Raw genomic sequence first — 72089 nt, 5'->3', positions numbered from 1 at the left:
CTTTTTACTTGGTTATGATTCAAACACAAGGGCATATAGAGTCTTTAACAAGTCCACTGGACTAGTTGAAGTTTCTTGTGACATTGTGTTTGATGAGACTAACGGCTCTCAAATAGAGCAAGTTGATCTTGATGAGCTAGATGATGAAGAGGCTCCGTGCGTCGCGCTAAGGAACATGTCCATTGGGGATGTGTGTCCTAAGGAATTCGAAGAGCCTCCACATGCACAAGATCAACCGTCATCTTCAAATCAAGCATCTCCACCAACTCAAGATGAGGATCAAGTTCAAGATGATGAAAATGAGGATCAAGAAGAGCCACCTCAAGAGGAGGACAATGATCAAGGGGGAGATGCCAATGATCAAGACAAGGAAGATGATGAGGGTCCAAGACCGACACACCCAAGAGTCCACCAAGCAATACAAAGAGATCACCCCGTGAACACTATCCTCGGCGATTTTCAAAAGGGGGTAACCACGATCTCGTGTTGCTCATTTTTGTGAACGTTACTCATTTGTGTCTTCTATTGAGCCATATAGGGTGGAAGACGCATTAAGGGATTCAGATTGGGTGTTGGCAATGCAAGAGGAACTCAACAACTTCACGAGGAATGAGGTATGACATTTAGTTCCACGTCGTAATCAAAATGTTGTAGGAACCAAGTGGGTCTTCCGCAACAAGCAAGATGAGCATGGTATGGTGACAAGTAACAAAGCCCGACTTGTGGCTAAGGGTTATTCACAAGTCGAAGGTTTGGATTTTGGTGAAACATATGCACCCGTAGCTAGGCTTGAGTCAATTCGTATATTACTTGTCTATGCTACTTACCATGGCTTCAAGCTTTATCAAATGGATGTGAAAAGTGTCTTCCTCAATGGACCAATCAAGTAGGAGGTTTATGTTGAGCAACCTCCCTACTTTGAAGATAGTGAGTACCCTAACCATGTATATAAACTCTCTAAAGCGCTTTATGGGCTTAAGCAAGCCCCAAGAGCATGGTATGAATGCCTAAAAGATTTTCTTATCGCTAATGGCTTCAAAGTCGGCAAAGCCGATCCTACTCTCTTTACCAAAACTATTGCAAATGATTTGTTTGTATGCAAAATTTATGTTGATGATATCATATTTGGGTCTACTAACAAATCTACTTGTGAAGAGTTTAGTAGTTTCATGGTTCAAAAATTCGAGATGTCTATGATGGGGGACTTAAAGTATTTCTTAGAATTTCAAGTGAAGCAACTCCAAGAGAACACCTTCATTAGCCAAACGAAGTACATACAAGACATACTCACCAAGTTTGAGATGAAGGATGTCAAGCCCATCAAGACACCCATGGGAACTAATGGGCATCTCGACCTCGACACGGGAGGTAAATCCGTAGATCAAAAGGTATACCGGTCGATGATAGGATCTTTACTCTATTTATGTGCATCTCAACTGGATATTATGCTTTCTGTATCCATGTGTACAAGATTCCAATCTGATCCTAAGTAAGTTCACCTTAGGGCCGTGAAACGAATCTTGAGATATTTAGTTCATACAACTAAGTTTGGTCTTTGGTACCTCAAGGGATCCACATTTGATTTAATAGGATATTTAGATGCTGATTGGGCAGGATGTAAGATTGATAGGAAGAGCACATCAGGGACTTGTCAGTTCTTGGGAAGATCCCTGGTGTCTTGGGCTTCTAAGAAACAAAATTCTGTAGCTCTTTCTACCGTAGAAGCCGAGTACATTGCCGCAGGCCATTGTTGCGCGCGATTACTTTGGATAAGGCAAACCCTTATGGACTATGGTTACAAATTAACCAAAGTCCCTCTCCTATATGATAATGAGAGTGCAATCCGCATGGCAGATAATCCCGTTGAGCACAGTCGCACTAAGCACATAGTCATTCGGTATCACTTTTTGAGGGATCACCAACAAAGGAGGATATCGAGATTGCATATGTTAGCACCAAAGAACAATTAGTCGATATCTTCACCAAGCCATTAGATAAGAAAACCTTTATCAAACTTAGGCATGAGCTAAACATTCTTGATTCTAGGAATTTTGATTGATATTTTGCACACATAGCTCATTTATGTACCTTTGATCATGTCTCTTTCATGTGCTATGACTAATGTGGTTTTCAAGTGTATTTCATGCTAAGTCATAGATTGAAAGGGAAATGGAGTCTTCGGCGAAGACAAAGGCTTCCACTCCACTCCATCGCATTACTCATCCTTCGCCGTCACTCCGCTCCGCTCTCCACTTTGGTATAATCTTTACTCTTATATTATTATTATTTGCCAAAGGGGGAGAGAAAGTAAAAGGGCTTATATTTCACTCACAAGTATCCGTTTTTGGCGATTCATGCCAAAGGGGGAGAAAGTATTAGCCCAAAGCAAAAGGACCGTACCACCACCAAATTCAAAAATTTGTAGCCTTTCAATTTTTATTAAAGAAGTTTTTTCAATTGATATCTTACTTTTGATATAATTTCAAATTGGTATGACCTCTTTCAAAATTCATATCTAAAACCCTCTTAAACACTAAGAGGAGAATTTCCTTAAGGGGGACTTTTGTGTAGTCAAAGGAAAAGCATTTGGAACAGGGGGAGAAAATTTCAAATCTTGAAAATGCTTCTCAAAATCTTATTCATTTACCTTTGAATATTTGCAAAAAGACTTTGAAAAGAATTTCCAAAAGTATTTAAAAAACAAAACAAGTGGTGCAAACGTGGTCCAAAATGTTAAATATTAAGAAAGCATCCATGTATATCTTATGAAATGAATATTGATTTAATTTCAAGCAACCTTTGCACTTACCTTATGCAAACTAGCTCAATTCTGCACTTATATATTTGCTTTGGTTTGTGTTGGCATCAATCACCAAAAAGGGGGAGATTGAAGGGGAAATAGGCTTACACCTTTTCCTAAATGATTTTGGTGGTTGAATTGCTCAACACAAATAATTGGACTAACTAGTTTGCTCTAGATTATAAGTTCTACAGGTGCCAAAGGTTCAACACAAACCAATAAAAAGTCCAAGAAAGGGTTCAAATAAAAAGGAGCAAAGAAAACCGAAGGCTGCCCTGGTCTGACGCACCGGACTGTCCGGTGCACCAGGGAGAATTCCCTCCAACTGCTAAGCTTCGGGTTCCAGAAAATGGCTCTCCGCTATAATTCACCAGACTGTCTGGTGTGCCAACGGAGCAACGGCTAAATGCGCCAACGGTCGTCTGCAAAAGTGAACAGTGAACAGTGCGACTGCGTGCGCAGAAGTCAGAGCAGGCGCAGATGGCGCACTAGACAGTGAACAGGACCTGTCCGGTGCACCACCGGACAGTCCGGTGGCCCACATGTCAGAAGCTCCAACGGTCGAACCCTAACGGTTGGGTGACGTGGCTGGCGCACCAGACTGTCCGGTGCGCCCTTCGACAAAAGAGTTCCCCAATGGCTGTTTTGGTGGTTGGGGCTATAAATACCCCCCAACCACCACTCTTCAAGGCATACAAGCATTCACTACTCCTCATTTAATATAAGAGCAATACACAACACTCCAAGACACAAATCAAAGCCTCCGATTAAATCAAAGTGCACAATTCAACTCTAGTTTTTAGGACTTATGAGAAGATCAGCTTGTGTTCTTTTGTTGTTCTTGTTGCTTGGTTGGATTTCTTCTTTCTCTTATTCTTACTCTCAAAGCCTTGTAAAAAAAGCAAGAGACACCAATTGTGTGGTGGTCCTTGCGGGGTCTAAGTGACCCGGGAAATCAAGAAAGGAAGCTCACTCAGTCTAAGTGACCGTTTGAGAGAGGGAAAGGGTTGAAAAAGACCCGGTCTTTGTGACCACCTCAACGAGGAGTAGGTTTGTGAAAGGGAAATGTGCCCTTGGGCCATTTCTATTATATTTTGGTGATTAAGTGTCCAACACATAGTGAGTAAGTTTTTATGTGCCAAATGAAGAGAGAAGTGCAAATTATGTAAAAAGGTACGTTTCTAGACTTAGTACATTGGTTTGAGTACTAACATGTTTTGTCTAAGTGCTAGAAACAGAGAAAAGAGAAGAAGAAAAGGACTTGGCTCTAAGCAGCCAACACTCAGCTCAGTCTGGCACACCGGACTGTCCGGTGGTGCACCGGACAGTGTCCGGTGCGCCAGGCTGGCTTCCGGCGAACTGGCCGCTCTCGGGAGATTTTGGTGGCGTACGGCTATAATTCACCGGTCTATCTGGTGGTGCACAGGACTATCTGGTGAGACATCGGCCGCCAGTGCAACAGTCGACCGCGCAATCCGCGGGCGACGCATGGCCCGCGCCAACGGTCGGCTGGGTGCACCGGACTGTCCGGTGTGTACCGGATAGTGTCCGGTGCACCAACCAGCCCGGAGTTGCAACGGTCAACTGCGCCAAATTAGGAAGGAGATCCGCACCGGACACGCTACAGTGACTGTCCGGTGGTGCACTGGACTGTCCGGTGCACCACCCGACAGAAGGAAACTTTGGCCTTCCTTGTTGGCCTCCAATAGCTCCTAGGTGTCTTGGGGCTATAAAAGGGACCCTTAGGCGCATGGAGGAGTCACCCAAGCATTCACTAAGCAATCTAATACTCCCACACTCCGTCTTCGAGCACTTGATCGATCATGTTAGTGATTTGAGCTCCGTTCTAGTTGTGAACTCTCTGTGTTTTATTTTGAGCTCAAGTCTTGGCATGTGTGCGTGCGTGTGCTGCGGATTTGTGTGTGTTGCTCCCCAACCTTACTCCGTGCTTTCTTTGTGATCAATCTTGTAAGGGCGAGAGGCTCCAACTTGTGGAGATTCCTCGCAAACGGGAAAAGATATAAGGAAGAATACCGTGGTATTCAAGTTGATCATTGGATCACTTGAAAGGGGTTGAGTGCAACCCTCGTCCATTGGGACGCCACAACGTGGAGGTAGGCAAGTGTTATACTTGGCCGAACCACATGATAAACCACTGTGTTTCTTGTGTTGTCTTTCTTTGTGATTATTGTGATTCGCAAGAGCTCACTCTATAGCCACTTGGTTCTATTGCACTAACATCTTTATAACCAAGTTTTGTGGCTATTAGTTGTTGATTTTTACAGGATCACCTATTCACCCCCCTCTAGGTGCTCTCAATTGGTATCAGAGTCGTTCTCTTCTCGTAAGGGACTAATCCCCCGAAGAGATGGATCCTAAGGGAAAGGGGATGGTGGTCAACGACAAGGAGAAGGAGTCTTTCCTCAATGAGCCTAGAGATGACAAGCCAAGCGACTCAGGCTCGAGTCATAAGAAAAGAGATGGAAAGAAGAAGAGGCGCATCAAGAAGATCGTCTACTACGACATCGATGAATCTTCCTCTTCACCAAGAGACGACGGCGACGAGAAAAAGAAACCGGTTAATTCAAATTATTCATTTGATTATTCTCGTATTACTTTTAATTCCAATGCTCATTTGCTTTTAATTCCTCTTGGTAAACCTCCACACTTTGATGGAGAGGACTACTCTTTTTGGAGTCACAAAATGCGTAGTCATCTATTCTCTCTCCATCCTAGTATTTGGGAGATAGTTAAACATGAAATGCAATTTGATAGTACGGATAACCCCGTGTTTATTAACGAGCAAATTCATAAAAATGCACAAGCTATCACTGTTTTGCTAACATCTTTGTGCAGGGATGAGTACAACAAGGTGAGCAGCTTGGACAACTCCAAGCAAATCTGGGACACCCTCAAAATATCACATGAGGGAAACGACGCCACCATGATCACCAAAATGGAGTTGGTGGAAGGCGAGCTAGGAAGGTTCGCTATGATCAGGGGAGAGGAGCCAACACATACGTACAACAGGCTCAAGACCCTGGTCAACAAGATTAGGAGCTATGGGAGCACGAGATGGACGGACCACGACGTCGTCCGACTTATGCTCAGGTCTTTTACTGTTATTGACCCTCATCTTGTAAACCTCATCCATGAAAATCCCAGTTACACAAAGATGACGCCCGATGAGATACTCGGAAAGTTTGTGAGCGGGCGCATGATGGTGAAAGAAGCCCGATATGTAGACGATGCGTTTAATGGTCCATTACCCGTCTACGAGCCTCAACCCGTTGCTCTCAAAGCAACAAGCAGCAGGGAGGCGCTACCAAGCAAGGTGGCACAAGTTGAGGCGGCCGGGCTAAACGAAGATGAGATGGCTCTCATCATCAAACGCTTCAAGACCGCATTAAAAGGACGCAAGGAGTACCCCAACAAGAATAAAGCAAAGGGAAAGCGTTCCTGCTTCAAATGTGGTAAGACATGTCATTTTATTGCTCAATGTCCCAATAATGAAAATGACCAGGTGGAAGAAAGACATGGGAAGAAGGAGAACAAAAAAAGCTATAGGAAGGCTAAAGGCGAGGCACATCTTGGCAAGGAATGGGACTCGGACTGCTCGCCATCCGACTCCGATGATGAAGGACTGGCAGCCTCGGCCTTCAACAAATCTTCTCTCTTCCCCAACGAACGCCACACTTGCCTCATGGCAAAAGAGAAAAAGGTAAGCATTGGAGAAACCCCTAAGTATTCTACTTCTAGTGATGAGGATTCTAGTGATGATGAAGTAGATTATACTAGCTTGTTCAAAGGATTAGATAGAGCTAAAGTAGAAAAGATTAATAAATTGATTGATGCTTTAAATGAAAAAGATAGACTACTAGAGAGGCAAGAGGACATTTTGTATGAGAAACATGACAAATTTGTTATTGTTTAAAAGTCTCTTGCCTTAGAAATTAAGAGGAATGAATTGCTATCTTCTGAGTTATCTACTTGCAATGAATCTATCTCTAGTTTAAAAACTTTGAATGATGATTTAAGTGCTAAGCTAGAGGTAGCTAATAAATCAAGTTCATGTGTAGAACATGTTGTAATTTGCAATAGATGCAAGGATTTTGATATCAATGCTTATGATGAACATCTTGCTTCCATTGCTAAATTAAATGATGAGGTGGCAAGTCTTAATGCTCAACTTAAGACTTGCAAGGTTGATTTTGATAAGCTAAAATTTGCTAGGGGTGCCTACACTATTGGTAGACACCCCTCAATTAAGGATGGACTTGGCTTTCGAAAGGAAGCCAAGAACTTAACATGCCAAAGGGCTCCCATTTCCAACAAGGAGAAAGGGAAGGCCCCTACGACTAGTAGCGTTCAAAAGAATCATGCTTTCATGTATAATAGGAAAATTCCTAGTCATAGTAGGAGATGTGATTATGATGCTTATGATTCACATGCTATGTTCGCTTCAAGTTCCAATTTTAATGGTAGGCCAAGGAGATATTTTGTGTCTCATGCTCCTAGGAAAATGTGTAATAAACCTACTACTGTCTTTCATGCTTGCAACACTACGTTTGTTCTTTCATTTAAAAATAAAAAAGTGGTTGCTAAAAAATTGGGATCCAAATGCAAAAGAGACAAGGCTTGCATTTGGGTACCAAAAGCTATTGTAACTAACCTTGTAGGACCCAACAAGAGTTGGGAACCTAAAACCCCAGCGTAAATTGTCTTGCAGGTTTATGCATCCAGGGGCTCAAGCTGGATTATCGACAGCTGAAAGGGAAATAGGCTTACACCTTTTCCTAATTGATTTTGGTGGTTGAATTGCCCAACACAAATAATTGGACTAACTAGTTTGCTCTAGATTATAAGTTTTACAGGTGCCAAAGGTTCACAACAAACCAATAAAAAGACCAAGAAAGGGTTCAAACAAAGAGAGCAAAATACTAACGAAGTGTGCCCTGGTCTGGCGCACCGGACTGTCCGGTGTGCCACCAGACAGTGCCCGGTGCACCAGGGAATTCCAGTCTGAACTTGCCACCTTCGGGAATTCTGGGAGCCGCTCCGCTATAATTCACCGGACTGTCCGGTGTAGCACCGGACTGTCCGGTGCGCCAGCGAAGTAACGACTACACAACGCCAACGGTCGTCTGCAACGAGCAGTTAATGCGCTACAGTGCGCGCAGAAGTCAGAGCAGAGCCAGAAGGCGCACCGGACAGTGAACAGTGACTGTCCGGTGCACCATCGGACTATCTGGTGGCCCAGAAGTCAGAAGCTCCAACGGTCGAACCCTAACGGTCGGGTGACGTGGCTGGCGCACCGGACAGTGTCCGGTGCGCCATACGACAGCAGCCTCCACCAACGGTTCTTTTGGTGGTTGGGGTTATAAATACACTCAACCACCCACCATTCATTGCATCCAAGTTTTCAGCCTTCAAACCTCATACAAGAGCTATAGCATTCAATACAAGACACAAACAAAGAGATGAAATCCTCTTCCAAGTCCAAAGATCATTCCAATCAAATAGTGACTAGTGAGAGAGAGATACTTGTGTTCATTTGAGCTCTTGCGCTTGAATTGCTTTTCCTCTTCCTTCTTTTCTTGTGCTCAACTCAATTGTAACCAAGGCAAGAGACACCAATTGTGTGGTGGTCCTTGTGGGGACTTAGTGTCCCGTTTGATTGAGAAGAGAAGCTCACTCGGTCTAGGTGACCGTTTGAGAGAGGGAAAGGGTTGAAAGAGACCCGGTCTTTATGACCACCTCAATGGGGAGTAGGTTTGCAAGAACCGAACCTCGATAAAACAAATCACCGTGTCATCCACACTTATTCGCTTGTGATTTGTTTTCGCCCTCTCTTTCGGACTCGAATTTAATTCTAACGCTAACCCCGGCTTGTAGTTGTGCTTAAAGTTTGTAAATTTCAGATTCGCCCTATTCACCCCCCCTCTAGGCGACTTTCAACAGCGGATGCACAAACCACATGACGGGGGAGAAGAAGATGTTCACCTCCTACGTCAAGAACAAGGATCCCCAAGATACGATTATCTTTGGAGATGGGAACCAAGGCAAGGTCAAAGGCTTGGGCAAGATTGCCATCACAAATGAGCACTCTATTTCTAATATATTTTTAGTAGAGTCGCTAGGCTATAATCTCCTGTCTGTAAGTCAATTGTACCACATGGGCTACAATTGTTTGTTTACAAATGTTGATGTATCTGTCTTTAGAAGGAGTGATGGTTCATTAGCGTTTAAGGGTGTACTAGATGGCAAACTCTACTTAGTTGATTTTTCGAAAGAGGAGGCCGATCTAGATGCATGCTTAATCGCTAAGACTAGTATGGGCTGGCTTTGGCATCGCCGTCTAGCACATGTTGGGATGAAGAACCTTCACAAACTTCTAAAGGGAGAGCATGTGTTAGGACTAACCAATGTATGCTTCGAAAAGGATAGACCTTGTGCATCTTGTCAGGCAGGAAAACAGGTGGGAAGCACTCATCACAACAAGAATGTGATGACAACATCAAGACCACTAGAGCTACTACATATGGAGCTCTTCGGACCCGTCGCCTACCTAAGCATCGGGGGAAGTAAGTATGGTCTTGTTATTGTTGATGATTTTTCCCGCTTCACTTGGGTGTTCTTTTTGCAGGATAAATCAGAAACCCAAGGGACCCTTAAGCGCTTTCTAAGGCGGGCTCAAAACAAATTTAAGCTCAAAGTGAAAAAGATAAGAAGCGACAATGGGTCCGAGTTCAAGAATCTGCAAGTGGAGGAGTACATTAAGGAGGAAGGCATCAAGCACGAGTTCTCCGCTCCCTACACACCACAACAAAAATGGTGTGGTAGAGAGGAAGAACAGGACGCTTATCGACATGGCGAGGACGATGCTTGGAGAGTTCAAGATGCCTGAGCGGTTTTAGTCGGAAGCTGTGAACACAGCTTGCCACGCCATAAACCGGCTCTACCTTCATCGCCTCCTCAAGAAGACCTCGTATGAACTTCTTACCGGTAACAAACCCAACGTATCATATTTTCGTGTATTTAGGAGAAAATGTTACATTCTAGTGAAGAAAGGTAGAAATTCTAAATTTGCTCACAAAGCTGTAGAAGGGTTTTTACTAGGTTATGACTCAAATACAAAGGCGTATAGAGTCTTCAACAAATCATCGGGTTTGGTTGAAGTTTCTAGCAACGTTGTATTTGATGAGACTAATGGCTCTCCAAGAGAGCAAGTTGATCTTGATGATATAGATGAAGATGATGTTCCGACGGCCGCAATACGCACCATGGCGATTGGAGATGTGCGACCACAAGAACAACAAGAGCAAGATCAACCTTCTTCCTCAACGATGGTGCACCCCTTAACTCAAGATGATGAACAGTTTCATCAAGAAGAGGCGTGTAATCAAGGGGGAGCACAAGAAGAACAAGTTATGGAGAAAGAAGCACCACCGACCCCTCCAACTCAAGTATGAGCGACGATCCAACGGAATCACCCCGTTGACCAGATTCTGGGTGACATAAGCAAGGGAGTAACTACTCGCTTAAGATTAGCTAACTTTTGTGAGCATTACTCTTTTGTCTCTTCTATTGAGCCTTTCAGGGTAGAAGAGGCCTTGCAAGATCCGGACTGGGTGTTGGCTATGCAGGAAGAGTTCAACAACTTCAAGCGAAATGAAGTGTGGAGCCTGGTGCCACGTCCAAAGCAAAACGTTGTGGGAACCAAGTGGGTGTTCCGCAACAAGCAAGACGAGCACGGGGTGGTGACAAGAAATAAAGCTCGACTTGTGGCAAAAGGTTATGCCTAAGTCACAGGTTTTGATTTTGAGGAGACTTTTGCTCCTATGGCTAGGCTAGAGTCTATTCGCATATTGTTAGCCTATGCCACTCACCATTCTTTCAGGTTGTTTCAAATGGACGTAAAGAGCGCTTTCCTCAACGGGCCAATCAAGGAGGAGGTGTACGTGGAACAACCCCCTGGCTTTGAGGATGACAGGTATCCCGACCACGTTTTTAAGCTCTCTAAGGCGCTCTATGGACTTAAGCAAGCCCCAAGAGCATGGTATGAATGCCTTAGAGATTTCTTAATTGCTAATGCTTTCAAGGTTGGGAAAGCCGATCCCACTCTTTTCACTAAGACTTGTGACAGTGACCTTTTTGTGTGCCAAATTTATGTCGATGACATAATATTTGGTTCTACTAATCAAAAGTCTTGTGAGGAGTTTAGCAGGGTGATGACACAGAAATTTGAGATGTCGATGATGGGCGAGTTGAACTACTTCCTTGGGTTCCAAGTGAAGCAACTCAAGGACGACACCTTCATCTCCCAAACGAAGTACACTCAAGATCTTCTCAAGCGGTTTGGGATGAAGGACGCCAAGCCCGCGAAGACACCGATGGGAACCGATGGACATGTCGACCTCAACAAAGGAGGTAAGCTCGTTGATCAAAAGGCATACCGGTCTATGATAGGGTCATTGCTTTATTTATGTGCTAGTAGACCGGATATTATGCTTAGCGTATGCATGTGTGCTAGATTTCAATCCGATCCAAGGGAATGTCACCTTGTGGCCGTTAAGCGGATTCTTAGATATTTAGTTGCTACGCCTTGCTTCGGGATCTAGTATCCAAAGGGGTCTACCTTTGACTTGATTGGATATTCAGACTCCGATTATGCTGGATGCAAGGTTGATAGGAAGAGTACATCAGGGACGTGCCAATTCCTGGGAAGGTCTCTGGTATCTTGGAGTTCTAAGAAACAAACCTTCGTTGCCCTATCCACCGCTGAGGCCGAGTATGTTGCCGTAGGACAGTGTTGCGCGCAACTTCTTTTGATGAGGCAAACCCTCCGGGACTTTGGCTACAATCTGAGCAAAGTCCCACTCCTATGTGACAATGAGAGTGCAATCCGCATGGCGGATAATCCTGTTGAACACAGACGCACTAAGCACATAGACATCCGGCATCACTTTTTGAGAGACCACCAGCAAAAGGGAGATATCGAAGTGTTCTATATTAGCACCGAGAACTAGCTAGCCGATATCTTTACCAAGCCTTTAGATGAGAAAACCTTTTGTAGGCTGCGTAGTGAGCTAAATGTCTTAGATTCGTGTAACTTGGATTGATTTATAGCATACATGTGTTTTATGCCCTTGATCAAGTTACCTTATGCATTTATGAGATTTATTGTTTATGGTGCTCAAGTTGTGCAATGGATTCCCGGACCTCACAAGTCCATGTGTTAATAATGCACATATTTAGGGGGGAAATGCTACAACTTGACCCTTTGAAACTAACATTTGTGCTTGAGTTTCCTTGGTGTAGTCTCAAAGGTGAATTGAAAGGGAAATGTGAACTTGGACCATGCAAAGACTTCCACTGCACTCCGGTATTAGTGTACTAACCTCCAAGTTCATTCTTAAACCCATATTGCCTTTTTGCTCTTAATTGACACTTTTGGTAAGGCAATGGGGTTAAAGGGCCAATAATCATCCCGTTTTGGTGCTTAATGCCAAAGGGGGAGAAATTAAGGCCAAAGCAAATGGATCAGCTACCACTTGAGAATTTTGCCACTTGAGAATTTTTGATTTGTCCAAAATACTCTTATTACAAAATTTGGTATCTTATGGGGAGAATATTTGATTATGAGAAAAGGGGGAGTTTTTGGCATTCGATCAAATTTTCAATTAGAGTATCTCTCCTTGTGCCTAAACATGTGTGTTTGACTTAGAGATAGGAAAATGATTTTGATTTGCAAAAACAAACCAAATGGTGGCAAAAAATGATCCAAATATGCCAAATTTGAGTTAAAAACAATTTGGTCTTCAAATTGAATCTATGTTGCATGATTTGCATTGATTTTTGATGTGTTGGCATAAATCACCAAAAAGGGGGAGATTGAAAGGGAAATGTGCTCTTGGGCCATTTCTATTATATTTTGTTGATTAAGTGTCCAACACATAATGAGTAAGTTTTTATGTGCCAAATGAAGAGAGAAGTGCAAATTATGTAACAATGTACGTTTCTAGACTTAGTACATTGGTTTGAGTACTAACATGTTTTGTCTAAGTGCTAGAAATAGAGAAAAGAGAAGAAGAAAAGGACTTGGCTCTAAGCAGCCAACACTCAGCTCAGTCTGGCACACCTGACTGTCCGGTGGTGCACCGGACAGTGTCCGGTGCGCCAGGCTGGCTTCCGGCGAACTGGCCGCTCTCGGGAGATTTTGGCGGTGTACGGCTATAATTCACCGGACTGTCCGATGGTGCACCGGACTGTCTGGTGAGACATCGTCCGCCAGCGCAATGGTCGGCTGGGTGCACCGGACTGTTCGGTGTGCACCGGACAGTGTCCGGTGCGCCAACCAGCTCGGAGTTGCAACGGTCGGCTGCGCCAAATTAGGAAGGAGATCCGCACCAGACACGCTACAGTGACTGTCCGGTGCACCACCCGACAGAAGGAAACTTTGGCCTTCCTTGTTGGCCTCCAATGACTCCTAGCTGCCTTAGGGCTATAAAAGGGGCCCCTAGGCGCATGGAGGAGTCACCCAAGCATTCACTAAGCAATCTAATACTCCCACACTCCGTCTCCGCGTACTTGATCAATTGTGTTAGTGATTTGAGCTCCGTTCTAGTCGTGAACTCTCTGTGTTTCATTTTGAGCTCAAGTCTTGGCTTGTGTGCGTGCGTGTGCTGCGGATTTGTGTGTGTTGCTCCCCAACCTTACTCCGTGCTTTCTTTGTGATCAATCTTGTAAGGGCGAGAGGCTACAACTTGTGGAGATTACTCGCAAACGGGAAAAGATATAAGGAAGAATACCGTGGTATTCAAGTTGATCATTGGATCACTTGAAATGGGTTGAGTGCAATCCTCGTCCATTGGGACGCCACAACGTGGAGGTAGGCAAATGTTATACTTGGCCGAACCACGGGATAAACCACTGTGTCTCTTGTGTTGTCTTTCTTTGTGATTATTGTGATTCGCAAGAGCTCACTTTATAGCCACTTGGTTCTATTGCACTAACATCTTTATAACCAAGTTTTGTGGCTATTAGTTGTTGATTTTTATAGGATCACCTATTCACCCCCCCTCTAGGTGCTCTCAGTTTGCAAGAACCGAACCTCAGTAAAACAAATCACCGTGTCATCCGCTCTTATTCGCTTGTGATTTGTTTTCGCCCTCTCTTTCGGACTCGACTTTATTTCTAACGCTAACCCCGACTTGTAGTTGTGCTTAAACTTTATAAATTTCAGATTTGCCTATTCACCCCCCTCTAGGCGACTTTCAATGGGCCACGGGGTCGGCGTTGATGTTCCTCCACGGCCGAGAGCACAGTAGTGCAGGTGACGGTGGCGGCCAAGGCCGTCATCATCCACAAGGTCGACGACGGCGGCTGGAGAGGGGCGCGCGAGCCAACGACGACGAGCAGAGAAGATGGCGCAGCGGGGGGAGGCCTGGCGGCAGGGAGAAGAGGCCGGCATGGCGGGGAGGCAAAGGTCCGGCGCCAGGAGAGGATGTCGGGGCGGTCGCTGGAGCAAGGGGCGTCGGTCATGCCACCGGGGAGCAGGAGAGGGGCGTCGGCTGGGCGTCTGCCAGACCGGCGAGGAGAGGAGCAGGGACGCGCTGGTGATGTCGTGGGGGCAGCACGCCCGTGCCCACATCGGCGGCGACGACGTCTACTCTTGTGCCCGCGGCGGTTGTGGGGGCGGGGGCCTCGCCTGCTTGCGCGGCGGCGGCCGTGTCCATCGGAGGGGAGGGGGAGCGCACGACTGGTGCAGGGAGGTCCGGCGGCGGCGAGGAGGGGGAGGCAGCGATGGTCGGGATGAGGGTGTGGCCCCCGAGGGCGATGGAGGAGCCTCCTGTGGTCGTCCGGACCTAGGCTGCCGCTGGCGGCGGCTGTGGGGTTGTGAGGTGGCGATTGGTAGGGTGGGATGAAGGAAAACCTAATCCTCTGATACCATATTGGTATGTGAAGTATTGATGTATTGCATAGAGAAGTGGTACATATATAGAGACTTAACCCTAGGCAGCCCAACAGTGATGCCAGCACATACACACACAGTCTAACAGTTTATATAGCAGAGAATTAGCAACTGAATAACTGCTACATCTCCAGTAAATGGGTCAGGTAAAATACTTCCAGTTTTTTTCGTTGGAAAATGAATTTGGGACATGTCCGTGAAGATTGTTCATTTGGAGCTTCATTGTGACCAGCCGGTCAATGATAACTAGCTCAGCAGGTAGAGGCGTAGAGCACCCTGCACCTTATTATACGACAAGTGTAGCAGATTTAGACGATTGCATTTCACCATCTGTGAAGGTATATAATTAACAATCTACTCCCTCCATTTCTTTTTAGTAGTTGTCACTGGATAGTTTAATTTTACACTATCCAGCGACAACTAAAACGAAACGGAGGGAGTAATAGTTATTCAACTCCAGCCAAGCTAAGCTTTTGTTGCACTAGTGATTGTTACTCAGATGATGGGGGAGGCATCCTAGGAATGGGCTATTTAAGCCATCAACAGCCTCCAAATTATCAGCAGCTCGAGTCAGGATTGGAGCATCCATTCTATTGACGCTACCCTTCTTGACTTATTTTGAGGTCCTGAGCCTAGCAACGTCTTGAGCTTGGAGGGAGCGTCGTGAGCCAGTAATCGACGGTGCGCATGGGGGCTTAAGCTAAGACGTGCTTGTCTGGTGATGTCGGAACCGCCACAAAAGTCCAACCAGTCTTTACATTGATCCGCTTCCGATTCCGTCCGAATCGGAATCCAAAGGCACCTACGATTTTCACCACATGTTGTCATCTTCTTGTGGTAACAGAGATTTTTATTCAAAATATTTTCTTAACATGTTCGTTTTTCTACAGTATTAGGATATTCTCCATCTGCGAATGGCTCCCATGACCGTCTCCGTGTGGTAAAAAAAAAATCATCGTCTCCATTCCCGCAAATGCTCATCGGGAGCCTTTTCTACCATCCTCATTCCCCTCATGCAATTTATTCTCGTGGGGAATTCGTTTCCATTAAAAAATATTTTTTAGTGATAGTTTTAAATTTATTATACCAAATTAATATAAATAGAACATATAAGATTTATAATTATATGAGACGTCTACTTTAGGTTTACTATTTATTAAGCTATATATTACGTTTTTAGTATAATTTTAACATATTATTAATGGACTAATTTATATCGAAAGAAGTTTATGTGACGAATATGGGGAACGAGGATGGAGGATCCACGCAAATTGGACGGAGACTAAATTCTTCTTGTTTTGATTCTAGTGAAGACTACATTACCCTTGTTGTCGGGGACCATAATTAGGGGTACCCTCAAGACGCCTAATTCTCAACTGGTAACCCCCATCAGCATAAAGCTGCAGAGGCCTGATGGGTGCGATTAAGTCAGGGATCAGTCCATACGAGCGACTCGATCACGCCTCGCCCGAGCCTAGCCTCGGGCAAGGGCAGCCGACCCCGAGGGGTTTCCGTCTCGCCCGAGGCCCTCCCTTTTAACGGCGGACACATCTCCGGCTCGCCCGAGGCCTTGCCTTCGCTAAGAAGCAGCCCTGACTAAATCGCCGCGCCGACCGACCGAGTCGCAGGAGCATTTAACGCAAAGGTGGCCTGACACCTTTATCCTGACACGCGCCCTCCGGCAGAGCCGAAGTGACCACCATCACTTCGCCGCTCCACTGACTGGTCTGACAGAAGGACAGCGCCGCCTGCGCCACTCCGACTGCAGTGCCACTTGACAAAGTGAGACTGACAGGCAGTCAGGCCTTGCCAAAGGCGCCATAGGAAGCTCCGCCCGACCCAGGGCTCGGACTCGGGCTAAAGCCCCGGAAGACGGCGAACTCCGCTCCGCCCGACCCAGGGCTCGGACTCGGGCTAAAGCCCCGGAAGACGGCGAACTCCGCTCCGCCCGACCCAGGGCTCGGACTCGGGCTAAAGCCCTGGAAGACGGCGAACTCCGCTCCGCCCGACCCAGGGCTCGGACACGGGCTAAGGCCCCGGAAGACGGCGAACTCCGCTCCGCCCGACCCAGGGCTCGGACTCGGGCTCAGCCCCAGAAGACGACGAACTCCGCTTCGCCCGACCCCAGGGCTCGGACTCCGCCCTGGCCTCTGCCGAACAACCTCCGCCTCGCCCGACCCAGGAGCTCGGGCTCGGCCTCGGCCATGGAAGACAGACTCGACCTCGGCTTCGGAGGAGCCTCCACGTCGCCCGACCTAGGGCACAGGCCCGCCACGTCCACAGGAAGCGCCATCATCACTCTACCCCGAGCCGACTCGGGCCACAGAGAATGAGACCGGTGTCCCATCTGGCTAGCTCCGCCAGATAGGCAATAATGGCGCCCCGCTAGCCCTGTGACGACGGCGGCTCTCAGCTCCCTTACGGAAGCAGGGGGACGTCAGCAAGGACTCAGCCGCTCCGACAGCTGTCCCTCCGCCAGGCTCCATTGCTCCTCCGACAGCCACGACATCACACCAGCAGGGTGCCAAGATCTCTCCGGCTGCCACATTGGCATGTATTTAGGGCGCTAGCTCTCCCCCGCTAGACACGTAGCACTCTGCTACACCCACATTGTACACCTGGATCCTCTCCTTACACCTATAAAAAGGAAGGACCAGGGCCTTCTTAGAGAAGGTTGGCCGCGCGGGGACGAGGACGGGGCAGGCGCTCTCTTGGGGCCGCTCGCTTCCCTCACCCGCGTGGACGCTTGTAACCCCCTACTGCAAGCGCACCCGACCTGGGCGCGGGACGAACACGAAGGCCGCGGGATTTCCACCTCTATCATGCCCGTCTCCGGCCACCTCGCTTCCCCCCTTCGCGCTCGCCCACGCGCTCGACCCATCTGGGCTGGGGCACGCGGCACACTCACTCGTCGGCCTTAGGGACCCCCTGGTCTCGAGACGCCGACAGTTGGCGCGCCAGGTAGGGGCACGCTGCGTGTTGACGAGCAGTTTCCCGTCAAGCTCCAGATGGGCAGTCTCCAACAACCTCTCCAACCCGGGACGGTGCTCCGTTTCGGGAGTCTTGAGTTCATGTCCCTCGACGACAGCTACGACATGATACTCCTTCCACCGCCGCGCGACGACGACAATGGCGGCCGACAACCCGCCCGCCGGCGGCGGAATCGACGACATCTTCCCCGCATGGTGGAAGAACAACATTCGAGCTCGCCCCGTCCTCTCCCCCGCCAACGGAGGAGGAGGCGGGGCAACCAAGGCCAAGCGGGAGGCCGCGCTTCGTCGGCTGTCGAGCAAATCGACGTCCCCAGCGCCCCAACGGGGGGCGCGTCGGGCGTCGACTTCGCGTTTGAGACGAAGGCGAGAGCCGTCCCCCCGCGACACGCCAATCCCGAGCAAGTGGACGACGCCAGCGCGCTCGCGGAGGGCCTGCAGGACGTCGCCCTCGAACCTAAGACGACGGCGCAATCAGTCCCCGACGTGACTATGTCGCTCCTCGTCGATCAAAAGGTACTGACTGATTCCCATCCTACGTCATTTCGACTCGGCCTCAACCCGCCTAGCGACCTCGCCTTGGCGGGCGCTCTCGTTGAGGCGAGTGCAACCCCTCTGGGGTTTCGTATGCGGTCGCCTTGGGACCGATTGACGAACGTCTCGACCTACGGACCCTCTGGGTCCGAGGAAGATGACGATCCCATCATCTGTCGGGATTTCTCTGGGTTTGGCAACCCTAGTGCCATGCGGGACTTTATGACCGCATGTGACTACTGCCTCTCCGACTGTTCCGACGGTAGCCGCAGCCTTGACGACGAGGACTGCGGCCCGAGCCGCGAATGTTTCCACGTCGAGCTAGGGGATCCCTCCAAAGGCAACCACCTCGGCATGCCGGAGGACGGTGACCTCCCTAGGCCGGTGCCTCGCGCCGACATCCCGCGGGAGCTAGCTGTGGTCCCCGTTCTGGCGGGGGGTCACGACCCACAGCTCGAGCAAGTCCGCGGAGCGCAGGCCAGGCTCGACGAGGGAGCAGGAGCGCTCGAGTCGATCCGCCGGGACGTCGGGCAGGTATGGGCGGGCCAGCCCCCGGCCGGAGAAATACGTCACCTGCCCCAGGGTTTCCAGCACCGCGTCGCCAACGACGTCAGGGTCAGACCGCCACCCGCATCCAGCGAGGTCGGTCAGAACCTGGCAGCCGCGGCGATGCTCCTCCGCGCGATGCCGGAGCCGTCAACCACCGAGGGTCGGCGAATCCAGGGAGAGCTCAAGAATCTTCTGGAAGGCGCTGCGGCCCGACGGGCCGAGAGCTCTGCCTCCCGAAGGCAGGGATACCCCTCGGAACCTCATGCCGCGACTTCCCGATTCATGCGGGAAGCCTCGGTCTACACCGGGCGCACGCGCAACACCGCGCCTGCGGCTCCGGGCCACCTCAGCAACGAGCACCATCGTCGCGACCGTCGGGCTCACCTCGACGAAAGGGTGCGCCGAGGCTACCACCCCAGGCGTGGGGGACGCTACGACAGTGGGGAGGATCGGAGTCCCTCGCCCGAACCACCCGGTCCGCAGGCCTTCAGTCGGGCCATCCGACGGGCGCCGTTCCCGGCCCCGTTCCGACCCCAGACTACTATCACGAAGTACTCGGGGGGAAACGAGACCGGAACTGTGGCTCGCAGACTACCGCCTGGCCTGCCAACTGGGCGGAACGGACGACGACAACCTCATCATCCGCAACCTCCCCCTGTTCCTCGCCGACACTGCTCGCGCCTGGTTGGAGCACCTGCCTCCGGGGCAGATCTCCAACTGGGATGATTTGGTCCAAGCCTTCGCCGGAAATTTTCAGGGCACGTACGTGCGCCCCGGGAATTCCTGGGACCTCCGGAGCTGCCGGCAACAGCCAGGAGAGTCTCTTCGGGACTACATCCGGCGATTCTCGAAGCAGCGCACCGAGCTGCCCAACATCACCGACTCAGATGTCATCGGCGCGTTCCTTGCCGGCACCACCTGCCGCGACCTGGTGAGCAAGTTGGGTCGCAAGACCCCCACCAGGGCGAGCGAGCTGATGGACATCGCCACCAAGTTCGCCTCTGGCCAGGAGGCGGTCGAGGCCATCTTCCGAAAGGACAAGCAGCCCCAGGGCCGCCCGTCGGAAGAAGCCCCCGAGGCGTCTACTCCGCGCGGCGCCAAAAAGAAAGGCAAGAAGAAGTCGCAAGCGAAACGCGACGCCGCCGACGCGGACCTTGTCGCCGCCGCCGAGTACAAGAACCCTCGGAAGCCCCCCGGAGGTGCTAACCTCTTCGACAAGATGCTCAAGGAGCCGTGCCCCTACCATCAGGGGCCCGTCAAGCACACCCTTGAGGAGTGCGTCATGCTTCGGCGCCACTTCCACAAGGTCGGGCCACCCGCAGAGGGTGGCAGGGCCCACGACGACGACAAAGGGGAAGACCACCAAGCAGGAGAGTTTCCTGAGGTCCGCGACTGCTTCATGATCTACGGAGGGCATGCGGCGAATGCCTCGGCTCGGCATCGCAAGCAAGAGCGCCGGGAGGTCTGCTCGGTGAAGGTGGCGGCGCCAGTCTACCTGGACTGGTCCGACAAGCCCATCACCTTCGACCAAGCTGACCACCCCGACCACGTGCCGAGCCCGGGGAAATACCCGCTCGTCGTCGACCCCATCGTCGGCAACGTCAGGCTCACCAAGGTCCTGATGGATGGGGGCAGCTGCCTCAACATCATCTACGCCGAGACCCTCAGGCTCCTGCGCGTCGATCTGTCCTCCGTCCGAGCAGGCGCTGCGCCCTTCCACGGGATCATTCCTGGGAAGCGCGTCCAGCCCCTCGAACGGCTCGACCTTCCCGTCTGCTTCGGAACGCCCTCCAACTTCCGAAGGGAGATTTTGACGTTCGAGGTGGTCGGGTTCCGAGGAACCTACCACGCGGTGCTAGGGAGGCCATGCTACGCGAAGTTCATGGCCGTCCTCAACTACACCTACCTGAAGCTCAAGATGTCGGGCCCCAACGGGGTCATCACCATCGGCCCCACGTACAAACACGCGTTCGAATGCGACGTGGAGTGCGTGGAGTACGCCGAGGCCCTCGCCGAGTCCGAGGCCCTCATCGCCGACCTGGAGAACCTCTCCAAAGAGGTGCCGGACGTGAAGCGACATACCGGCAACTTCGAGCCAGCGGAGATGGTTAAGGCCGTCCCTCTCAACCCCAGTGGCGACATCTCCAAGCAGATCCGGATCGGTTCCGGGCTCGACCCCAAATAGGAAGCAGTGCTCGTCGACTTTCTCCGCGCAAACGTCGACGTCTTTGCGTGGAGTCCCTCGGACATGCCCGGCATACCGAGGGATGTCGCCGAGCACTCGCTGGATATTCAGGCCGGAGCCCGACCCGTCAGGCAGCCTCTGCGCCGATTCGACGAGGAGAAGCGCAGAGTGATAGGCGAGGAGATCCACAAGCTAATGGCAGCAGGGTTCATCAAAGAGGTATTCCATCCCGAATGGCTTGCCAACCCTGTGCTTGTGAGAAAGAAAGGGGGAAATGGCGGATGTGTGTAGACTACACTGGTCTCAACAAAGCATGTCCGAAGGTTCCCTACCCTCTACCTCGCATCGATCAAATCGTGGATTCCACTGCTGGGTGCGAAACCCTGTCCTTCCTCGATGCCTACTCAGGGTATCACCAAATCCGGATGAAAGAGTCCGACCAGCTCGCGACTTCTTTCATCACGCCCTTCGGCATGTACTGCTATGTCACCATGCCGTTCGGTTTGAGGAATGCGGGCGCGACGTACCAGCGGTGCATGAACCATGTGTTCGGCGAACACATCGGTCGCACAGTTGAGGCCTACGTCGATGACATCATAGTCAAGACAAGGAAGGCTTCCAACCTCCTCTCCGACCTTGAAGTGACATTCCGGTGTCTCAAGGCAAAAGGCGTCAAGCTCAATCCCGAGAAGTGTGTCTTCGGGGTGCCCCGAGGCATGCTCTTGGGGTTCATCATCTCCGAGCGGGGCATCGAAGCCAACCCGGAGAAGATCGCAGCCATCACCAACATGGGGCCCATCAAGGACTTAAAAGGTGTACAGAGGGTCATGGGTTGTCTCGCGGCCCTGAGCCGGTTCATCTCACGCCTCGGCGAAAGAGGTCTGCCTCTGTACCGCCTGTTAAGGAAGGCCGAGTGCTTCACTTGGACCCCTGAGGCCGAGGAAGCTCTCGGGGACCTGAAGGCGCTCCTCACCAAGGCGCCTATCTTGGTACCCCCAGCTGATGGAGAAGCTCTCTTGGTCTACGTCGCCGCGACCACTCAGGTGGTTAGCGCCGCGATTGTGGTCGAGAGGCAAGAAGAGGGGCATGCATTGCCCGTTCAGAGGCCAGTTTACTTCGTCGGCGAGGTACTGTCCGAAACCAAGATCCGCTACCCACAAGTACAGAAGCTGCTGTACGCAGTGATCCTGACGAGGCAGAAGTTGCGACACTACTTCGAGTCTCACCCGGTAACTGTGGTGTCATCCTTCCCCCTGGGGGAGATCATCCAGTGCCGAGAGGCCTCGGGCAGGATCGCAAAGTGGGCGGTGGAAATCATGGGCGAGACCATCTCGTTCGCGCCTCGGAAGGCCATCAAGTCCCAGGTATTGGCGGACTTCGTAGCCGAATGGGTCGACACCCAGCTGCCGACAGCTCCGATCCAACCAGAGCTCTGGACCATGTTTTTCGACGGGTCGCTGATGAAGACGGGAGCCGGCGCGGGCCTGCTCTTCATCTCGCCCCTCGGGAAACACCTACGCTACGTGCTACGCCTCCATTTCCCGGCGTCCAACAATGTGGCTGAGTACGAAGCTCTGATCAACGGATTGCGAATCACCATCGGGCTAGGGGTCCGACGCCTCGACGCTCGCGGCGACTCGCAGCTCGTCATCGACCAAGTCATGAAGAACTCCCACTGCCGCGACCCGAAGATGGAGGCCTACTGCGATGAGGTTCGGTGCCTAGAAGACAAGTTCTACGGGCTCGAGCTTAGCCACATCGCTCGGCGCTACAACGAGACTGCGGACGAGTTGGCAAAAATAGCCTCGGGGCAAACAACGGTTCCCCCGGACGTCTTCTCCCGGGATCTGCATCAGCCCTCCGTCAAGATCAACGACACGCCCGAGCCCGAGGAACCCTCGGTCCAGCCCGAGGCGTCCTCGGTTCAGCCCGAGGTACCCTCGGCCCCCGAGGGCGAGGCTCCGCACATCGAGGAGGAGCGGAGCGGGGCCACGCCTGATCGAGATTGGCAGACCCCGTACCTGCAATATCTCCGCCAAGGAGAGCTGCCCCTCGACCGAGCCGAGGCTCGGCGGATAGCGCGACGCGCCAAGTCGTTCGTCCTGCTGGGCGATGGGAAGGAGCTCTACCACCACAGTCCCTCGGGCATCCTCCAGCGATGCATCTCCATCGCCGAAGGTCAGGCACTCCTGCAAGAGATACACTCGGGGGCTTGCGGCCATCACGCAGCGCCCCGAGCCCTCGTCGGGAATGCTTTCCGGCAAGGCTTCTACTGGCCAACGGCGGTGGCCGACGCTACTAGAATTGTCCGCACCTGCGAAGGGTGTCAATTCTATGCGAAGCAGACCCACCTGCCCGCTCAGGCTCTGCAGACGATACCCATCACCTGGCCCTTTGCTGTGTGGGGTCTGGACCTCGTCGGTCCCTTGCAGAAGGCGCCCGGGGGCTACACGCACCTGCTGGTCGCCATCGACAAATTCTCCAAGTGGATCGAGGTCCGACCTCTGAACAGCATCAGGTCCGAGCAGGCGGTGGCGTTCTTCACCAACATCATCCATCGCTTCGGGGTCCCAAACTCCATCATCACCGACAACGGCACCCAGTTCACCGGCAGAAAATTTTTGATTTTTGCGAGGATCACCACATCCGGGTGGACTGGGCCGCTGTGGCTCATCCCATGTCGAATGGGCAAGTAGAGCGTGCCAACGACATGATTCTACAAGGGCTCAAGCCTCGGATTTACAACGACCTCAACAAGTTCGGCAAGCGATGGATGAAGGAACTCCCCTCGGTGGTCTGGAGCCTTAGGACAACGCCGAGCCGAGCCACGGGCTTCACGCCGTTCTTCCTGGTCTACGGGGCCGAGGCCGTCTTGCCCACTGACCTGGAATACGGCTCCCCGAGGACGAGGGCCTACGGCGATCAAAGCAATCAAGCTAGCCGAGAAGACTCGATGGACCAGCTGGAAGAGGCTCGGGACAGGGCCTTACTACACTCGGCGCGGTATCAGCAATCCCTACGACGCTACCACGCCCGAGGGGTCCGACCCCGAGACCTCCAGGTGGGCGACCTGGTGCTTCGGCTGCGGCAAGACACCCGAGGGAGGCACAAGCTCATGCCCCCCTGGGAGGGGCCATTCGTCATCGCCAAAGTTCTGAAGCCCGGAACGTACAAGCTGGCCAACAGTCAAGGCGAGGTCTACGGCAACGCTTGGAACATCCAACAGCTACGTCGCTTCTACCCTTAAGATGTTTCCAAGTTGTTCATATACCCCGCACCCACGCAAAGTTTAGTCAACAAGTAAGGGTCGGCCTTGCCTCGGCAAAGCCCGACCCTCCCTCGGGGGCTAAAAGGGGGAAACCCCCTCTGCGTCAAAATTTTCCTCGAAAAAGATCTCTTTTACCAGAATATCTTTCGTGCTTTTTGACTACTTCGAAAAGTGGGTCCTGGAAACGACGGAGTACACGTAAGCAGCCAAGGCTGACCGAGCCGAGGGACTCCTACGCCTCCGGGATACGGATACCTCACTCATCACCTTCTGCGATAAGTAACTCGCGTTCGGATAAAGTGGCTCCACGGATCGAATAAGTCTTTACGTTCGGAAGCCCTTCTGCCGAAGCGATCCTTCGAGCCTTCTCGACCGAGTCGGTGACAGGGCCTCATGAACGGGTGAAAGTACGCGTAAGCGGCAAGGCCGACCGAGCCGAGGGACTCCCACGCCTCCGGGATACGGATACCTCACTCATCACCTTCCGCGAGAAGCAACTCTCGCTCGCACAAACATCCCTGTTACCGACAAAAAGTCCAGATACTCGAAACAAGAGGAAAAGAGACGCAGCTTTACAACGCAGCGAGGGTGTGTGTTCTGGCCTCGGCGGCCGCACAAGGCACACGCTACAAGACAATCTGATCCTGCAGGCTCGGGTCTTGACGCTGGAAGGAGGCAGCAACACCCTCGGCATCGATGACACCTTCGGCGAGGCCCGACCTAGCCTCGGACGGCGACGCGGTCTGAGGATCTCCGCTCCGAAGGACGACGTCATCACCACGCCCGGGCAATCGCTGCCAGGGACTTCTCCGGAAATCCGGCCCGAGCAGGCGGCTCGGCCGGTTACCCCCGGGGCCTCGGCCAACCATCTTCCAAGGGCGCCAGCCCGGTCCGAGGCCTCGACTGATCAACTCCGGCGTCGGTCCCGCCAACGGACAACCCGGCTAGGCTCCGGCCAACCAGGTTTCATTCTCGAGCCGACTCCGCCTCTGTTCATACTGATATCGCTACCCCTGGCCTCGGCTCGTCGAAGAGCGGCCGAGGGGTTTCTTTAACTAAGCTAGAGGAGCCTCGGACAGCAAGGCCGACCGAGCCGGGGGACTCCTACGCCTCCGGGATACGGATACCTCACTCGTCACCTTGACACGGGGCGACTCATGCTTGGTGAAGCGATTCAGATAATCAACAGACGAGTCTTAGCGATCAAAAATGAGGAAAAAACACGGCTCCGTGCCGACGTTACATACATGTTCAGGCCCCGAAAGCCGTAATGAACAAAAACACTGGCATTCGAAGTGCCATTACAAACGGAACTCCGGTTCCCCCCTCCGCAGGCACGAACAACCCCACTCCATGGGGGAAGGCCTGCGGAGCAACGGAAGACCGACGAGCGGTGCGCCGTCACCTGCTCCAGCAGCGGCGACGACGACGACTTCTGCTCCGGGGGGCCGAACAGCGGCGGCACTGACCTCAGGGCGGATGCTGCTGCCAGGAGGCCCCCGCCCATGCCAAAACTCGTGAGGCAAGGACGGGCAGAAGGCCGTAGAGTTGGAGGTCGGTCCGTGGCCAGCCTTGGCTATCACACCGGCGGAAGAACCTCTTCCGGCTGCCGTGGCAGACGCCGGCGCCGCGAGCGGCCCCGAAGCCACTCGCGTCCGAAAGCCAGGCACGCTGCAGATGCCAGCGCCATGGACGACAACCGCTCCTCCCTCCGATCACTGAGTGAAGGAGCGGGCCGCCGCCCACGCGGGGGCCGACCTCAACTCGGCACACTCCCCTCCCCAGCCCTGGTGATGAAAATCCTTGAGGCTGAGGGAGGGGCAGAGGCCGCAGCCCGGCTCGCTTTCCCCCACCATCAAGCTGGAGGTCACCATCTTCGGTGACCGCCGGTGGAGGGGTGCGGCCGAGCTGCATGATGAAAATCCTTGAAGCCGAACGATGGCTGAAAGGTACCGACTCCCACGGAGTTGCGTTCCTCCAACGATGAGGCGAAAAGACGGCGGGTTCCCCCCATCCGGGGGCTTGGAAGGTGGAAAGGCGCGGCGCATAAGGGAGCGAGGAGACATGGTCGCCTTACGAAGGGGGTCGCCCTCCTTTTAAAGGCAACTCTCCCTACGCGCGCCCCCAACCGTCACGAGCGGAGTCTTCTCCGACACGCTCCAAAGCCCTCCCCTACGACGCGAGGGCTGGATCCCGCATGTCATGCAGACCGGCTCCGAGCAGAAGAGGCCAAACCGCCGCGCATGGTGCACACAACCGCCCAGCGGTTACAAGTGACCCTCCACTTTGGCCCAGACCAACGGGCAAAAGGGGCGGGCAGCCATGCAAGCGGCATGCGGCATGCAACGCGCCAAGTGGACGCGCTTCTCCAACTCCCGACACACTAGCCTGGAGGCCCAGGCCCACGCGTCGCGCAACTGGCGCGCCGGATGCTGCATGCAAGCAACCGCACCGCCTGCACCACCACCGCGCCTCCTCGATTGCGGAACCGATACCGCGACTCGAGGCGACCCAGCGCGCGACCCAGCAGCGCCAGCCTGGCGCGGCAGCCAAAAGTGGGTCGGCAGTAATGACGGTGGCAGGCGCACGGGAGCCGCGGTCACGTCGTTAGCCAAGCTCACGTCCCATCCGAGGGCAGCAAGAGAACCCCCTCTCACGGCGTGAAGACAACGCGCCCGTGATCCGTTCCTCGAACGGCTCGCGCACGCGCAACGGCTACCCCGCCAACTACTCGCCCCATCGCATTAACTCCGCGGCTGGACAGGCGGCGTTTCTGGCAGGAGCAGCGGGCGACGCTTCGCCTTCGCCGTAACAACCGCGCCAAAAAAGGTACGCCGCGTCGTTCGGTTTCGTATCCTTTTCCCTTTTCCTCTTTTCTCTATCTCTTGCGACAGGGACCGGGAAAGGGGGATACCCCGAAAGGGATCCTTCCCCGTGAAGGAACCAGGCTCCGAGCCTCCTTACTGATCAGAGGTTCGAAGGCTGGCCCCCCGAAGGGTTCAACAGCCGCCTCAGATCGCGTGGGCCCGACACCCACTACTGGTCAGAGGTTCGAAGGCCGGCCCCCCGAAGGGTTCCACGGCCGCCTCAGGCTACTCGGGCTCCGCGCCCATTACTGATCAGGGGTTCGAAGGCTGGCCCCCGAAGGGTTCACAGTCGCCTCAGACGCCGAGCGAGGGATGACCAGGGGTACGTTCGATACATAACCAAGGCTCGGGCTGCGCTCCCGAGGTACCCTAGGACATTTCCGAGACCAGCGGGAATGATCTTGTAACGGAATCCCATCGGAGGGAGGCATCGAGCCCTCGGACCCCGTCGCCAGGGGACCGGGTCCGGCAGATCACCCGCAGGTACTTTTGGGCGTGCCTCTGGGCCCCTAGCTGACCCCCAACGAACGGGGCACGGACGTCCACTCGGATTACCCGCTTGCAGCTCACCGGAGACACCATGTTCGGTGCCCATCGAGGGTAACATGGTGCTCTCCCCCCTCCTCCTTGCGGAAAGGCGACGTAGGGGCGTATGTAAAAAAGCCGAGTCTGTCCCTGATCGCCCTCTCGCTCTATGCAGAGGCTCGGGGGCTGCTCTCGCAAACCCGGCTCCGGCCAAACCGTTGACAGCGTCAACATACCAGCCCGAGAACTTGGGCCCCGACCGTGCACCCGGGCTACGGCCTGCTCGCATGAGGGAACAACCAGACCAGCCGAAGCATTACGCAAGGCATTAAGACCTCGAAGGAGTGAAACCACTCCTCCGAGGCCTCGGGGGCTACACCCGGCGGGTGCGCTCGCGCGCACCCACCGGAACAAAATGCAACCGAGAAAGGCTGGTCCCCTTGCAAAAAAGTGCGACGAAAGCCTCCAAGCGAGTGCTAACACTTCCTTCGAGGCTCGGGGGCTACTGTCGGGGACCATAATTAGGGGTACCCTCAAGACGCCTAATTCTCAGCTGGTAACCCCCATCAGCATAAAGCTGCAGAGGACTGATGGGTGCGATTAAGTCAGGGATCAGTCCATACGAGCGACTCGATCACGCCTCGCCCGAGCCTAGCCTCGGGCAAGGGCAGCCGACCCCGAGGGGTTTCCGTCTCGCCCGAGGCCCCCCTTTTAACGGCGGACACATCTCCGGCTCGCCCGAGGCCTTGCCTTCGCTAAGAAGCAGCCCTGACTAAATCGCCGCGCCGACCGACCGAGTCGCAGGAGCATTTAACGCAAAGGTGGCCTGACACCTTTATCCTGACACGCGCCCTCCGGCAGAGCCGAAGTGACCACCGTCACTTCGCCGCTCCACTGACTGGTCTGACAGAAGGACAGCGCCGCCTGCGCCACTCCGACTGCAGTGCCACTTGACAAAGTGAGACTGACAGGCAGTCAGGCCTTGCCAAAGGCGCCATAGGAAGCTCCGCCCGACCCAGGGCTCGGACTCGGGCTAAAGCCCCGGAAGACGGCGAACTCCGCTCCGCCCGACCCAGGGCTCGGACTCGGGCTAAAGCTCCGGAAGACGGCGAACTCCGCTCCGCCCGACCCAGGGCTCGGACTCGGGCTAAAGCCCCGGAAGACGGCGAACTCCGCTCCGCCCGACCCAGGGTTGGACACGGGCTAAGGCCCCGTAAGACGGCGAACTCCGCTCCGCCCGACCCAGGGCTCGGACTCGGGCTCAGCCCCAGAAGACGAAGAACTCCGCTTCGCCCGATCCCAGGGCTCGGACTCGGCCCTGGCCTCTGCCGAACAACCTCCGCCTCGCCCGACCCAGGAGCTCGGGCTCGGCCTCGGCCATGGAAGACAGACTCGACCTCGGCTTCGGAGGAGCCTCCACGTCGCCCGACCTAGGGCACAGGCCCGCCACGTCCACAGGAAGCGCCATCATCACTCTACCCCGAGCCGACTCGGGCCACAGAGAACAAGACCGGTGTCCCATCTGGCTAGCTCCGCTAGATAGGCAATAATGGCGCCCCGCTAGCCCTGTGACGACGGCGGCTCTCAGCTCCCTTACGGAAGCAGGGGGACGTCAGCAAAGACTCAACCGCCTATAAAAGGAAGGACCAGGGCCTTCTTAGAGAAGGTTGGCCGCGCGGGGACGAGGACGGGGCAGGCGCTCTCTTGGGGCCGCTCGCTTCCCTCACCCGCGTGGACGCTTATAACCCCCTACTGCAAGCGCACCCGACCTGGGCGCGGGACGAACACGAAGGCCGCGGGATTTCCACCTCTCTCACGCCCGTCTCCGGCCACCTCGCTTCCCCCCTTCGCGCTCGCCCACGCGCTCGACCCATCTGGGCTGGGGCACGCGCACACTCACTCGTCGGCCTTAGGGACCCCCCGGTCTCGAGACGCCGACACTTGTTTTCTGTTCTCTAAGGATATCTCCAGCAGTTCCCCTATTAATTACAATCTCATCATCTATTTCAAACTTCACTCTACAAACAATGTCATCATCTATCGTTTCGTGTCTCCTGTTTTACACGAACCACTGGAGACATTCTAATAGAGGAATTCTCCTTGTGAAATCAGGGATGGGGTCCCTGTTGCTCTATTGATGATCCATCTACCAACTCTCTTGAAGCAGCTCTCATACTCTAGTACTACTTGCGGAACGTCCTATTCACCGGGACGCATGCCTCCAACTCGATGAAATCACGCATTGATCTCATACTGATACAGTACGCGATCGTCAAAGATGTCGTTTTCATCATCGCCCCAGCCACGTATTCTACTTCTGTCTGTCAGCATTGGACGACCCAAGCCTGGATACCTTTCCACGCGCCTTTTGAGCTAGCTGACAATCAGGTCCAAGCTTCCACGAAAACAGAAACAAGGCAGCCTGGTATGAGCAGTGCCACCTGTGGGTAGCGGTAGATGATGTGTATTCAACCTTGGATGGCCGCCCATTACTCCTAACCAAATGCTATGACATTGTTGTTCTCTGCCCCATGGAGCAGGTGACTGACCATAACCATCCCAGCTCTCGTCTCTCCAAGGAACATGCACAAATGACAACACATATATTGTGTGTAAATGTTTTTTTTTTTTTGCAAATGGCCAGATCATATATAAGATCATATATAAGCATACTATTACATTTGGACATTTTACACATGACATGTGATGCCATCTGTCCAAAGTATAGCCACAGTTAACTATGGATTTTTTTTTATTGATAATCAGGTTGCAGAGTTAAATGTGCACATGGAGGAGCAGTTATCGCAGTGCGGCGGTCTATCTATTCTGATTCTGGCCACACAACTTTCCCGAACAGAGCAGGCCAGTCAGGCAAGCTCCTGCACTGGCGAGCTGTAGTAGCCAAGCCTGCAGATCTCAGATTAAAAGAATGTCTAGCCGGAGAGTCCGGAGACGCCTGGCCCATTCACACACACCTGGACTAAAAAAAATAAAACTTTCGCCAAAAGCAAGAACACCTGTATGATACAGCTGGCTCATGATCAGGACCAAAGTGATGATGGACATGTTCTTTAGACGCATTCTCCGTTGATTCGGTCCATTAAGCCTCCCCGGTGAAGGCAAAGGCAAGGTGGTGGCAGCTAGCCGGCAGATTGTATCATGTCAAAGCTTGAACAGAGACAAAAAAAAAAAAAACATAAAGGACGGCATGGAATTAACTACGCGATTCTCCCTCCTCCTTCCGTCCCTACCACATATCTCAAGCAAAATCTTGGAGCGAAATTCGAATTCACGACTCCTGTGTGCTCCTGACGGATGAATGCTGGCCATGGTGACGCTACGATGCTAGTCCAGGCCATCTTGATCTGGATGGAGCGCATGTATGGGAATGGGACGATGCTCCTGTCTGTGTTCGTTTACGTTGAACTTTGACGGCTGGCTGGCTGGTTGGTCCGGCGGTGGTGCCACGGTTCCTGCCTGTATGCCGACCACCAGATGCCCTGTGCTGGCTGGGCGGAGACGGAATGGATTTCCCTTCTTGCGTGCTCGTCTCAACTCTCATCTCTTGTGCCAAGATTGATTGATGGTGGCGCCACCGCCACCGCCACCGCCACTGCCACGCCGTTGATCAGCTAGCTGCAGAGCCTGACGGTGCACGCCACCGCCTGCGCCCAGTACTTGAGCCTCGCCTTCACCTCGTCCGGGCTGTCGCCTGCAGCGTCACATATTGGGCATATACATTAGATCTATTATATGTCGAACAGATTTGACATGTCCCATCGCGAACCAAGGGCAGGTAATTACCAGGGCTGGAGATCTTCCAGTTGGTGGTGGCGGCCGGCTGCGCCGGCGAGGCCGGAGCGAGCGGCGGCGCCTCCTCCGCCTTGCCCAGCTGCTGGTGGTGGTGCTCGTCCAGGAAGCGCTGGCTCATGGAGTAGCAGAGGTCGAGGGCCGGCAGCGTGCCGCACAGCTCGGGGATCTCGCGGTAGCTGAAGCCGAACCCCAGATCCACGCACCCCTTGAGCTCCTCCAGGTCGTCGTCGGTCAGGCTCCGCGCCCTCCCCACCCCGCCGCTCTCCCCCGAGCCGGCGGAGGCGTCCGGAGGGGACCCCTCCTCGCCGGCGACCACCACCACGGGCCTCGACGCCCGCCGCAGCCACGCCTCCCGCTCCCGCTGCTGCTGCAGCCCGCGCCAGACGTCGTCCGCGTCCGCGTCCGCCTCCACGAGTCCCTCCTCCTCCGCTCCTGCGCCCGTGTTCCTGGCACGGAGGCGGTGAGCGCGGCGTCGCGCGCGCTGGCGCCGGCGCCGAGGCGGCGGGGGCGGCGTGGACGGCTGCCGCGCGGGCGACGAAGCGTCGACTGACGAGGCGTTCGCCGTGTCTACGGCCTCGTCGCGGTCAGAGCCCGAGCTCCACATCGTCGCTGCGGCGACAGCTGCCTTGCCCTGGCTCTCCGCGTCTCTCTAGGGAACGCGGTGGCTCCGCGACTCTCTCTCTTTGCTCTGCTTGGTTGGACGCTGGGTGGGAGAGAGAAGGGGTATATAAATACGAGGCGTTTCGCGAGAGGGGGAGAGAGAGGAGAGGGACCGGTGGGTGGGTGCCGGGTGGAGGCGTGGAGCCCACCTGTATGAACAGTCTGTGGGGGTGGGTGGTCTGAACGGAACGGGTTGTGCCATGGGGGATGCATGTGCCCGTGACGTGGCGGCGGCGGTCGAGTCCTGTGTCCAGTCACCCCGTCACAGCTGTAAAATCTGAGCCCTTCTACTTCTTGTTTTCTCTTGTACGGCCGGCCGAGCAAGGGAACACCACGCGTTGCAAAATGGAACTAGGTTTTGACTTTTGACCCTCGACGATCGACGTAAGTTTTATGACTATAAGGCTGTCTTCAGCAACGTCCTCTAAATTTCATCTCCTAAAAGAATATTCTCTGTCCTTTACAGAATCCTTTAAAAAATTTTGTTCTCTATATTTTCTCTATTTCCAGTAGCGTCCTCTAAAATCTATTCTCTATATCTCGTCCTCTAATGTAACAACTTAATTAATATAATTTCTATTTTTTATTAAACAACAACTGCTAATTAAATAAATGATTTGCTTCACTCGCATACTGGACACGAATTAGCAATTACTAAAAAAAAGAAAAAAATCAGAACGACATTGGCTTCAACATTCCATCGAACATCTTCCCAGCGTCGTGGCTCGTAGCATGTTGATGTAACGGTTGGCCCCGATAGCCACCGGCGGGCAGCTTGCCCACGCCTGCGACGCTGGCCACCGTCGACTCCATGTCCATGCTCTGCCCGCGCTCGCAGTCGTTGCCCTCCAACTGTCGTCGTCGACTCTATGTGCAAGCTATGCCCGCGCTCCCGACGCGACAATATTGTTGAAAGCCACCATCGACTCCATGCCAAGCTCTGTCGTGCCCCGCGACACGACGTCGACATCGAAGGCCGCAGGCAAATCCATGCCCATGTTGTACCCACGATGTATACACACACGGAAGGAGGACGGGCGGAACAGTGATAGCAGGTGGAAGCTCGTCCGCCAGATCTACCGGACGACGAGCGCCCTCTAAAGTTTTGCGACGTTTTAGCGTTCGTTGTTGGAGCCTTATAGGACGACGCGAACTGGTAAATATAGCGGACAAGAGCCTTTACCGTGTATTGTTGGAGATAGTCTAAGACTCTCCGTCTCCAGTAAATCGTATAAAACAGAGGATACAGAACTATAGACCAAGAGTCTCTTAAGATGCTAATTAAAAAAAACTACAAGAGACGAGTTATTTACGAAGATAGACACGAGTCATACATAATGTCTCTTAATTGTATTTTTGGGTTCAGAGGATTAAAATTGTATCATGAAATTTCTTTACTGTGTCTTTTATATTTGGAAAACTGAACCACCGTCTCAAGCTTGTATATGCACAACATTAACAAGTGCTTCATAAAACAACCGGAGGAAATAATAATGTAACGATTGGTCAATTGGAGACACCAACACAAAAACCTCTCTCTCGAGCATTTCCTAACCGTGTTCCCTTAAGAATATATCCTTCTCCACGTGGAGAAGCTAGCATGTTTGAAACCTTCGTGGAGGAAGAATATGCCTTCCACGGCTTCTCTACTCTCCTCTCCGATCCTCTGGGCCAAGCAAAACGAATCCACGCGGGCCGCTGGCCGAACCAGTGAATTCCCCGTTCCGTTCCGTTCCGTCCGTCCGGTCGCTGTCGACGACCCCTCCTCCTCAATTACGCCGCTAACGATGTCGCTTAGCTAGCATTAAAAAAAATACTCCAGACCGTCGTCATGATCTCGCGCGCGCGCCTCGCGTGGGGACGGGACGGGAGGGACGCTGTTGAGCTGGCGGCTAGCCCTAGATTTGCCTGCTCTGAGCTCTCCCTTTCGGAACGGTTCAGCGACTTCCAGACTTGATGCCGCACTAAAATATACTACTACTACTGCTATAGTAGTAGATGATACAGCAGTGTAGCGTAGACAGCATCATTTGGTCCATCGATCGATCTTGCTACGACCCGCTGGCAGTACGTATCTATCGTTGAAGAGTAGTAAACAACTATTACTCTGCAACTGCAGCTCCGTCGTTCAAGAACACCGATCAGTCGGCAGATTTGGCGCACTCTGCTCTGTAAAGTTGCCGGCACGCGGGGGTGGAGCTAGCGCTAGCGGAATAGGGGGATGGGCTGGCTTTAGTTAATTTTTGGGGGGGTTTTTGAATCTAACCTTTTGATTGATGCAAGTTGATCAGAAGAGGGCAGAGCATGCAATGGGCATGCATGGCTAGAATCCAACTCAGGTGCTCGGTGAATGTCGCGCTCTCCTGCTTTCTGGGGCACGCACTGCATAATGCCACTGCCTTTGATGCTGATGGTGATGATGATGATGATGATGGTGCTTAATAACTGGCTCAGCTTTGTTCGTATAAAGAGCGGCAGCACAGGTGCAGACCCAGTACAGAGATGTCCCTAAAGTAATAAGGTGGCAACAGCTCTAATCCCAACTCCAGAACAATGATTTTTTTTCCAACTAATTGTTTTTTTTATAAATTTTGGTACTGTTCTTCAGATGCTAGCTGATGCTAGCTGCAGGACTGACGACGCTTTCTAGAAAACCGCTTTTTAATTTAATACGATTCTAGAAAACTGCTTGATCCTTTTTATATTCCATTGTATAATGTAGCCGGTACCAGTACACAGTTAGTTTAACACGTACGTACTGTTTCTTGTTTGTGTTCTTGGCGATTACATTACATCAGTGCTCGCTTTGCTTGCTTGCTTGCTGCAGGACGATGGGGGATATGTAAATTACTAGATCTGCTTGGTCCTTTTTTTTTGGTCGAAAAATATAGGTAGATCCAAGAGATTTCTTGATTGATATCAAGTACTACCAATTTAACATGCTTGGCCGCCACCACATGGGGTTTGATTTGATCCAAAGGAAATATCGGCTTCAGCCGATCTGGTGTTAAGCTTAAAAATCAGCTACACGAACATATCTTTATTTTTCAGCTGGGGTGCAACTTGCGGACAAGTTGTTTGTAATATATATTACTGTACGGAGACGGAGTAGCTTAGCTAGGAGTACACATATTCAATATATATAGTACTGGAGATAGTTTATTTGGAGTAGCATGGACGTTGTGTCTTGTGTTTATTAAACAATTGATGACAGCTGGGCCTACCACTAGGAATTTCTCATAATTGGTTACGACACTAGTGTTCCACACTAGCAGGTCCACTTGTCCAAGAACATGAACGCGAGGTGGGCGCGGAAGTTACTAGTTATTATTGTTTTTTGATAATTGAGATTGCACAAATGCTACATATATAACGGTTGGTCTACTTGTAGAAGAATATATTATATGACTATGTCATGGATCACATATGGCTAGGGACGACAAAAACGGTCGGAAAAATCTCTCTCCCGTTTTCGTTATCATATCTTTTTACCGAAAACGGTAGCGGGAGCGGTATAGTCGGGAACGGTTGCGGTATATACATACGGTTACACGAAAATGGTTTTAAACGAACGGATATGCAACGAAAACGAACGTACTTGGGCTACAATATGCAATATTGTACAATCACTCAGCAAACTACAATATTAAGAGTTCATGACATTATAAATCACAACTTCACAAGTTTAAAAGTCTGCACACATATGTTTTTAAAGATCAACAATAGTATGTGCAAAGGCAACAATTTGATTTTGGCAACATTTTATCAGTCATAAACCTCAACAACGGTTACATGATCATCGACATCACATCAAACTAGGAACCAGCCCGTTTGTTTGGTTTTAATGTGTACCAGGCTTGTACTGTTTCTACAATATTTTGTTTTATATAAATTGTAGCTGCAGCTGTCTGAACAGCTGCTTTTAATCAGAAGTGAAAAACTTGCATATTGTCACGGTCGGTTTTGAACCGGCGCCGGCGATGAACATGCATGGCTGTCACCGAAGATATTTCACCGTCAAAGGTGCAAAACCAATGGCCGGCGATAAGCCATGACGAACCGATGATGATGATGATATTTCTAAATACAAACGGAGCTTTGTTCCCTAGTAATAAGATTAAAGGCTACATAAAAACTCTATTTGCTCTCATACGGTGTCCGTTGAAACATTCGTCGTGAAGAAGATAGATGGAAAAAAAATTCAATTTCTTTGCGGTACTCTCACTACAGTAAACGGAGACACGTCCGACGGCCTTCTTATCTCCGACGGCCCTGTACGAGGCCGTCGGAGATAAGCTTATGTCCAACGGCCGCAACCGGCTCTCGGAAATAGCGCTTATCTCCGACGGCCTTGTACCGAGCCGTCGGAGATAAGGTTATCTCCGACGGCCTTCCACCTAGCCGTCGGACATAAGCCTTTTTAACGCTTGGATCGGACCCGCGCGGCTTTCATTTCCGCGCGTCGGTTTCTTCAGCCGCCGTCGCCGTCCCGCTCGCCGCCACCATCGCCGCCGCTCGCTCTGTCGCCGCCACGCCCGCCGTCGCCGGAGATAAGGCGCACGTGCTCCCGCCGCCGCCGCCCCGTGGTCCGGCCCGTGCTTCGGCCACCGCCCCGAGCTCCGCCCCGTGCTCCGGCCGCCGCCGTCGCCGCCCCGTTCGCCGGTCGCCGCCGCCCCGTGCTCCGGCCAACGGCCACGTGCGCCCGTCGCCGGCCGGCTCCCCACGCCCGCTAAGTGAGTATCCTTAATTAGCAATTTTGTTTATTAAAATTGTATGTTTGTGTTAATTTATTTGATTAAAATAGTATGCTTGTATTAATGTATTTGATTATAACTGTATGTGTGAATGTATTTAATTGTTTAGTTTGTTATGTCCGACGGCTAAAATTTGATTACGTACATAAAGTAGCTTGTTTTAGTTTATTTAGTGGTACTTTAGATAATTTAATTTTTTAATTTCCAAGGGTAATTATTATGCCCTCGGAAATAAGGTCATTTTATATGATTTGTCATCTATAACAATGTTATTTCGTATGTAATATTGTATTGTGGTTTATTAGTTTAATTATTTAATAATGCACGATGATTATAGTTAATCATAGTGTATCGTAGTGTGAACAAACGAAACCTAGGCGTCACCCGTTTCGGCCCAACACACCTTACAAGCGACGCATGTGAGGTATGTTGGGCCGGAATTGTCCCTTTTTTGGATAGCCTCGGGGTGACCGACAGAGTCCGTGTTTATGACAAAAGCATGTGCTCCTGCTTAGTTTCGGCAGCATAACCTCTCTGTTCTTCAATTGCACCATTTTTAGGCGTGCGATTGGAGAACAACGGGGTTATGCTGCCGAAATTTCGCACGACCACATGTCTTGTCATAAACACGGCCTCGTCGGTCACTCCTGGGTGGGTTTAGGACCTATCCTTTCCTACAGATGTAGGGGCGTGATTTCTTCGTAAAAACGGATGGCACGTGCATTACTTATCTAATTAAGTTAACGTCTCGTATCTAGTATGGAGGAGAATCGTCGATGGATGTATGAAGGTTGGAAGAAAAGAGGTGCTCTATCAAGTGAGTGGGTGGCCAAGACTGATGCTTTTCTCGACCATGCTTTTGCTCGGTCAGAGACTGGAACCGATGTTAGGTTCACTTGTAGCAAGTGTCGGAACATTAATTTCCTTGACAGGAGGACTATGTCGATACATATTTGCAAGAACGGTTATATCACTACACGACGGTTCACTTACAGCGATCTACGGTTGGTTGCTAAAACGGCCTTCAGCGACCTACGGTTGGTCGCTAAAAACTTTTAGCGACCCATAAGGATGGTCGCTGTAAGTGCCGTCGCTAAAGGCTTTAGCGACCGACATCTTTTTAGCGACCGACTGTCCGTTGCTAATATGATATATTTAGCGACCAACCGTGGGTTGTTGTATTATAGATTTAGCAACCAACCGTAAGTCGTCATACTATACATTTAGCAACCAACAGAAAGTCGCCCTTTTTACAGTTGTTATTAATAATAATATACATTTAATTAAGCACCACAAATCACAGATTTTTATACACAAATCATAAAGACATACACAGTTAATCAGTATACCACAGTCATAGATCTATCACACAAACACAAAAGCACCACAATTATATATTCACAAAAGCATCACAATTATAATATCATTCACAATTAGATCATTTACAGATTGTTAGCTAGATCATTCACAAAAGCTCCAGAGATGATCAGTCACAAAAGCACCACAGCGACATCACTCCAGCTTGAAGCAGTTCAAAAGCCCACAACTACATCACTAATATTTTATATCACTCCAGCTATTGTTCAAAAGCCCACAACTACATCACTAATTTTCATGGTGTCTCATGTTTTATCTTCTCCCGCAGACATCCATCAGCAGCATTGCGGCAGTTATACAAGGGAGTATCAGCAAAGCATTAAGGGTACTCATGAGAATTGATGTTGAATGAGGAGAAACTCCAATGTCTGAAAACAAACTAGCCACTCCAGACTGCTCAAATATTTCAGGAGCGCAGCGGAGAAGACCACCTTCTCCCATTTTTGCATTGATCTTATCTGCAAGCATAGAAAAGAATCAATAAGAACCAACCATGGAAACAGATTTGCATTGGCAACAAGAGACACATGTATACTACCTTATAAACCAGTACTAATTTCACGGTGGCATCAATTATCTTTCTCTGTTTCACAAGGCACACGTTTTTGTTCACAAATTAACCCTGTCAAACGGCCAGCCACCAAGTCATTAACATAGTTGATGTTGTAACATCCGGATATCCAAGGACATGCATGATGAACATGCATATGTAGCCACCAAGTCAAAAAGCAAGTGAAACCCTCATGTTTTTCGGCCAGCATAATACACCAGCAAACGATAATGTCACTATTTGGTCACCCTTCAAAGAGGAAGGTCCAGACCCTTGCCCACCTCCACCCCAATCATCTGAAGAATCCCCTTGTTCAGCACCTAGAAATTAAGAAGCCGGTCCATCGAACATTGAGAACGGAACTCAAGTAGGAATAGAAGCAATGCCTCAAACGTCGTTACCAGCTCCACAATGAAGGTGCCGATGAGGCCGATCATGCAAGCCTGGAGTTCCAAATCTCTGCGGTCTGGGTGAACCCCAAGAAGGGCTCGCTCAGCTTCGGCTGCACCCTGGGCGCTTCAACCTGAACGCACAGCAGAAAAAATGAACACCAGCTAACCCTCTCTTTGTTTTTTGGGCAGTTACCAGAAGCATTCCCCCCGTCCCGCACTGGCCGTGGCCGAGCGCCCAAGCCGCAGGGGCGAGCGGCCGCCGCCCGCCGGTGCCCGACTGTTGGACGCACGGCGGCCGAACGGGGAGGCCCTGGTGGCTGACCGACCATCACCTGGAGACTGGAGTGTTGGCATTTGGCAACACGTGTTGGAGTTAGACGCCTGGCTGGCTGACGCTGGCCGGTGAACGAATGAATGGTCGGACGGGGCGTCATGGGGAGCGGGGCCTCAGCCGCAGCTGCCGCGGCGGCGGCGTAGGCCGTGGGGGCGAGGCGACGGCGCGTGCCCGTGGTGCGGGACCGCGGTGGAGAGAAGGAAGCGTAGGAAGAGGTAGAGGCGGCGGCGGCTGGGAGAGAAGCTAAGGAGCGCGCAGCTGCTAGGGTTAGGTAGATGGACCCTTAGTGGGCCTTAGGGTTAGGAAGGATTTTCTTTTTTTATTTATTTCGAAATGTATTTTTAAATTACTCAAAAAATCATAAAAGAAATTACCAAATAAATATTAAACATTTGAATAAATTATTACGAATGCAAATAAATAATAAACATTTGAAACGACTTTCAACTCGAATCTAATATCATATAAGCATAAAGAACACAGTTGCATACTATAGTCATGTGCATACATAAACAAACCATGAAATAAACATACAAGCAATATTAAAAAAATAAATTACCATGCAATTTAGCGATCAATGTTTACTTGTTTTAATTAATTTTTAGTCACTAACATCTACAGGTACGTTCAGGCTATAAGATTTGATAGTTATCCTTGCTCTATAGCGACCCACCGCTAGTCTCCGACAACATCTATAGCGACCAACCATAAGTTGTTAAATTTCTAAACTTTTAGCGACCAACCGACCGTTGCTACAAAAGGATTTAGCGACTGACCGTCGGTCCCTAATCTTTAGCAACCAACAGTTGGTACCTAATAAGGGTCGCTAAAGATCAACCGTCGTGTAGTGTATGCCAGGCTATGAGGTGTGGGTGCACCACGGTGAGGACCCACCTCCTCGTATTGTATCGGAAGTTCAGTCACATGAAGAGGAGGACTACGATAGGATGGAAGAGATGCTTGACGATGTACGCCATGAGTTTCTAACCGTCGATTCGGAGAACCCCGGTCAACCCACCGAGTTTGAGGATCCAGCTACACCTGAGGTTCAGAAGTTCTTCGAGCTCCTTAAAGCTGCCGAAGAGCCGTTGCATGAGCACACAAAAGTGACCGTCCTTGTATTTGTGACTCGACTTATGGCTATTAAGTCTAAGTTTGCATTCTCAAACAACTGTTACAAGGAACTTTTGAACTTGATCAGTGATGTACTTCCGGAGAATCACAAGATGCCAAAGGACATGTATCAGTCTAAAAAGCTGTTATCTGGCCTCGGTATGGACTACGAAAAAATCGATGTCTGTGAAAATAATTGTATGCTTTTCTGGAAGGAGACCGCAGGTGAGAAGAAGTGTACTGTATGTGGTGAGCGTAGATTCGTTGAGGTTGAAAACGACGATGGTTTGACCGTGACTACGAAGATTGCACGTAAGCAGCTTCGTTACATGCCTCTCATACCTCGGTTGAAACGTTTGTTCATCTCCAAAAATACAGCCAGACACATGAGGTGGCACAAAGAAGGGGTTCGTGAGAATCCAAATGTCATGGTGCACCCAGCTGATACAGATGCATGGAAGGCACTAGATGCTTTTGATTCCAGCTTTGCTGATGAAGTGCGGAATGTCCGCTTCGGTTTGGCAACAGATGGTTTCTCACCATTCAATCTAACTGCAACGTCGTACTCATGTTGGCTCGTCTTTGCTGTTCCATACAACCTTCCACCAGCTCTTTGCATGAAATATGAATTTATTTTCTTGTGTCTTATAATACCTGGTCCGGATCATCCTGGAACAAAGATCGATGTGATGATGAGACCCCTGATTGAAGAATTGAAAATTTTGTGGGAAGGAGTCGAGGCGTACGATTGTTACAAGAAACAGAAGTTCAACCTGAGAGCCGCGTTTTTATGGTCTATTCATGATTTTATGGCTTATGGTATCTTTGCTGGATGGAGTTGTCATGGGATTTTGACATGTCCTATATGCGTTGAAGACACTTTATGCTTTCGACTAAAGTTTGGTGGAAAGATATGTTACTTCGATTGCCATAGATGTTTTTTGCCAGAGGATCACCCGTTCAGGTTCGATAGGAACGCTTTTAAAAAGGACACGATTGTGACGAGGGGACCACCCAAGCGTCTAAGTGGTCCAGAGATTCTCGCGAGACTTAATGATTTGAAATTAAACGAACATGGAAATCATTTTGAAGGTTATGGAACCGAGCATAATTGGACTCACAAATGTGGTCTATGGGAACTCCCTTATATGAAAGCCTTGATTCTAATGCATAACATTGATGTCATGCACCAGGAACGAAATATGGGTGAAAGCATTATCAGCACTTGCATGAATATCACCGACAAAACAAAAGACAACCCTAAGGCAAGGAAAGACTTGGCCTTAATCTGTAGAAGACCAACTATGGAGATAGGAGAGAATCAGAAGAAGCCACGTGCTCCTTTCAGTATTAAACCTAAAAGGAAGAAACAATTGATGAAATGGTTGAAAAACTTAAAGTTCCCAGATGGTTACGCCGCGGGCTTTAGAAGGTCTGTGAATTTGAAGACGGGCAAGTTTTCTGGGTTGAAGAGTCATGACTACCACATAATAATGGAAAGACTCCTTCCTGTTATGTTTCGTGGTTTTGTAAAAAATGATGTCTGGAAAGCATTAGCGGAGCTAAGCTACTTTTATAGACATCTTTGTGCCAAAGAAATAAAGAAAGAGATGATGGAGAAGCTTGAGCAAGAAATACCGATTTTGGTATGCAAACTTGAAAAAATATTTCCACCAGGTTTCTTCAATCCGATGCAACATCTACTTGTTCACCTACCATACGAAGCTAAGGTAGGAGGTCCTGTGCAATATAGATGGATGTATCACATCGAAAGGACACTAAAAAAGCTACGTGCAATGGTTGGTAATAAGAGACGAGTTGAAGGGTGCATCGCTGAAGAATTCAAATACAAAGAGATAGCATCGTTCACGGGCCTGTACTTTGCAGAGGAACACAATGTCAATGCCCATACGTTGCGGTATCATGTCGACGAGCCCCCTATTAGTGATATTGAAATTTTTCAATGGAGGGGCAAAACTGTAGGACCCAGCACAACATACTGTTTCACCAACGACGAATGGAAGACTGCTTTACTTTACATGTATAACAACATGGAAGAGATGAGTCAGTTTCTCCTGTAAGTGTAAACTTTATTTTAGTCATTGCCGCTAGAAGGTTTGTTGTGATACTAAAAGGTTTGTTTCCTTGTACTAATAGGGAATTTGATTCTCAAAATTGCATCTCTGGCTGTGAACGTGACCAGATTCGTCGAGAGGGAAAAGATGGGGACTTAATTTCTTGTGTTGGTTTCGAGATTATGTAGATAAAAATGACAATATACACCCGGACCTTCGACAATTATCCCTAGGAGCAGTAACTGGCAGACGTTATGGTCGGTATGATGTCAATGGTTTTAGATTCCGTTCCACAAGGTTCGAAGATGATCATCCTCTAGCAGCCACGACAAACTCCGGAGTTGTAACTAGAGCTGTCGATGATGAAGGGAAGGTGACTAATTATTATGGAGTCATTAATGATATAATCGAGTACAAGTTTTTTGGAGATAAACAACTCAAAGTGGTGTTCTTCGATTGTGATTGGTTTTCTCCAAATACAACGCGAGAAAATCAATATGGCATGGTGGAAGTCAAACACAACGATAGATTAAAAGGCCACGACACTATAATCCTTGCCCACCAATGCGAGCAGGTGTATTATATGACATATCCATCTAAGAAAAATGGTTTGGTTGATTGGAGGGTAGTGTACAAAGTTAATCCGCGTGAACGACTATATGCTCCTGGTGATGCTGGTTATGTTGAAAGTCAAATCGAGCAGGAAGTGGGGGCTGCTGAGATTTTCCAAGACGAAGAACTTACAAGCACGTTTAATGTACAAACTGAAATGTTGGAAGAATCTTTATTAGGCGATCAAAATGATGTAGAGGTTCCTCCAACAAGAAAACGAGTGACGAGAAAGAAGAAAGCTACTTGGCGTCCATTAAATCGACGAAAGCAACTAGATCCTGAGTTTGATTACGATTACGATTGACGAGTATGGATCATGATTTTATTGCATATTTTATGATTTTATTGCATATTTTATTATTTTATTGTCGATTTATGTACTAACTTGTTTTTGTTAAAATAGGATGTCAAAGAAAATGAAGTCTTTAGCTCGTAGTTTGCTTGGGTCGAGGAGTAGCTCGAGGAGCAGCTCGAGGGGTGAGGATTCAGTTTTTCAGGGCACAGGTTCTACCATGAGCAGACGGAGAGCGCTGGCAGAACATTTGCCTCCACAAGATGTAAGTTAGTTGTTAAATTACATTATTTGAGTTACTTAATATTGTATGATGTAAGCTATTTGTTTCATAGGATGCTGAAATTGAGGAACCAGTGGTAGAGGATCATGCAAGAGATGATGTTGAAGATGATGGTGGAGATAATGTGGGAGATGATGCTGGAGACGACGCTGGTGGGGATTCTGGGGCTGGTGGAGATTCTGCAGCTGGGTCTGGAACTTCTCGAGTTAAGAGAACGAGGAAGCTGCATTTTGTTGGACCACCTCCAGAGCTTCCACCCGAATCTCGGGTTGTGATAAAGCCTAGTGGAAAGTGAGTGACATATCTTTGCTTAAATGTTATTGAAAGTTATGTTTTAATTTCTACATTGATTTCTGTTGACGGATGTGGAGGTGTATATGCAAGGGCATAGGGGTTCTGATCCTCAGAATCCTGATGTGTTATGCACTCAGACGGCCACCGACCGTCTAGTGAGTTTTTGATACTCTATTATGTGTGTTGATATTGTTTGCAAGGGCATAGGGGTTATGCACTTATATTTGATATTGTTTGCCTCCAGGCTTCGTATGGGCAGGAGATGGTTCAACGCCATGGGGAGGAGTACGATTGGAGGAGCCAGCCAATCGACCCTCAGGCAGCCTATGCTAGCGCAGGAGGACAAGCCCATGGACGGTGAGATTATTTGATTTGGTTTTCAAAATTGTCATCATATGCTTGCGATTCAACTGAGCTATGAGTTACTATACTAAGTGCATGGTTCACTCTTGTAGGTTGGGTATTTTTGATTCTACGATTGATTCCAGAGAGCTGAGACGTCGTGGACGACAATCCACATCGTCGTCTTCACAGTCGTCCCGTTCACGATCAGCAGCCCATGAGATAGAGCTTGCAGTGTTGCGTCAACAGGCAGAGTACCATCAATCAGTCTTGAGGGAACAATTGGAGTACCAGAGGCAACAATCTGAATACCAGAGACAACAAGCCGAGTACCAGAAGAAGAGGGACGAGTATTATGCAAGCCTCCAGGCCCAAAATCAAGCTCTTCTCTCGGTAAGTTGAAGTAACATTTTGTAGCTTATTTTGCAAAACACTTGATGTGTATCTTGTTTGTTCAACAATGACTTGTATATAATTTGTAGCAACTAGCCCAACAAGCGGGCGTCCCGATGCCGACATATGGGATGCCGCCTCCGGACTTTGCACTGCCAATGCCAATGTTGGCGCCTTCACCTCCGCCTCCGCCTCCGTCACAATTCCCTATGGTATGTACATATATGCGTGTGTGACATATTCATAGATGTCTTATGTGTGTAAATGAACAACTGAGTGGTTACTATTTCATGTGCTTGTGTTATAGGGATTTCAGACACCACCCGCTTCAGTTGCCGCACCTGGAGATGGGTCTGGTCAAGACGACACAACACATTCGTGGGTCAACAACCTTTTCAACACGCAGAGTCCAGCCGGAGGAGGTGGCTACTCGAACCATCCAGACGATGGATATGATTGATGTGTCGTGATGTTTATTTATGAAACACTTTGCAACACTTGTTTGTGAGACACAATTTCAGTTTGCAACAACCGTCGAACCTATATATTGGTCGAACCTATATGTTGATGTTAAATTTGTGAATGTTAATATTTATGTGAGAATATTTGTGATTGTGAATACTTATTAGAATGTGTATATTTGTGATTGTGAATGTGAATGTGTATATGTGCATGAATCTGTTTTTGTTTTGTAAATGTCAGATTTTTTAAAAAACAGAATTTTGTGTAAATTCTGTAATTTGTTATGTCCGACGGCCTAGTGGTAGCCGTCGGACATAAGACCGTCGGACATAACCTTGCCTTATGTCCGACGGCTTATCGCTGGGCCGTCGGACTTAAGGTTGTGGGGCCCACTGGCTGACCGGTAAAACGGTTGGGATTTACTATTTCCGACGGGCGCTAGCAGCCATCGGAGATAGGTTATGTCCGACGGCGGACATTGCACTATTTCCGACGAGTTATCTCCGACGGCTTAAAGCCGTCGGAGATAAGGTTTGGCCGTCGGACGTTTCTCCGTTTACTGTAGTGTCTCTATGATTTACGTATTAATTAATTTATTGTCATGTTAAGGAACTACAGGAAGGAGCCAAGGAAAAAAAAGGCCCTTGTTTATTTCAAGCATCTAGCAAAGATTAGTGTTAGTGAGTCAGGTCAGGTCTGATCTGACCGATCGGGCCGAGGATCCGATCAAAAGCGGCAGCAAGATAAAGATGAGCACGAAACAGCATCCGGCATCTCCTCGCGCGCGATGCGGATCCACGGTAAGAAATTCGATACGGCAGTTTTGGTGCTGACTCGGATCGGCTCCACGGCCACGGGATCTGATTCCGGGACGGGGATGCACCGCGGGGCACCATCATCATTTCACTAGCATAGCAGCAATATATATTGCTTGGCAGCGACACACACACGACCGGAGACGCAGACCGAATTTTTTATATTTTAGCCCTTCCTCAGAAAAAAATTCACGTTTGTACCTTAGAAAATTTTAATGTCATTTTTGGACCCTTTACTCGGCGCCATAGCCAATGGCGCCGAGGTAACACAGCTCGGCGCCATAGGCTATGGCGCCGAGGTGCGTGCTACGCTGGCCCAACCTGAACGACGTGGCGCCAACGTGGTATCGAGCTCGGCGCCAAGATCTATGGCGCCGAGCTCGGATATGTAACAGCAAAGTATGTCTAGCTCAGTCGGTAGAGTGCAAGACTTTTAACTTTGAGGTTGTGGGTTCAAGCTCCATCGTGGACGTATTTTTTTATCACTAATTTGTTTTTTTGTTGTCTATATTTTTCGTTTATGTCGCTGATTTGTCCGTCTAGATTTATTTTTCATCTAGTTTTTTTGTTTTTGTGACCGATTTATTTATTCATCTAGATATTTTTTTTGTTTTTGTTTTTGTTTATTCAAACTGCGTGACGCAAGTACCATGCACATAAGTAACCCACCCTATGGAAGTACAAAGTACTTTATAAAATCATCAAGTCACTGTTTATTTATACCGGACTCTAATTATAATCTTTTTGTTTATTAAGTATATTTATATTTTGGACTCTAAAACTCCAATAATCTAATGTATTCGAAATTATACTTTTTAATATTAATTAAAATTTATCATTGTACATCACTACTAATGTAAGATTAACACAATCATTTGTTTATGATATAAATATTTTTAACATTTTAAATGGTGTACTTCTGTTTTTAGTATATTATTTAATGTTTAAAATCACTTGTAATTAGCGAGAGGACGGAATCAAGCTTAAGCATGTGGGGTTTACAATGCACCAAGGGCCAGACGGATTATTCAGTACTATTAAACAAAATGTAATAAATAAATCAGTCGCAAAAGCAAAAACAAATCAAGATGAGAAATAAATTTGGACGGACAAATCAGCGGCATAAACGAAAAAACCACGATGCACCATAGCTAAACCGGTGGCCGCTAACCAATGTAAGTACGTTTCCTTAAGCTTAATAAACGAAAAAAATATGCACGGATAAATAAATCAGTCACAAAAACAAAAAATCTAGATAAGAAATAAATCTAGACGGACAAATCAGCGACATAAACGAAAAATCTGGACAACAAAAAAAATCAGTGTCAAAGACAAAAAAAAGTATGAAAACATGCCTATCATGGGGCTTGAACCCACAACCACAAGGTTAAAAGCCTTGAGCTCTACCAACTGAGCTAGACAAGTTTTGTGTACATAATAGAGCTCGGCGCCAAGATCTATGGCGCCGAGCTCGGTTCCATGTCGGTGCCACGTCGGTGCCACGATGTCCGTTTGTGCCAGCGTAACACGCACCTCGGCGCCATAGCCTATGGCGCCGAGCTGTGTTACCTCGGCGCCATTGGCTATGGCGCCGAGCAAAGGGTCCAAAAATGACATTAAAAATTTTTAAGGTCCAAACGTGAATTTTTTTCCAAAAAAGGACTAAAATATAAAAAATTCGGAGACGCAGACAGCTATAGGGCATCATATATATATATATATATATCCCGGCCGTCTCCATCACTGTATGTATCGTATCCTGCATATGTCCGTCGACACGTACGTACGGCGGTGGTGCTTGCTTGCGTGGCCACATGACCCTGCTGCAGGGATAGATTTACAAGCGTGAAAGCTAGCTATAGCCCGCCAAGACATCCATCGGATAACATTACTGGTAGCGTACCCGGCCACGTATACGTACGTAGGTAGTGTATGTTCTATTCTACGACGACGACTTCGCCCCACTTGCATTGCATGCATACGTCTACATAGCGTCACGCGTCTGTGTCTACGCCTCTACGGGGACGGACGCGTACACGCATCACGATTCACAAGGGCCGCTGCAGCCACGATCTGGAAAAGGACGCACCACCAACTGCACGTGCATGGCCGTTGGAGAGACCTCAGCTCTTATTAGCCTGTCTGTAGCATATATCGTGACACTATTTGCTTGCACAGTCTAGTTTGAAATATAAGGTACGATACATGATATATATAATAGAAGAGCTTCTGGAGACAGGCTTATCTTCCCTTTCTATTCCAGAAAGAATTGAAGTCCACTCGGGCATTCCACGGCTCACAACGCAACATCCATTGCAAAATACCCCCATCAGAAATTTTAAATCGTTTTTTTACTTTTTCTTGTAATTTAGAAGGATGAATCTATATTTTCAGTGGTTCCATTTGTTTTCGGCAACTAGCTGCCAGCCGCCAAAAAAAATAAGGTTGCATTAGGACGTGTAAACGGTATGAGTATTATCCGATCATCCGACCGTCCGAAGAGACCAATTATACGATCGGATAGCTTTTTTTGGATATCCACGGTATATCCGGATTTTCGAATTCGGATCTGGATAGTATAGTTCGAATATCGGATTCGGATATTGGAAGGCTGATATCCGGATATCTCTTCCTGGATATCTTTTCGGATATCTCTTCCCGAATATTCGCATAGTTGTGTCCATTTTGATGATTTTCAGAAGAAAAAAAATTAATAATACATAAATAGCATCCGAAATTCATAAAATTTTACGTAGGCCCCTGCTACAAGCAAGGTCGAACACTACAGAAAACGCCTAAATTTTCGTGGGCCAAAAACCCACGAAAATAAGCGTAAACCGACGAAAATAACCGTCGAAAATATATTCGACGAAAATAGGCAACTATTTCCGTCGGTATCGACGAAAACGACATATTTTCGTCGGCTTCCCCAAGCCCGACGAAAATAGGTGGTCGGCTGGGTATTTGCGTCGGTCTCGGTGGCCGACGAAAATAGGAGCTTTATTTTCGTCGGCCCCGGTGGCCCACGAAAATAGCTGGCGGCCTGCATGTATTTTCGTCGTCCTCCGAACAGGCCGACGAAAATTCATGATACCCCCCGAAAACAGGTTTTTATGCACCTTTTAATTCACAACAAAATACACATATACACAATCACATATACAGATTTCACAAGCAATACAGATTTCACAAACCACATTCACAAGCAATACCATAATTGTTTCAAACATATTCCATACATAGTCCATAGTCCATACATAGTTTCAATAGCATAATCACATCCACAATAAAGTCTATACATAGTCCATACATAGTCCATAAACAAACTCACTACTCACTCCTGCGGGCTGTGGGAGTTTTGGCCACTCCCTCCTCCGTCACCAGGAAGGTGGCCACTCCCTCCAGAACCATGGACGAGGAAGTCTTGGACGCTGGCAACACCATCCAATCCCTGAGCATGTGACACTGAACCCTGCAATTCATCAATCATTCAAATAAGGCTGTGTTTTGCTATTCCTATACCTATACATTTCTATGTTTGGTCACTATTTGCATAAAACTAAATATGGAACGTCACATGTGATCCATTGTGATGAGGAGGCTGTGCATGCTGAAAGCATCTAGGCCCCTGGTTGGTTTTAGTGATTAATGACAAAGTAATATTATATGTGACTAACGTGTGTTTTGCAGAGACAAATGGTAAGTTAGGTCGCATTACAGGTAGGAGTACTACAACGGTGAAAACAATCCCAGAGATAAGAACTCAAAGCGACGGATAAAACGACGAAACAAAAGGTGAAGGACTAAAGAGTCCGAGTGTCAAGGAGATGTGGACACTCGTGATTTAGTTAGGTCTTTTATTCTCTTTTAGTCGTACTATAAAGAGGGGTTGTCGATGAGTAGTTTGACCAAGAGAGTTCTAGTGTAGTGTTTGTGCACAATCACACTCACATACAGTGCTAGGTGTCACTCTAGAACTCACTCACAAGTTAGAACGAAAATCGATTTGAAAATCAGCTGAAAAACAAGAGGTAGGGTTTCTGGCCCTGGGGCACCGGACTGTCCGATGTGCACCGGACTGTCCGGTGCACCATCTGCCAGGTGGGCCAGGCTAGCGCAGGGGAAGGTCTCCCCGGGCAGCAAAACCCGAGAGTGCAAGTTTCAGAAGTGAATTATAGTGGCGCACCGGACAGTGCACCGGACTGTCCGGTGTGCACCGGACAGCGACTGTTCACTGTCCGGTGTGCCATGAGTCCAACGGCTAACTGTTAGAACTAGCCGTTGGAAACGATCGTTGGCACACCGGTGGCGCACCGGACTGTCCGGTGCGCCCGTGCGTAGTGAAATGCCTGTAACGGCTAGTTGGTGGGTGAGGGCTATTTATACCCCCTCCACCCACCATATTCAATGTCTTGCACCCCACATTTATTCCAGCACATTGCTAGAGCATTGCAAACACCAAAAGCCTAGTGAGGAGATTAGAGAATCTTAATCCCGCATTTGTTCCTCATTAGAGCTAGCGAGAGCCACCTAGAGCACACACCACTTGCATTAGGCTTCTCTTGGTCAAGCGAAAGTCTACGACTTGTTACTCTTGGTGATCGGCATCACCTAGACGACTTGGTGGCGTTGGGAGCTCGGTGATCACCGTGAAGATCTTGTTGGTGACCCGACTCAAGTTTGTAAGCGGTCTCGAGGGATCCACCGCGCCGGAGTGGCAAAGGATCATCTCGTAGTGAGCACTTGGTTCTTACGAGGACCAAGGGGGAGCGATACCCTTGCGAGGACTAGTCGGGAAAAATTGGAGGAGTCTTCTAAACCTTGCTTTACATTCCGCACTTAATTCAAGCACTTTACATCGTGTATTATTTTAGCAAGTATTTGAATTATTGTCTTAGCATTATTGTATTTCTAGTATTATTATCTTAGTGCTAGTTTTTGGGGTGAAGTTGGGCTCTTGCTTAGCTCTTGCTTAGCTTTTAATTAGTGTTGATTTTTAGAAAAGCCCAATTCACCCCCCCTCTTGGGCATCGTGATCCTTTCAATTGGTATCAAAGCCTTGTTGCTCTTAGATTAGCTTAACCGCTAAGAGTTACGATGTCCGGTGGGGATGGACCTCCTCCCGTTTTTTATGGTGACGATTTTCCTTATTGGAAAATTCGTATGGAAGCATATTTAGAGGCTATAGACATTGGTGTCTATAAAGCCGCCACACAAGGATTCCCCGAACCTAGAGATCGCACAAATCTTGTAGGTGATGAGTTTAATTATGAAAAATGGAATGCCAAGGCCAAAAACACCCTTTTTAGAGGCCTTTGCAAAGATGTGTTCAATAGAGTAAGAAATCATAAAAATGCTCATGATTTGTGGATGGATATTTGTGCTCTACATGAAGGAACTAGAAGTGAGCGTGAGGAGAGATATCACATTGCTATGAGAAAGTTAAATTCTTTTGAAATGCTTGCTAATGAAAATGCCAATGCTATGTACTCACGTCTCAATATTCTTGTAGAGGAAGTAAATGGATTGAGGCTTACTCAAATCTCACAACCGGATGTTGTGAGTAAGATTCTCAGTGTCCTCCCAATAGACAAATATGGACACATTGTCACTGTGCTATATCAAATGGATCTTTCAGTTACCACACCTACACAGATTTTGGGAAAGATCAATGCTCATGAGATGTACATGCACATCAACGACAAAGATGAGTCATCTTCCAAAAGAAAGGATTTGGCTCTCAAAGCAAATCAAGAAAGAAAAGAAAAGCAAAAATACAAGTTGAGGAAGAATCCTCAAGTGATGATGACCTTGATGCTAACATTGCCTTGATGGTAAGGAAGACCACCAAGATGTTGAAGAAGCTCAATAGAGAAGGCATCAAATTTGATTCAAGAAAGAAGAAATTCTTTTCCAACAAAAGAAAGCCCATTTCTGAGATGGATTGCTACAACTGTGGAGAGCTCGGTCATCTTGCTCATCAATGTAACAAGCCCAAGAAGAACAAGTTCAAGGACAAGAAAGAAGATGACAGCGATGATGAAAAGAAGGAAAAGAAATTCTTCAAGAGGAAGGATGGGAAGCAAAAGAGGTTCCACAAGAAGAAAAATGGAAAGGCATATATTGTTGGTGACTGGCTCACTGACATTGAGTCATCAAGTGGATCTTCTTCAAGTGAAGAAGAGAATGATGAAAAAGTTGCCGCCATCGCCGGGGACTTCTCTTCACCACCACCATCGCCATCATCGACTTCTCACCTATGCCTCATGGCTAGAGGTGAACGGAAGGTACAAAATGATATTGATATTACTGATGATAGTGATAGTGATAGCGATGAGAAATTTGCTTCACCTTCATATGATGAGCTAGCTGACTTGCTTAAAGAATATACTCAAATCATTAGAAAGTCAAAAGCTAAATGTGATAGGTTGAAAAATGAAAATGAATCTTTAAATGCCAAATATGACATAGTTATGAAAGCTAGTGATGAAATGAAAGAAGAAAACAAAACTATGTCATCAACTGTAAATGAGCTCACAACCTCCCTAAAAGATGTTAAGGATAAATGTGACAAATTAAATGAAGCTAATAGGGAGTTGCAAGATAGACTAGTAAAAATCAAGGAAGACTATACTCAGATTAAATTTGATCATGATAATCTTCTTGTTGAAAATGAAATTTTATCTTGCAAAACACATGAGGCTATTAACCATGTTGTTAAGATTGATGTAGCAACCTCATGTGATGATTTGAGTCAAGGAGAGCAAACTAGTCTACATGCTGAATTGACTGAAAAAGTTGAAGTCTTGACTTTAGACAACCAAAGATTGAAGAGATACTTGACTGATGCAACTACTAGAGGAAAGGTTGCTATTGAGAACAATGATTTCAACAATGAGTTGGCAGTGGATAATGAAAGGCTTAAAAATGAGGTCAAGAAACTTAAGAATGAAAATGAACATCTTGCAACAAGTGTGCAAAAGTTCAACAAAGGCCAATACCTTCAAAATGAGTTGCTTATGAACACTGTCATGAAAAACAACAAGAGTGGTATTGGATACAATGCTTTTGTGCAAAAGAAAGCTACTACTCAATACAAGCCTAAGCAGACTCACAAGCCTATCAAATGCTTTGAGTGTGGAAATGAAGGTCATTTTGCCCACAACTGCAAAGCCAAACCACCAACTCCCTTGCCTAAGCACTCAAGACCATTTGCTTTCAATGCTCATTATGTTCTAAGAAAGGTTGCAAATGGAAAGGTCAAAGTTACATTCCTAGGTCCACCAAACAAGAGTAGACCTAGACAAATCTGGGTTGCAAAGTCCTTGATTGAGAGAGTCACTGGTCCTATGCAATATAGGGCCCTCAAAACTCAAGCTTGATTTGTCTATGGATGTAGGTGAACTACAAGACCGGTGGAAGCCATTGGGTTATTGACAGTGGATGCACACAACATATGACAGGCAACCCACGGATGTTCACCTCACTTGATGAGAATGTTGATGGACAAGATAAAATCACATTTGGAGACAATTCAAAAGGGAAAGTGCAAGGACTTGGCAAGGTGGCAATTTCAAATGATTTATCAATATCAAATGTTCTCTTGGTTGCACCTTTGAGCTTCAATTTATTATCAGTGGGTCAACTCTGTGATCTTGGACTTCAATGCTTATTCACTCCAACAGAGGTTATTGTATCAAAGATGGATGATGAATCAATGGTGTTCAAGGGATTTAGATACAACAACCTCTACTTAGTGGATTTCACTTCAGAAGATGCAGACTTAAAAACTTGCCTCTTCACCAAAGCTTCACTTGGATGGCTTTGGCATAGGAGGCTTGCACATGTTGGGATGAGCACACTCAAGAAGGTTTTAAATAAAGACATGGTTAGAGGATTAAAGGATGTGGTGTTTGAAAAAGACAAGCCATGTAGTGCATGTCAAGCTGGAAAGCAAGTTGCTAATACACATCCTACTAAAGCTTTCATGTCAACATCAAGGCCACTGGAACTACTTCATATGGATTTATTTGGACCTACAAACTATGTAAGTGCCGGTGGCAACCTCTACTGTCTAGTGATTGTTGATGACTTCTCAAGATACACTTGGGTGTTCTTTCTCCATGACAAATCTGAAGTTGCATCTATATTCAAGAAGTTTGCCAAGAAAGCACAAAATGAATTTGATTGCAAGATCAAGAAGATTAGAAGTGATAATGGCATAGAATTTGACAACACAAACATTCATGAGTACTGTGATGAAATTGGGATCAAGCATGAAGTATCTGCAACATACACACCTCAACAAAATGGAGTTGTTGAAAGAAAAAAACAGGACCTTGATCACACTTGCAAGAACAATGATTGATGAGTATAACACACCGGAGAGGTTTTGGGCCGAAGCTGTCAACACTGCATGTTATGCATCTAACAGGCTATTCCCTCACCGGCTACTTGCGAAGACTCCATATGAACTGCTAAATGGGAAAAAGCCAGACGTCTCCTTCTTTCGGGTGTTTGGGTGCAAATGCTACATCTACAAGAAACGCCATCACCTAGGGAAGTTTCAAAGACGTTGTGATATTGGTTTTCTTTTGGGTTATTCATTAAAGTCCAAAGCATATCGAGTATTCAACCATGCCACTGGCGTGGTAGAAGAAACATATGATGTGGAATTTGATGAGACTAATGGCTCCCAAGGAGCACTTGAAAATCTTGATGATGTAGGTGATGAGCCACTTAGGGAAGCAATGAAGAACATGCCAATTGGAGCTATCAAACCAAAAGAAGATGAAGAAGAGGTGCAAAACATTGACAGGCCTTCTTCATCAAATGTACCACAAGATGATGAAAAAGATGAGAGGCATGCAAATGAAGATACATTTGTCTCTCATGAACAAGCAAGGGTACAAGCCGAAGATGTTGATGCTCCAGGATCTTCTTCCCAAGTGGTTGACAGGAGAAACTCATCACTACTTCAAGCTCATCCTCAAAACCAAATCATCGGGAGTCCTTCACAAGGGGTTATTACTCGATCACATAGACATGCTTCTTTTATTGAACATCACTCCTTTGTTTCTTGTGTTGAGCCTACTTATATAGATGAGGCGCTACAGGATCTGGACTGGGTGAATGCCATGCATGAAGAACTTAACAACTTTACCCGTAACGAAGTTTGGACCCTAGAGAAGCCCCCACAAGATGCAAAAATCATTGGAACAAAGTGGGTGTTCAGAAACAAACAAGATGATCAAGGTGTGATTGTAAGGAACAAGGCAAGACTTGTTGCAAAGGGATTCTCTCAAGTTGAAGGCTTAGATTTTGGAGAGACCTTTGCACCGGTTGCTCGACTGGAAGCCATCCGTATCCTACTTGCATATGCATCATGCTATGATATAAAACTTTATCAAATGGATGTAAAAAGTGCATTTTTAAATGGCTTCATAAATGAACTTGTATATGTTGAGCAACCACCTGGATTTGAAGACCCTAGATATCCTAACCATGCTTACAGGTTGTCCAAGGCGCTATATGGGCTAAAGCAAGCTCCAAGGGCTTGGTATGAGCGCCTTCGCGACTTCCTCATCGAAAAGGGCTTCAAGATCGGGACCGTCGACACAACTCTATTCACAAAGAAACATAACGGTGATATTTTCATTTGTCAAGTATATGTTGATGATATAATCTTTGGCTCGACAAATGACTATCATTGCAAGGAATTTGGTGAGTTGATGTCGAAGGAGTTCGAGATGTCAATGATTGGTGAGCTAACGTACTTCCTCGGCTTTCAAGTCAAGCAAATGAAAGATGGTAACTTTCTCTCACAAGAGAAGTATACCAAAGACTTGTTGAAAAGGTTCAACATGGAGAAGTGCAAACCAATCAAGACCCCCATGCCAACAAATGGACATCTCGACTTAGATGAGGGAGGTAACCCGGTTAATCAAACTCTCTACCGTTCTATGATTGGTAGTTTATTGTACCTTACCGCATCTAGGCCCGATATTATGTTTAGTGTCTGCATGTGTGCTAGATTTTAATCTAATCCTAAGAAAGCTCATCTTCGCGCTGTTAAGAGAATTCTTAGGTATCTCAGGCACACCACAAGCGTTGGTCTGTGGTATCCCAAAGGAGCTACTTTTGATTTAATTGGCTATTCCGATTCGGATTATGTCGGTTGCAAAATTGATAGGAAAAGTACTTCTGGGGGATGCTATCTGCTTGGTAGATCACTAGTTTCATGGACATCCAAAAAGCAAAATAGTGTTGCCTTGTCAACTGCCGAAGCGGAATACATTGCCGCAGGTGCTTGTTGCACACAAATTTTGTATATGAAACAAACTCTTCTAGACTATGGCGTAGTTCTAGAAAAGGTACCTTTGTCGTGTGATAATGAGAGTGCTGTTAAAATTGCTAATAATCCTGTACAACACTCTCGCACCAAGCACATTGATATTCGTCATCACTTCCTTAGAGATCATGTTGCTAAAGGAGATATCATTTTAGAAGGAGTGAGGTCGGAAGATCAATTAGCGGATATTTTCACTAAGCCACTTGATAAGACCCGCTTTTGCATGTTGAGAAATGAACTAAATATTCTTGATCTCAGAAATTTTATGTAAGATGTCAAATGGTGTTGTCAAGCTTGCATTGCATGTTTAAATTTCTTGTATTGCATCTAGGGCTTGTCTAACCTAGTTGAGATAACCGCCAACAAAGCGAGTGAAAAAGCTTAACTCGGATCAAACTTGACAAGTCTTAGTTTTAAGCTTTTAGCACTTGAATTCTTACTTTTTATGCAATTGTTGGTTCTTGAAATATGCATGAGGTACTGCACTTAGGGGGAGTATTCAAAACTCAAATCACTCATGAAAACCCCTAGTGCAAGGCCAAAATGCAAATTTCACCATTTGCCTATTTTCTCTAAAAATTATCTAGCCTATGGCAAAATATTTTGAAAATTATGAGAAAATATATGAGGGTGCCAATACCTGTCCCAACAAGTGTTATTTTGTGTGATTATAAGTTGGGATTTGGTTTGGTTGGAAATTAGATAGAAAAATTCAAAAAATTCAAATCTTCCCTCTGTCTGGGCTCACCGGACAGTCCGGTGTGCACCGGACACTGCACTGTGCAATGTCCGGTGCACCGACAGCCGCACGCTCAAAATCCTTTTTTCCTGTGCGTTGTTCGGTGGTTCACCGGACAGCTACTTTGCGTTGTCCGGTGTGCACCGGACAGGCACTGTAGACTGTCCGGTGCGCCCATATCCGGTTTTTTAAAAAACCTTTCCCCTCTCGCGCTCGAGGCCTGACAGTTTCTCTTCTCTGTTCTCTGCCTCTGCTCTCTGTCTCTGGCGATTTCCTCCCTCGCCGGCGACCTCCCCTCCCCGGCGGCGATCCTCCGGCGACCTCCAGTGCTCGTGCTTCCCTCTCTGGTGAGAATCATCTGCTCTCTCTTTCCCTCTCTTTCTCTCTTCATTTCTCTGGGCAGTGAATACTCTTCCTCCCCTTAAGTGCCTTTTCCAATTATTGTGAATTCCTGTGATTCCTACTGGTAGGAAGTGTCCCTTTGTGCTTCTTGAGCATTCTTGCAGGTTACTAGCTCCTTCGGGAGGGTTTTCCCACCTCACATAGTCTTTTCACCGAAACCCTAAAACTCCGCACACACTTCACTCATATTCACCCATATAAACATATTCGTGAAGTATCGGCTCCATTCCATGTCATCTCGTGCCTCAATTCGAATTCCAAACCTCCTATGGCACTTTTTATCGTTCAAACGCCGTTTTCACGTCGTTCGACCTCTCGATCGCCTTATCTCTCATTTTCTGTGCCATATTTCTCTGTGTATGTATTTATTCACATTTCATATACTTATGACTATGTGACTAATACGTGCTCACCTCTTCTGTCATTTCAGTGACCTTGCCTGTCCGTGAGCCGTCTCCTGTCCTGTCTGGGTTTCCACCTGTCGTGTGAGTTTTCCAGGTAGACATCTCCTCCTTTGATATTCTATCGGATATTATCGACCTGTGCTTAGCCTCTCTCTCTCTCATTTGCAGTCGTCAGGTCAGGATGCCGCGCACGAAGAATGTGTCGGCGCCAGGGGGAGGCGATGATGAGGATCCTCGTCGCCCCTTCAGGCAGGTCAAGGGCAAGACAGTATACTTGGAGCAGCAGGAAGGCCGCAAGAAGCGGCGTATGGACAGAGCAGCCCGAGCAGCGGCAGCAGCAGCAGCAGCCGCTGAGCAGGCCAAGCTAGGAGATTAGCCTCAGACTCCTTCAGATCAGATTGCGTACCGTGTTCGTCGTCTCGCCTCCCGGCCTCGCTCCTCCACTACCGCCACTGCTTCAGATTCCACTCCACCTCCCACTTTGCCTGCTCCTGTCACCCCTGTTGCGCCATCCACCACCTCCACTACACCAGCTTCCACTGCTCCTCCTCCCGCTCCTGTTTCCGCTCCTCCTATCCCACCTGCTCGCTTCCGGGAGCGCGATGAGACTGAGGTGCGACCTCTGGCTGCAGATCCTAGGTTGTTTGACCTTCAGCGTGCTACAACGGCACGAGTACGTAGGTTCATGTACGTACCCATGGAGTCTTGGTTACCGGCTCAGAGGGACCCTGCTACAGTTGACCTCTTCATCACCAGGATTTAGGAATCTTTCTTCAGGGCACAGATGTCTGCATAGATTGCTCTGCGAGTGCACCGGCTTTTGGATCTTCCAGCTTTTCTGCTAGCCGCCGGTGTTGACTCTGAGGTGCACCTCACATATCTGCCTGGCCTTCTGACTCTTTTGACTACCAGCGGCATGTATGTTGAGGAGTGGGTCCGAGTTTTCTACTCGACTGTATGGATAGACCTAGATCATCACTGGATGAGGTTTCGTTTTGAGCGAGAGGATGTCACTATTACTGCCAGCCAGATTCGCTAGCTCTTTGGTTTTCACGAGTCGTCGACTCGACTTCACAGCTTATGCTACGGCACCTCTGACCCTCCTCGTCGCCCTCATGGCTGTGTGGCTCCGGGTACAGCTCACATCGCGGCTCTATTTCGCCCGCCCTTCTCAGATGGGTCACGACGCTCACCGGCAAATTTCACTACAGCAGCCAAGTTCCTATTTCAGCTTATGCGACGGACACTTCTGCCGCGGATGGGATACATGGAGGCTACCACATATATCCAGCTATGGCTCCTTGGTGCCCTGGTCTCTCACTCTGAGTTTGACGTTGTTGATTTCCTTATTTGTGAGATCAAGGACACCGTATTGGATGGTATGCGTGCTCGTCGTCAGCTACCATATGCTCTCTACTTGTGCCACATTTTTGCTCAGCTGATTCGGCCTCCACAGTTCCAGGGCACACTTGAGGCCTCACGCCTTGTCTTTGGGTCCTACCGTCCTGCGCCTGAGGCTCCTGTACCAGCTTCTGCTCCAGTTTTTGACACTCAGGTCGAGGATGCTGCTCTTCATCAGTTCGAAGCTCAGGATGCAGCAGTTGATGATGTTGATGATGATGATGATTTTGGGATTCCACCTCCGCCTCCGCCTCCTATGCCTCCACGCTCACATGATCATGAGGCTGGGAGTTCTAGTGCTACCCCTGCTGCTCCTCCTGCTATTGACCCCGCACTTGCTTCAATTCTTCAGGTAGGGTTCTCTTCAGCAGTAGCTTCTCCAGGATCGGGCTGAGAGCAGGGCATTCATGGCTCTTATGCTACAACATTCTGGTGTCTCGGTTCCCCCGGTTCAGTCTGCACCACCTCCTCCGCTTCAGGCTCCTGTTGTGCCAGCGATTCAGTCAAGACCCCCTCTTCCTTCTGTTGGTCCTTCTTCCTCTTCGCTTCGGCCGGTCACCCTGGCTTTCACGTCACCGATTCTTAGCTCTGTCTGCCCTCAGCTGCCAGTGCCACCAGCTTCTGCTGTTACCACTACTGCTGTGGCAGTATCTGTGACCACTTCAGTTCCGGCAGCTTCTGCAGCGCGGCCTCAGTCCGAGTCAGTACCAGCTCCAGCTTCTATAGCAGATCCTAGATCCGAGACTGACTCTGACCCCCAGCCGGCGTTCGCTCTGCTACCTCGACCGCGACCGGATGTGCCCCCGCAGTCTCCTCCCTCTTCAGATGTGTAGGTTCGGGTACCCTTTTGGTGTTTGACGCCAAAGAGGAGAGATATGAGTTGTGAGAGCTAGGGGGAGTTAGAGAGTTAGTAGAGAGTCTTTTTGATGTAATATATGTGCTTGTTACTCTCTATACTAGCTTGGTGCTATTGGCTCACAAACTCTATATATACTCTCGATGCTTATGATTGACTGTGTGTATTATGTTTTCACCTTATATTCTATCACCAGTCTTCTAGTTCTTGATTCACTGTTTTAATTTCACTTTTATATGAACAAGAATCTTACGATGTGTATGCGATCATTCTTATTACTATGGTACACATTCTTTCTGTCAAAGATTACTGAGTATAACTAACCATCCTTTCTATTGACAGAAACTCCAAAACAAACTACTCTCACAAATCTTGTAGGGTTGTCATCAATCACCAAAAAGGGGGAGATTGAAAGCATCTAGGCCCCTGGTTGGTTTTAGTGATTAATGACAACGTAATATTATATGTGACTAACGTGTGTTTTGCAGAGACAAATGGTAAGTTAGGTCGCATTACAGGTAGGAGTACTACAACGGTGAAAACAATCCTAGAGATAAGAACTCGAAGCGACGGCTAAAACGACGAAACAAAAGGTGAAGGACTACAGAGTTCGAGTGTCAAGGAGATGTGGACACTCGTGATTTAGTTAGGTCTTTTATTCTCTTTTAGCCGTACTATAAAGAGGGGTTGTCGATGAGTAGTTTGACCAAGAGAGTTCTAGTGTAGTGTTTGTGCACAATCACACTCACATACAGTGCTAGGTGTCACTCTAGAACTCACTCACAAGTTAGCGAAAACCGATTTGAAAATCAGCTGAAAAACAAGAGGTAGGGTTTCTGGCCCTGGGGCACCGAACTGTCCGGTGCACCATCTGCCAGGTGGGCCAGGCTGGCCCAGGGGAAGGTCTCCCTAGGCAGCAAAACCCGAGCGCGCAAGTTTCAGAAGTGAATTATAGTGGTGCACCGAACAGTGCACCGGACTGTCCGGTGTGCACCGGACAACGACTGTTCACTGTCCGGTGTGCCATGAGTCCAACGGCTAATTGTCAGAACTAGCCGTTGGAAACGACCGTTGGCGCACCGGTGGCGCACCGGACTGTCTGGTGCGCTCGTGCGCAGTGAAATTCCTGTAACGGCTAGTTGGTGGGTGAGGGCTATTTATACCCCCTCCACCCACCATATTCAATGTCTTGCACCCCACATTTATTCCAGCACATTGCTAGAGCATTGCAAGCACCAAAAGCCTAGTGAGGAGATTAGAGAATCTTAATCCCACATTTGTTCCTCATTAGCGCTAGCGAGAGCCACCTAGAGCACACACCACTTGCATTAGGCTTCTCTTGGTCAAGCGAAAGTCTACGACTTGTTACTCTTGGTGATCGACATCACCTAAACGGCTTGGTGGCGTTGGGAGCTCGGTGATCACCGTGAAGATCTTGTTGGTGACCCGACTCAAGTTTGTAAGCGGTCTCGAGGGATCCACCGCGCCGGAGTGGCAAAGGATCATCTCGTAGTGAGCACTTGGTTCTTGTGAGGACCAAGGGGGAGCGATACCCTTGCGCGGGTGCTCCAACGAGGACTAGTGGAGAGTGCCGACTCTTTGATACCTCGGGAAAAATTGGAGGAGTCTTCTAAACCTTGCTTTACATTCCGCACTTAATTCAAGCACTTTACATTGTGTATTATTTTAGCAAGTATTTGAAGTATTGTCTTAGCATTATTGTATTTCTAGTATTATTATCTTAGTGCTAGTTGTTGGGGTGAAGTTGGGCTCTTGCTTAGCTCTTGCTTAGCTTTTAATTAGTGTTGATTTTTAGAAAAGCCCAATTCACCCCCCCTCTTGGGCATCGTGATCCTTTCACATGCATCCACGGGTAGTGTTGTGCTGGCCACCCCTGAGGTGGTGGCACCCACCCCGTCGGTGGCGGTGCCATCCACGCTTGAAATGGCCGAGAGCCCGCCGGTGGCTAGGAGATCGGTGGCACCCATCCCGGGACTGGCTGCGATCCTTGGGGTGGTGGAGCCGTCCAAGTGCCTGGAGGTGCCTGCGTCCACCCAACACCGGTCCACAATGGCTACGACACTGGAGCTTGTCTTGGCCACTGTCCCCATCCTTGTGCCTGCGAGCCATTTTTGATAATAAAAAAAGAGTTGCTATGGAATTGAAGTGTTCAGATAGTGTTACCTGGGGAGGGCGAAAAGCGGGCAAGTTCATATCAGGGCCGAGTCGAGTAGTCATTTCCTGCAAATGGATGAAACGTTAGAATCACACCATTATACTTTGAATTCAATGACACGTGATGAGATAGATGAATTACCTAAAAATAAGAAGCCATATACTGCGTCAGCTGTCCGACCTGCTCCTGCTGCTCGAGCCTGCTCCTGTGCTGCCCGAGTCTCCTCCTCCAGCTGAGCCTCTCGAGCAGACCTGGAGGAGCGAGAACTCCATGCCGAAGACGATGCCTTCCCTTGACCTATTGTTCTGTTATACTCCACAACGCCAGTGCCAAAGGCAAACCTGCATGATACACATAGTTGAGTCATTAAGTGGACACATTCTTGTTAATGAAATTGTCGAATCAAACACAAACACCTCACCTGTCATGCTTTCTACCCCCACCACTGTGGTACAACGCCGAGGCATCTAAGTCCGAATGCATCCAATCGAAGTCAGGCACATGGCGTTGAGTCATTTCCTCCCCATATGCATTCTGCAAAGACAGTTAGAGTTGGAGTTAGACACAAAACATGCAATTTAATTCGTAAATACAAACTTGTTTACCATTTTCTCCCTTGCCGTCTCGCTGCATAGCACATCAGGGTTCGCCGGATCAGGGCCACGGTGACCACGGACGTAAACCTCCATAAAATTTGGAGCAACTCCACTTTCAGCTTCCTGCATGAAAAAGAAGAGTTAAACCATAGAATTTTCATAGATGTAACATACAAGTTTGATTTATATACTTACCATGCGGCGTGCGGTACCAAGGTGTCTATCGGCGCCGTACCTATGCCCCGGTCCTTCAGTGCCACGGTTGGCACGGTGCTTCTAGGACTCTGCAATCCACTCAGGCGACGCCCATCTCTTAGCCAACCACCTCCAGGCTTCCATGTCCTTCGCAAGCCAATCCACAACGCTCTCTTGGTACTGCTCCTCTGTGAGGTAGATCTCATTGGCCCCTAATGATTTGCTCATGTTCTGCCCCTTTATATTCTTGTAGTAGTAGTTGACGGCCGCGATGCGAGCATTGTACATGGCATCCTTGATGACCTTATCAGCGCACTTCCGAAAGTGCCTCTTCACACGTGCCCACTGAGCCTGATCCTCCTCGATCTCATTCGGCAATTGGAAGCTCTCCTACATATCAACGGAGAAGTTAAGTTAAAGTAAGATTAGGAGAAGTAATAATTCAGTGAATTGCTTATATACGAAAGTAAACTCACCCAGAACTCGTCCCACACAGCCACCTGACAAGTCCTTCGTTTTTGTTCCGAAGTTCCCCCTCCGCTACTGCTTTCCCCTGTCTCCCCTGGCTGGACATAGTCCTTCAGACCCCAGTCGGCCCACTGCATAGCCGTGAACCTCTCGCCATTGAGCTCCACCATGCCAGGGTAGTAGAAGCGACAGAGGCTACCCAACACCACATTCACCTTGGGACGTCTGCCTGTACCGTCCCAAGTCAAGTCTTCCCATGACCTACAAACATTAATAAAACAAGTAAACTAGTGCAATCACGTTCACATTAAAAAATTAACACAACAGAAATAAGCCCCACCATTCTCCATGCGGCCGGATGAGCCTCCTCTCGGCAGGTCTCGGACCAAGCGCATTGCTCTTCTTATACCTAAGTATACAAGTAAATTCAATATGATGAAATGATTAAAAACTAATATGATTAAAAACTAATCTCAATTAAATTAATATGCATAATAATACCTGAAGGACGTAGAACCATCTGACGCGTTGCCCGCGTCGCCTGCCCCCATAGGGTCAACCTCCTCATCCTGCACATGAGCCTCCTGCTCACCCTCCTCACCCTGCACATGAGCATCCTGTTGAGGAGCCTCCTGCTCACCCTCCTCACCCTACACTTCGTCTAGACAGTCGAGAAGTTGTTGCTGCCTCTGTCGGCTCTGTGAGGTGCCCTGAAAAAGCCCACTGCCCGAGTTGTCCTCGCTGGCCGCGCTGCCCCCACTCCTCCTCGATCTCCTATGCTTGAACATGTTCAACTGTAGATAAATTAATGTCAAACCATAGTATATGAAACAAATAATATGAAAATTAATAATGTGAAAATTGCAATGCATAGCTTAATTGATTAACTAAAAGAAACATACTAATCAAAAGTCATCCGCATCCGATGATGCTTCTTTGGCTCGTTGTTTATTCATACGCTCTCGATTTTGTTGGATCCTTACTGATCTTCTAACGATGATAGGTCGTTTGCGCTTTGAGCTAGGTTCTTCAATTAAGTCGCTTGAATTGCTATAGAGATTTTCAAGGCCTTCTCCATTGGTCACATGGAATCGGTGAGCTATGTCTTGATTCGACGCCGCTTCTGGTTGAAAAACAGCATCATCGTTGTCCCTGCTCGTACTCACGTAGTTAGCACTCTCTAGAGCGACGACTTGTGGGTTGACTTTGATTGCAACCCACCAAGCCCTAAGGCTTGGGTTAGGATATGGTAGGTAGTACACCTATTTTGCCTGATTTGCAAGGACAACATCGCTCATACTGCTCGGAATCCTAGAGCTATGCTTCACCTCGACATTACCATACTTGTCGACACGAGTCCCACTATGAGCATCAAACCAGTCACACTCGAAAAACACGACTTTAAGTTTCTTGGGGCCATCGAAAATCAACTCTACAATGTTTTGAAGAACACCCTAATAGTCCACTACTTTGTCATCGTCAACATATGAACTTGCCAACACACCACTATTGGTGGTGGCTGCCAATGGTCGACTCTTCTCCAATTTCGCGGTTCGGAAGCGATATCCATTTACATCATAGCAAGTATAGTTCCGGACGAACACAGAGGTATGTGCCATTTGCTGCAAGTCCGGGTGCACAGAGTTTTTGGAAACCTATACAAGGAATTAGTATATGCATTATATCTTCCAAGTCCAAAATTCAAAGATTAAGTATGGACAATGAGAGAACGACAATTACTAACATAATTACGAAACCACTACACGAAGTTTGGGCCACCTTTCAACCCATCACGTCGAAGATTTTCTAATTGGATGGCTGTATGTTTACTAGTAGATTTCCAACATTCTTCATCAAACATGCTGGACATATTAGAAACATGGAGATTACACACTAGAAATTATGAGATGAGAAAATGGACGTAACTATGAGGAAAACTTACTCGAACGCCTCCTGTGTGCTTTCAATATTGCTAAACATATATAGCATTAGCGTGTTCAAATCTGATGCTTCAATGTGACGTACACTCCCTTTTCCAACTGCTTTACCCGGATTCACAAAAATTTGAAGGGTGCTTTGGGGTGATTCATTTTCGACATGAAGTCGCACTGAAGGCGCAAACACATTGTTGGCTCGAGCGAAATACCTGGTTGAGAATTGAGATATCTCCTTAAGGGCAAAAGCCTCCGCAATACACCCTTCGACTCTAGCCTTGTTGCGAATAGACGCCCTGAGCTTTTTCAACGCCCTTTCTATAGGATACATCCACCTGAATTGCACTGGTTCGCCTACCAAAGCTTCCCAAGCCAAATGCACAATTAGATGTTGGATCACATTGAAGAATCCTGGCGGGAAAACCTTTTCAAATTTACAAATAAGAATTGGAATTTCTTTCTCAAATTTCTGCATCAACCTCTTCAATACCGTCTTTGCGCATACTTCCCTATAGAAGTAACTCAACTCTGCAAATATGCTCCAAAGCTCATCCTTAAAATAGCCTCGAAACATCACGGGCATCAGCCTCTCCATAATAATATGGTAGTCATGGCTTTTCAAACCGATCAATTTACCGGTCTTCAGATTGACTGTCCGTTTCAGATTTGCCGCATATCGATCTGGAAATTTCAGATTCTTCAACCACTTAAATATTTCTTTCCTTACATCCGGCTTGAGGCAGTAATCAGCTCGCGGCCTACTCTCATGCCCTTTATCTCTTACTTTCAACTCGAGCATCGGCCTCTTACAAATTTCAGCCATGTCTTTTCTTGCCTTCATATTATCTTTCGTTTTATCAGTCACATCGAAACATGTGCTTATGATGCTTTCAGCAACGTTACGCTCTTGGTGCATCAAGTCTATGTTGTGCGGCATGATCAAGGCTTTTGCATACGGAAGCTCCCATATTGATGAAATATGGGTCCAGTTGTGGTCCTCCCCATAGCCTTGGAAACTATCATTTTCTCCTTGCTTCAGATAAGCATGCCATGCCATTATCTGCGGTGCAGTTTGCCTCTTTGGTGGCCCATTTCTGATTTTGGCTCCACTTCTGAATGCAGTAAGCGAACTACTGAAATCATGCTTGAATGGAGTCCAACATCGATGAGCATCAAAGAATGACACTTTCCCACCATGCTTCAATCTGAATGCATCCGTATCATTCATACATATGGGACAACACAACCGACCATGAACACACCATCCAGACCAATCTCCATACGCCAGCAGATCATGCACTGACCACAAATAAGCAGCGCGTGGTAAACTCCTTTTCAGTATGGTTGTCATAAGCCTTCACACCTCTTCACAATTGTTTCAGCTCTTCAATTAAAGGGCGAACAAACATATTCAGCTTTGGCCCTGGATGCTCGGGGCCTGGGATGACTAGTGCAAGGAACATGAACTCTTCTTTATTAACCAACTCAGGAGGAAGATTATATGGCACAATGAAGATAGGCCAACACGAGTAAGGGCTTGCACTGCTATTGAAAGGTGTGAATCCGTCCGTCGATAGACCAAGCCGTACACTCCTAGGGTCATTTGCAAATTCGGGATCAAACTTGTCAAATGCCTTCCACCCATCACCGTCCGATGGATGGACCATTATGTCTGGATCAGTGACGAGACGTACACCATTCTTTGGCCACGTCATATGCAGAGATATTTCCTTGTTAAGGAACAACCTTGAAAGCCGAGGAATGATGGGCAACCGACGAAGTTGCTTAGCTGCGACCTTCGTAACTACCAATTCACCCTCATCATTTGTCACCTCGACATATCTAGAAGCTTCGCAATGCTTACAACGTCCAGCTTGTCATCCTCCTCAAAGAATAGCATGCAACTGTTGGGACACACGTCGATCTTCTCATATGTCATCCCAAGACCAGCCAACATCTTCTTTGCGAAGTACATATTATTTGGCAACTTATGATTCTCCGGGAGAACCTCACCCATCGGTTGGACGATGTCGTTGTAAGCACTGTTTGAAATGTTGTGCTTCGACTTTATCGCCATTAGTCTTGTGAGAGTCCCAAGAACTGACATCTGAGTGTGCTCGTGCAGTCTATCTTCTCCCGCGGCGAGTAGCCGGAATAATTCCTGAGCATCGCGTGGAAGCTGCCCCGGCTTCTCAGCGTTCATTTCAACCTCCCTACCAAGATCATGCAACATGTCGTCCATCCAATCATGATCATCATCAAGTTCCACCTCCGCGTCAACGTGTCTAATAGACTCTCCATGCCGGCACCATACACGGTAGTTCGGCATAAACCCACTTTTGCAAAGGTGTTTCTCCATTTCTTCCTTCTTCTGAGGCCACTTGTTCTCGCAGTGATTGCAAGGACACTTCACTAGACGACCAGTTGCATCTTTGAAAGCGCGCTCAAGAAAAGACTTTGTTACAACCATCCATTCATTCGTATGTGCCTCATCCTTTCTCCACCCATCATACATCACCCTCTGATAACCGTCCATTTCAAAGGCTAAACGAAAGACAAAGAACATCAACGATCGTCCGTGGCTTAGGTGAACTCCCTATTAGGTAAAGGCCCTAAACCCACCCAAGAGTGTAGGTCGATGCTTGTGATTTGTGACGTGTAGCCTAAGATTGCCGTGAAATTTCGACAGCATAACCCCGCTGCTCTCCAAGCACACGCCTGAACATGGTGTGTTGGAGAACAACTGGGTTACACAACCGAAATTCCGCGTCAATCGTAAGGCGCATGTCACAAATCACAAGCATCGGCCTACACTCTCAGGCTGTCCAAAATATGTGGACAATTCCGGAACGGCGAACCTCACAAGCCAATGTGACGTTCGTCATTCCCGAACGGGTGACGCATACGGTTCACTACGGTTAACCATTAAAACTAAACTCTAAATATTAAAAAATAACTCGGAGACAAATATGAATTTGAATTAAAGCAATCAACAGTTAAACTAATCACAACACGACAAGATGACTAATATAAATTAATGACCTCGGGGCCTTGGCGATTATACTTGCCTGATGGCGAAAATGCGGGCGGGGCGAGGCGGGCGACGACGCAGCCGGGAGACCTTCGAGACGGAGCGGGCGGGCGGGGCGGCCGGCGACGGCGCGGCGCGCCTCAGCGGCGGGCGTGTGGGCGGCGGCGCGGCGCAGGGAGGCCGTCGCGACACGGTGCAAGGCGCCTAGGGCGGGGCGACGGCGCAGCGAGGGGCTGGCGGGGTGCCTCGGACGGCGGGCGTGCGGGCGGCGGCGTGGCGAGGGGCAGGCGGGGCGGCGTGGGGCTCGGCAGGCATGCAGGCGGCGGCGCGACGTGGGGCGGCCGGGCCGCCTCGGCGGGCGTGCGTGCGTGCGGCGGCGCGGGCGTACGGCGGCGCGGGTGTGCAGGCTAAGCGGCTAGGAGCGCCGGGCTTGCTTGCGGGCGGCGCGACGAGGGCGGCGGCGCGGCGGGATTGAAACGAGCGAGAAGGCCGAGATGGACGATTTAGGGCCTCTATTTTCGTCGGCCTCAGTGAGGTCGACGAAAATAGTGGTCGGTCAATGACTTATTTTCGTCGGTATGGCCCCGGCCCACGAAAATACGCCGCATTTTCATTGGTCAAGAGGCCGACGAAAATAACTTCCGTATTTTCGTGGGCCTGTCGACGAAAATATTGGTCGGCCCACGAAAATACGCCCCATTTTCGTCGGTCACGAGGCCGACGAAAATAACTTCCGTATTTTCGTGGGTCGGCCGACAAAAATATCTCGGTCCACGAAAATTTATGTGTTTCCTGTAGTGGAACATTCGTGTCCCTAGAGTCTGTAACATCTTCGGACAGAAGAGTGCTCGAAGATGGAGGAAGAGTACCTTTTAATCATGTTGCACAGTTATGGTTCTTTGCAGGAGCTAGCTTTAGCAGGTGATCAACAACATAAAATAATGTTTTGCCTCATCTAGTTCATGCATGTAAACTTAATCCCTCATACTAAAGCAAAAATAATATTACTGTCAAAAAATTTTAAAAAAATCTCAAACCCTAATTCTAGAGGTATAGATATAGCCTAAATTTGTAATTTTGGGGAGGTAGCCATTAGTTAAAAGGAGCAGAAGGGGCTCGGCTAGCTGTAGGCCTGTAGCAACAACGGAGTTGCTTAAGGGCCTGTTCATTTATGCCGGATTTCATTAGAAATTGTTTCAGCCCATCAAATCTTATATGAATTAGATAAACAATCCAGCTAGGAATTATTCTGGGTGCTCAATCTAATGGAACGGAACAGGCCCTAAGAGATAAATGATGCCTGTGAAATGGAATGCAATATATTATAGAGTCAGCTCCACTCCACGTAGGTGATGAGGTGCGAGTGCGATACGCAGCCACTGATCGATCATTCATATGGATGAGAAAAACAAACAAAGCCTCGACGAAATTAAGATGGTGCGTTCATTCAGAATGATTAACTAAACTGATCGTGGCCGGGAATCGGCATCAGTCTGCTGGCCGGGAAGGTAGTTAGTGGCTGCTGAATCCACTCGTTCGGTACGTATCTGATTCTGGCTCCGCCGGCGTGCATGTGGTTGAATTGATCGATGCCCGCCACACAACAGGCATCCAGCATCTCTCTACTACTTGTATATACTACTAGTTGGGTCCGTAAGTAAAAAAAATTATTTGAGCTTTGAGCGTCGAGCACCACCAAACTGTGTGTCCGGAACTGATCCCAAGTCTCACTTCAAATAATCACCAAGAAGCTTTGAGCTATGCGAGCTTTAGTCTGAAGCCCCATGCAGCCCAGCCCAAGAAGCTATGGAAAAAAAACCTCCGAGACCCCCTTGTTCGTTGGGTCTGTAGTGGAACAAGAAATTGGCCCACTTGCCGCTACCCTCTTTAGCTCAACTGGAATCATTTCATCTATTTTTTTTTTGCTGTGACGTTATCAAAAATTATTTGGTGATAAGTTTATAAAGTAGGTTCTATAATCGAAAGCTTAAGATAAAGGTATAGAAGACACGAAGATTTATATAGGTTCAAACTCTCGAGATGAGATAATACCATATGTCCAAGAAATTGTATTTGTATTCTGTAGACGCGTTTTGATGTGATGATCTCATGGAATATGCTTTCAGGAGACCAGCCACCCTTCCTTTTACATTCCAAGGATAGGCCACGCTTAGATGATAGGATCAGACTCGGTTACCAAGTCCTTGATGGAACCAGGTCAGTGCCGAGTTGTATATGAACCCAAATCTATGTTACAAGCGTATCTTTCTTATCTGTTAAGATCTTTATCATATTTATTATTCTACTAAGATCTTTGTCATATCTACGCTTCTAGAATTATGTTGTATGTAGCCCTTTTTCTGGTCTTGATCGCCGAGTCCCTAGGCTCGTGGTTGAGTCCATGGACCCCTCTTTACAATTCTTCTCTGTAAAGTTGGTTTGGGTACCCCTAGCATATATTATTGATAGTAGCCCTCGAGTCTTATTTGGTTGAGTCATTAACTCAAGCAAATGTGGCTATTCTTGAACTTTCTAGTTTGTCTTGATTTCTCTATATCTTAGTTGTTTTGTCTTTAGATGAACCCCCTCTGCCATATAGTCCTAAGTCTATAGACTCGGCCTAGAGTCCAGGACTTGGTAACTTCATCGAACTGAAGCTTCAAATTCTGTAACTCGACATTGCTTTCGCTTCCTAAGTTAGCCATTGAATTCTGATAGGTCTGGTGCTCACTGGACTCGGTCTGATGTGCCAACTACTTTTTGTCTGAAAAACATCGTATCTGCGTAGTCTGTCGCACACTGGACTGGTTCGGTGCGCCAACCTTCAGAAACCCTAGGGACAACCTCTCTGCACAACCGGTCCGATGACCCACCAAACTAGTCTGGTCTGTTGATTTATGTCCTTTTTGGGTTTTTCTTCTTTGTCTCGATTTGGCTATCTTCATGAGTGTTTCTATGACTTAGACAAATATATCTAGAGTCCATCCAATGAGTCTAAGTCATGGAACTTGACCATTTTGAATTCTCCAACTCATATTCTCGTTTTTTCTCAAACTTAGCTCTATAATGCTATTGCGGGCCTACCTTTGTCAAAGGTCCTCAAATTACTCTTGCTTCAGAATAAACAAATATGTTTCTGTATACAAAGGACGGACGAAGTTGGTCTTCGAATATAAAGGCTTCGTCTGTAAAAACGCGCAACAAAGGTGCAAGCCAAAGGTCACCGATCTCGGGGCAAGGCAGGCTTCGAACACAAAGTGACAAAGGGGAAGAAGATGAAGTC

General features: G+C 48.6%; 2 protein-coding genes, 1 non-coding gene and 1 pseudogene across 4 annotated transcripts; all 4 read right to left on the bottom strand.

Moving 5' to 3' along the window:
* Positions 1-30746: 30746 nt before the first annotated feature.
* LOC100191270 (uncharacterized) lies at positions 30747-32194 on the bottom strand. The gene is made up of 2 exons (NM_001136704.1): positions 31497-32194; positions 30747-31404 (listed from the first exon to the last, which is right to left on the bottom strand). Exons 1-2 carry the CDS (start codon positions 32107-32109, stop codon positions 31325-31327), a joined length of 693 nt encoding a protein of 230 aa, NP_001130176.1. The 5' UTR covers positions 32110-32194; the 3' UTR covers positions 30747-31324.
* A 6130-nt stretch (positions 32195-38324) lies between these two features.
* LOC123689092 (monosaccharide-sensing protein pseudogene) lies at positions 38325-39261 on the bottom strand (annotated as a pseudogene). Its single transcript, NR_174138.1, has 3 exons — positions 39248-39261; positions 38835-39166; positions 38325-38754 (listed from the first exon to the last, which is right to left on the bottom strand). The product of NR_174138.1 is annotated as a monosaccharide-sensing protein pseudogene (transcript).
* LOC123689091 (light-harvesting complex protein OHP1) lies at positions 39045-39781 on the bottom strand. Its single transcript, NM_001398836.1, has 3 exons — positions 39571-39781; positions 39248-39369; positions 39045-39166 (listed from the first exon to the last, which is right to left on the bottom strand). The coding sequence occupies exons 1-2, from the start codon at positions 39670-39672 to the stop codon at positions 39280-39282; spliced, it is 192 nt and encodes a 63-aa protein (NP_001385765.1). The 5' UTR covers positions 39673-39781; the 3' UTR covers positions 39045-39166; positions 39248-39279.
* A 7824-nt stretch (positions 39782-47605) lies between these two features.
* On the bottom strand, positions 47606-47678 carry TRNAK-UUU (transfer RNA lysine (anticodon UUU)). The gene has a single exon. It is a non-coding gene; the product is annotated as a tRNA-Lys (tRNA).
* Between the last annotated feature and the right edge of the window lie 24411 nt (positions 47679-72089).

The sequence above is a fragment of the Zea mays genome, chromosome 4 (assembly GCF_902167145.1).
Source record: "Zea mays cultivar B73 chromosome 4, Zm-B73-REFERENCE-NAM-5.0, whole genome shotgun sequence".
In the NCBI taxonomy this organism is placed as follows: domain Eukaryota; kingdom Viridiplantae; phylum Streptophyta; class Magnoliopsida; order Poales; family Poaceae; genus Zea; species Zea mays.
The sequence above is the reverse complement of the archived record's forward strand: the minus strand, read 5'-3'. Positions and strand labels throughout refer to the sequence as shown.

Bases quoted from the DNA above. Each gene is read 5' to 3' on its own strand.
- LOC123689091 (NM_001398836.1), bottom strand. From the start codon at position 39,672: ATGACGCCCCGTCCGACCATTCATTCGTTCACCGGCCAGCGTCAGCCA. The intron at 39,370-39,570 runs GTGATGGTCGGT...CTGTGCGTTCAG, and splicing joins GCCAACACTCCAGTCTCCAG to GTTGAAGCGCCCAGGGTGCA.
- LOC100191270 (NM_001136704.1), bottom strand. From the start codon at position 32,109: ATGTGGAGCTCGGGCTCTGACCGCGACGAGGCCGTAGACACGGCGAAC. The intron at 31,405-31,496 runs GTAATTACCTGC...GTGACGCTGCAG, and splicing joins CTGGAAGATCTCCAGCCCTG to GCGACAGCCCGGACGAGGTG.